General features: G+C 54.8%; 1 protein-coding gene across 2 annotated transcripts; it reads right to left on the reverse strand.

Moving 5' to 3' along the window:
- Nucleotides 1–13,632: 13,632 nt before the first annotated feature.
- On the reverse strand, nucleotides 13,633–48,278 carry Kcnh2 (potassium voltage-gated channel subfamily H member 2). Of its 2 annotated transcripts, XM_042677161.1 has the most exons (16): nucleotides 47,863–47,924; nucleotides 46,064–46,141; nucleotides 44,842–45,072; nucleotides 29,131–29,295; nucleotides 27,184–27,627; nucleotides 26,383–26,594; nucleotides 21,678–22,106; nucleotides 20,747–21,134; nucleotides 20,172–20,371; nucleotides 19,167–19,419; nucleotides 17,572–17,765; nucleotides 16,905–17,004; nucleotides 16,072–16,344; nucleotides 15,776–15,962; nucleotides 15,296–15,476; nucleotides 13,633–14,181 (listed from the first exon to the last, which is right to left on the reverse strand). In XM_042677161.1, exons 3-16 carry the CDS (start codon nucleotides 44,969–44,971, stop codon nucleotides 14,032–14,034), a joined length of 3,306 nt encoding a protein of 1,101 aa, XP_042533095.1. In that variant the 5' UTR covers nucleotides 44,972–45,072; nucleotides 46,064–46,141; nucleotides 47,863–47,924; the 3' UTR covers nucleotides 13,633–14,031. The 2 variants fall into 2 exon arrangements, with proteins under 2 accessions (XP_042533095.1, XP_042533094.1); XM_042677160.1 differs by lacking the exon at nucleotides 46,064–46,141 and having other exon boundaries at nucleotides 47,863–48,278.
- Nucleotides 48,279–63,733: the final 15,455 nt, after the last annotated feature.

Here is a 63,733-nt window from a genome sequence, read left to right on the forward strand (position 1 = left end):
TATTGTGAAAAGTTGGTCAATAAAGGGAAAGAACTAAGTATTTATATTTTCTTCATTATATAAAATGTAGCTCTGGGGACCCAAATTGTCACTAAGAGTAAGCTTTTCATGACAAAAAAATCCAGCTAGGGGCTGGGAAGGTGGCTCAGTGGTAGAGCGCTTGCCTTGCATGCCTGAGGCCCTGGGTTCAATTCCTCAGCACCACATAAGCAAAAATAAAAAAGCCGGAAGTGGCGCTGTGCCTCAAGTGGTAGAGCGCTAGCCTTGAGCTGAAGAGCTGAGGGACAGCGCCCAGGCCCAGAGTTCAGGCCCCATGACCGGACCCCCAAAAAAAAAAAATCCAGCTAATAAAGGAAGAAAATCAGAGCACCAAGTTTAGATAGCATGATCTCAGAATTTTGCAAGTCCTGATGATTAATAATTTAAATAATAATAAATAATTTAATAAATTAAAGCAAAATGGTAATTAGAATGTTTATTCACAAAAAGAGGCCTGGCACTCGTGATTCATACCTGTAATCCTAGCTACTCAGGAGGTTGAGATCTGAGGATCCCAATTTGCAGCCAGCCCAGACAGGAAACTCCATAAGACTCTTATCTCCAATAAACTCCTCAAAAAAAGCCAGAAGTGGCACTATGGCTCAAGAGATAGAGCACTTGCCCTGAGCAAAAGAAGCTCAGGGACAACACCTAGACCCAGAGTTCAAGCCCCAAGATTGGCAAAAAAATTAATGTAGTGATTTTTATGTCTCCTGTTGGAAATGAACATAATCAACTAGGGAATGATCGTCAAAAAAAAGCCTGAAGCCGGGCGCCAGTGGCTCACGCCTGTCATCCTAGCTACTCAGGAGGCTGAGATCTAAGGATATCAGTTCAAAGCCAGCCTGGACAGGAAAGTCTGTGAGACTCTATCTGCAATTAACCACCAGAAAATCAGAAGTGGTGCCATGGCTCAAGCGGTAGAGCACTCACCTTGAGCTGAAGAGCTGAGGGACAGCGCCCAGGCCCAGAGTTCAAGCCTCACGACTGACCAAAAAAAACCTGAGCCAACCAAAGCTCTCTGTTTAACTTCCAACTCATAAGAAATAAAGATGGCAGACAAAATGTAACATCCCTGTTTACTAACAACAGTCTCAGTTTCAACAATGGGTAAACTGAATCTGTTGGGTACCCTAATGTTAATCCATATCACATGGATGCAATCAGCAAAATCTATGTTGTAGAGTGCTCTTTGATTCCTAAGAAAATAGTGGTCGGGCACCAGTGGCTCAAACCCACAATCCTTGCTACTCAGGAGGCTGGTATCTGAGGCAGTTCAGAGTCAGTCCAAGAAGATAATATGAGATATTCTTATCTCCAATTAACCAGCAAAAACCCATACCTGGAGGTGTGACTCAAACAGTAGAGTGCCAGCCTGAGTGAAAACAGCAAGAGCATGAGGCCTGGAGTTCAAGTTCCAGCAACAGCACAAAAAATTTAAAAATATGGGAACAAATTGCTACAAATTAAAAGGTGCTTAAAGAGTTTTTCTTACAAATTACAATGACTGAATTCTTTGGGTTCAAAATAAGAAATTTTTCAAAACCACATGAAACAACTGAAGAAGTTGTATCACCAACTGATGGATGATCTCAGCGAAGGATTACATTTTAGAGATCACAGTGTTATTGTGGTTATGCACTTATTATGAGTCCTCATGGGCAGGCAGAGAGCCTCACATCTCTAATTTCAGCAACTAAGGAGGTGGAGATCAGAAGGACCATAATTCAAGTCCAGCCTAGGCAAAGATCTAGGCATAGTAATGTGTCCAAATAACCCCAGCTATGTAGAAGGTTAGACAGAATGATCTCAGTCCAAGGCTGAGTGTGAAACTTTATTTAAAAAAAAAAAAGCCTAAAGCAAAAAATAATGAGAGCATCACTCAAGTGGTAGGGGGCCTTCTTAACAAGCAAGGCTCTGAGTTCAAATCCCAATACCATCAAAACAGAAATAGCTCTCACCTCTTAGAAAACTCACATATTTACAGATGAAAGTATATGGTATCTGCGATCTTCATCAAAATGATCTAATGTTGGTGGAGGAATAATACCAAGGAAATGAAATTAGGCATCAATTGATTATAGTTGGAATGAGATGATGGATACATAAATATTATTATAGTATTTTTTGTATATATTTAAATTTCCATGACAAAAATAAAATTTAATTCAAAGAAGAAAAGTAATACGGGCTAGGAATGTGGCTTAGCATGCATGAGCCCTGGGTTCAATTCCTCAGCACCACACAAACAGAAAAAACCAGAAGTGGTGCTGTGGCTCAAGTGGTGGAGCACTAGCTTTGAGCAAAAAGAGCTCAGGGACAGCGCCTAAGCTCTGAGTTCAAGCCCCGTGACTGGCAAAAAAAAAAAAAAAGAACAAGGAGACTCAACTGGAAAGTGGAGGTCTGTTAATACCAGTTTCCTCCACACCCCAATCATTTGTCTGTTTTCCTGCCTTTCTACACTGCCTTCTGGATGGTGGGGGCTGGGAGACTGAAGACCACACATCTCAGTCTCTCTTTCTAATGGCTCTGCAGTTATTACCGTGGAGAAATCGATGACAGAAGAGGAATCGAGAAGGGAGAGGAGTCTTGGGAGGGGGGGGGGGGGAATGAAGGGAGGAGAGAGAGGGAAGGGAGAGAAGAAGAAGGGGAGAGGAGAGAAGGGAAGGGAGGGAGAGAAGACACTGTGTTGTGCTGCAGCCAGAGAAGCACAGCGCTGCACTTGTGACCTTGCGAGGACCACGGGAATGAGGGTGTGTAGCAGCCCCCCACGCTGGGTCCGGCCCAGGACAGGAGCAGCTTCCTGGACGACATTTGTAGCTGATATCTTTAGCATTCCCTGCACTACATTCTTCTTCACTTGAAATTCCCAGACTGGTGTCTGTTTTTATGAATGCACCATGACATGGCCACAGTGAGGGTAGAGCTGATAAGAAGGCATGAGGGCAAGGGGCCAAGGCAAAAAGGGCCAGGAACGACTCTGGAATGGGTCTAAGGGTCCTGTGGTTACTCCACAAGCCCAGAAAGAAGCCGCCTTTGCTTCCTCCAGTTTCCGGTGAAGGAAATGATGATCAAGAGGGGAAACACCCATGGTTGCTCCCATACACATCCCCCTTTCCATCTTTCCCTGACAGCCTCTCGCTAGGGGGCAGCCATCACAGCTGTCTCTCAAGTTGAGCAAGGTCCAGATAGGGGTGGGCAGTGCTGGAATGCATACTTATCAGTCCTTAGAGACCCAGGGTCTGCCCGTCTGTGGTTCTTCACCCAACAAGAAGGAGGACTCTCCTGAAGGACTCTTCTCTTGAAGGGCACATCTCAGCCGTTACATATAACACCTTCATTCCTATCCTATTGCCCAAATGTGGTTTCTCCCAAAAGCTTGTGTGTTTGAAGGCTTGATGGTGGGGTTATTGATGGGAGAACCTTAGTAGATGGAGGGAAGAGGGAAGGCTGTTAGATCATTGGAGAGCGTCCTTGACAATTAAAGTACCTTGGCCCCTCCCCCCTGTCTCTTTTGCTCTTGCTTCCTGGCCACCATGAGATGAAGTGTTCTTCCTTTGCACACACCTGCTGTAATGCACTGTGTTACCACTGGCCCAAAGCACCTGCACCCAGCATCCATGGACGGAGACCTCTGAATCCATGAGCCAAAATAAGACTCTTCTTACATTGTTTACCTGAGGTATTTTAGTGGAAAGCCAACTCACATCAGATCTTCTTCATATAATGACACCAACTCTCAAAGGGGACCGGTGAACATTATTCTGAGAGGGCCATGGGCTTAGTTCAAAAATTGAGAGTTTCCTTGTCAAAGAAGAAAATCATCATGGATGCTGGAGACAGGCATTAAGCCACAATGAGTCAGAATTTATATGTCTGCTATATGCAGAGCCCCAGACACCCACAACAGAGGTTGATTTGTCCTCATTCTTTAACCCCTTATAAAAAAATCACCTTCACTCATGACATGGGAGCCAAGGTGCTGTTTCCTTGTTCCCTTTCCCACTGTAACAAAGCCTTGCAAGGATGTCAGACTCCTAGCCCACTCCCCGTGCCCTGCCTTCGGAAACCGCCTCTTCCTCTATTTCCCCAAAGTACCTCTAACACATGGCAGTGTGTGTTTTAGATCACTTCTAAATGCTTGGAGGGTAATGGAATAATCTGGGGGCAAAGTAGCCAATGTAACACTAGATTGATTGATGTCAAGCATCAATCTTCCTAAAGATTGGCTCGGTGGTAGAGTGCTTGCCTGGCATGCATGAGGCCCTGGGTTCCATTCCTCAGCACCACAGAAGCAGAAAAGGCTGGAAGGGGCGCTGTGGCTCAAGTGGTAGAGCACTCATCTTGAGCTGAAGAGCTGAGGGACAGCGCCCAGGCCCAGAGTTCAAGCCCTACGACCAACACACACACACACACACACACACACATCATTTCTTACTGTCACTAAGTCATCATAGGCCCTGGGTTTCTGGCTTCTTTATCTCTCACCCTGAACCTCCTCACCCTCTGCCCATCAAACATCAAAATTGACTTTTGTCATTCCATCCCTGGGCTGCCCTCACTCAGCCAGGACTCTGTCAGGGACTTTGTCTTTAATAATCAATGGGCCCCAAAGGCATTTCTGAACAAAAGGAGCATCTTCTACCCAAAAGGAATAATCGGCCTTTTCCTACAATGTTCTGCTCAATCTACAGTCAGCCTTTGGAAATTATATTTTCTACAACTTACAAAAACTGGAAATGGCTGTTTCTATTTGCAATGAGAAAATATTGCAGGAGAGAGTCAAATTCTGTGTAGTAATGACTGACACAGTTGCACAGGAGAGAGGAAAGAGCTGAGAAATGCCCTCCCCAATAAATCCGATGATAGCAGCGCTGCTAACGTTTTATTATCTTGTGTCTCATAGGACACTGAGCAGCATCCTGCCTGCTGTCTACCTCCTGGATGCCACTAACAGCCCGCCTACCTCCACCCCTGCTTGTGACAACCACAATCGAAAATATGAAAATCTTGACGGAGGCAAGATCACCCCTGATTGAGAGCCTAGGCTAGAAGGAGTAACCTGCCTACCTGCCTGCCTGGGGCAGGAGCAGGACAAGACAGCCTGGCTCTGTCCCTTCTGACAGAGATCATCTTCACCACTCACTGGAGATTGGAGAGGCCTATGAGCAGAATCAGCTGGCAGGGGGACAGGGAGAGGGTCTGAGAGGCTGGAGAGCTAGGATGATGAGAGGCTGAGGATCCAAGAGCCCATCACTGAACTAGACTCCATGCTCTCCTCTCCTCTGGGGGATCAGCACTGCAGGAAGGGGAGCACAGGCTGAATGGTTCGTGTGATCCTGCTCCCGTCCCTTGGGAGAAGGCCCAAACCCAGGCTACTTCACAAGGGTCTAGTGTGCCATCTTCATGCCCAAAGAGCAGTCCAGCTCTTACCTGATGTTCTAAGGGCTGGGAAATTAGCACTTGGGCACATGGTAAGACAGAGAGACCAGGAGATTTGTGTGGCTCCTGGTCTGTTTAACCTAGGCTAGCCATATGGTCCCTCCTGTCCTCAGTTTCTCCTTGTGCAGTGACTGGATTGGGTCTGAACACTAGGCATTCAGTTCTGACAGCACGAGCTCTGTGAAGCCTGGTTGGCCTCACGGAACTTTCTAGCCTTTGTTTCTCTATCACTTGAAACTTTAAAACATCCCTTTTCCTGACGTTTTCCATTATCCAGCCACTGAGCTCAGTGACAAGCGACAATGACAACAACAGGAAAAATTCAAACCTCAGGCTTCCATTTCCTCCGCCAGGGACCAGGGTGACAGTGGAAATGTACTCAGGGCTGCCACCCGGCCGCGCTCTGCCTTGTACACCTTTGGGCGAGAGACTTTCTCTAATGGCCCGCCTCCCCCCTCCCCTACTTTCTTTCAACTGCAGCCTCAGCCCCAACTTCAGGGAATTTATAGCATGTAGGGAGACGAGGCTAACACACAGTTCTATTTTATTTTGCCAACTTTGAAACCTGCCACCTTTCCCACAGCAGCCACCAGCAAAGCTTATCCCCAAAATAGCTCAGTGTATACCAGGTTGATTTCATCATTTTTAACCCTTAACCTGGGCTTTAAAGTTCTACTTAAAATACAGAAAGAGAAAAAAACAACAACATCACATTCGGTTCCCTCACGCCCTTCCCACTCCCATCCCATCTCAGACACGCTGGTTGGGCAGCCGGAAGTCCATCCTGATCCTCAAACATCCCCCAGGTTCAGGGTCTGGGCACCTGCGTTTCCTGCCTCCACCCAGTGCTCTCAGGGTTAATTCACCAAGGAGCATAATCCCTGCCCAAGCCCATCTCCCGATTCACAACCATCCACCTGCTGCGGTGTCAGTGTGCGGCCGCGGTGGCATTGTTATCAGATCAGCCCTGTCTAGGATGAAGGGGAAAATCATCCCTGCCTATCTCAGAGCCATGGTTGGGTTGATTGTCCCCCACAGGGCCACAGGTAAGCAGTGGGTCTCAGGATGGCAGTCTTGAGAGGCAGCAGAACCCTTGGGAGGCAGGGTCTTGTGGGAGGAGGGGGACACCCTCGCAGGGGATTGTGGGAACGCAGGCTTTCAATCTCTCTCTGCTTCCTGGTTCACAGTGTGAGTACTCACTTCGACGGTCTCCCACCATGATGCTGCCATCCCTGCCCTCACCAGGGCAGGGCCCTTTTCAGCCTCCTGAACTGAGAGACAGCCAAATAAACCTTTCTCTTTACAAGCAGCTTCCCTGAGGTGCTTTTTGTAACAAGACAAAGCTGACCAACACACTCCCTAGATGGGCTACTTTATCTATGCTACCTTTCTTGGTGGCACTTAGTGAAGTCCCGCTGCCATCTCTCCTTGAGAGCAAAAAGAACACAACAGAGGTGATGGAATGGGTCAGAGCTAGACATTCCCCCAATCTAGAAAAGCTTTGCCCCTACCAGCTGTGAGACGTAAAAGTTCAGACCTTTCAAGAGTCATCCTGGGGAGATCACAGGGGTTGGGATACAGCTCAGTAGTAGATGCTAGCCTAGCATGTACAGTGTCTGGTCTCCATTACCAACAGCAAGCAGGAAGAGAAAGAAAAAACAAAGAGAAAGAGGGGAAGGGGGGGAGAGGAAGAGGAGGAGAAGCAGAGGCAGAGGAGGAAAAGGAGGGTATAAGGAGGAGGAAGGACAGAAGGAGCGTAAGAGGGGATGGAGAAGGAGGAAGAGGAGGAGGCAGATGAAGAGGACAAAGAAGAGGCGACAGAGGAGGAGTACATAAGGAGTAGGAAGAAGAACAGGAGAGGAGAGGAGACAGAGGAGGAGGAAGAAGAGGAGGCAGAGAAGGAAGAGGGAGAAGAGGAAGAGGAGAAGAGAAAGAGAAGGCTGTGGAGAAAGGAGGAGGAGGGGAAGAAAAAAAGGGAGGAGGAGGAGGAGAGAAGTAGAGGAAGAGAAAGAGAGGAGGAGAAAGAAGAAGAAAAGGAGGAGTCGAGGAAAATGAGAAGGGGGAAAAGAAGGAGGCAGAGGAAGAGGAGGAAGAACAGAAAGAGGAGAGGGAGGAGAAAGAAAAGGAGGAGGAAAAGATGGGGGAAGGAGAGGAAAAGGGGGAGGAGGCAGAAGAGGAGAAGACAGAGGAGAAAGAGAAGGAAGAGGAGGTAGAAGAAAAGGAAGAGGCAGAGGAGGAGGAGGCGGAGGAGGAGGGGAGGAGGAGGAGGAGGAAGAAGAAGAAGAGGAGGAGGAGGAGGAGAGGAGGAGGAGGAGGAGGAAAGAAGAAGAGGAGGAGGAGGAGAGGAGGAGGAGGAGGAGGAGGAGGAGGAGGAGGAGGAGGTGGAGGTGGAGAGGGAAGAGGAATACCCTGGGGTCTGCCACAGATGAACTCAGGCAACCATGGAGCACCTAGACAGCCTGGAGAGGAAATGGCTTCTCAATGGACTTTAATCCATACAGACCCCCTTGTCTTTCACAGGACAGTTTCTAGTTTCTTGTGGACAGAAACAGTCGTTATTCGGGGAGATCCCCTCAATGTCCTCCACATGAGAGCTGTCCCCTCAAATCCAGCTGTTTGACAACACAGTCCTTACAACCAAGACTTGTCACAGGATGGTGGGTGCAACCTGGTGTACGGAGCCCCGGGCGGGCAGGGGGTGGGGAGCCACTGAGGCTGAGTGGAGTCATGGGCAGGCATGTGCACAGGGCTGCCAGCAGCCAGGCCTCCGAGGGTGGGGAGCTCCCCTCCTCCAGTCTGCCCCATTACTTTGCCCCTCCTCTGCCTTCTCTGCCACAGTTGCTCATCATGAATCACTAAGTTGCATTATTAGTGGGGAAAGCACTTGCTCAACGTGGCTCAAAGCCCCCTCTCCCTTGAAAGGGCACCGCTGAGCTCCTTTCTGGGGGTACACCGCCAGCTGTCCATCCAGACAGTACCCCTCCACGGCCTAGTGAGGACCAAAGGAGATCGGCCAGGGAGAAAGGCGCCAACAGGAAAGTGGCCAAGAACTCAGGGCTGGAAGGTCTTAGATCATCTCTGAGGTTGTGTTCTGAGCATCCAGTGAAGTAACTTCTCAAAGGTTCATGATAAGCTCCAGAACCTTCCTGAGTCATCTGGGCATCCAACAGCCCTTGGCTAGTGGTCTCTAGCTTGGGATCAGGGAAGGAGGAAGGGAGCATCCAAGGGAGCCAGAATGGCTTGGGATTGAGATTAGAGCACCAGTAGCTGTCTCCTTGTGTTTTGGAGCTGAGTGCCTGCAGAGACAGACATTACAGGTGGATTACGGGAGAGCATGGACCTCGGATCTCAGACACCCCATGGCATGCCCCCCTCACCCTGGGACACACCTCTTCTGCCTGGGACAGCACCCACACGGAAGGGTGCACTGGCATGGAGACTGGAAAGCTGAGTCATATTACTGCTGCGCACCCTAATTCTCACCCCGACACGCACTCCTTTCTCAAGTGTGAAGAATAAGTCTCCTTTCTGGTCACTCAGAACCTCACAGAAAGCCAACGTCCCTGTAGAACAGTGTCCAGGACAGAATGACCCAGAATGAAGCACCAGTCAGCATTTTCCTATCTCTGAGTTCCATTCCCTTTTGATATCGCTGTCCGAGGCCACCAGGCTGGCCTTGCTTCTGAGACAGTGTCCCTTGTCAGTGTCCCTAGTCAGTGAGCTCCAGGAGCTTGTCTAGCTGTTGTCACGGGGTGGAGTGGGGACACACGTGGCCACCTGTTCCCATCCGGAGAACCCACAGTAGACTTGCTTCCCCAGAGACCACCTTCCCACCCGTCAGCATGGGGCCTTTTACAGCCGGACCTTCTGCTACTGCTAATTTTAAAATAATGGTGAGACAGCCAGGCTACGTTTTTCTGTTCTGGTTTCTTAGCAATGGCACGTGCTGAGTTGCTGACTTCCAACTCACTTATAAGGTGTGATTGTAAAATAATGAAGTTGATTATTTAAACAAATGTCTCAGAATACATTCACTGGGTGGGGGGGAAGGAGTTGATTAGTTGTTTAAGTTAACAAGAGGGAAAAAAGGCTTGAACTGTGCCTACTTTCAGAACATGAAGTATCAAAAAATCATTTTAGTTTCAATGCAACTTCACTAAGATTGAGATAAATGGAGTTTTTAATTTGTTATCATGCATGTGTACCTTTAAGATAAGTAACTAAGCCATTAATGTTCATATTAACCAATCTTACAATATACAGTTTACTTTCAAAGTCCCAGAAGGACCCGCGTGGTTCAAATTTATTTCCATAGTTGAGTACCTGAGAGAGATCACCTGGAACCAGGCTCCATATCCTCTGACATTAGGACCATAGGGTGGCAAAGTTCCTTCCCAGAGGGCACAGGGAGGAGACACTGAGAGGCAGGATCTGTAAGTTTCAATGTCCATGAGATCACTCACCCCTTGGGGAGCAACATGGACCCCACAAGCCTGAAGCGAGCCCCACAAAGCCCTTGAGGTAACATCTCCCGGCCTTGGCCACCCAAGATTTGAGTTAACACACATAGGCCAGTGAGCCCATGGCTCAGGCCTATAATCCTAGCTACTCAGGAAGCTGAGATCTGAGGAGGGCAGTTCAAAGCCAGGCTGGGCAGCAAGGTCCTTGAGACTCTTTTCTCCAATCAATCACTCAAAAGCCTGAAGTGGAGCTGTGGCTCAAGTGCTAGAGGGCTAGCCTTGAGCACAAATGATCAGGGACAGTTCCTTGAGTTCAAGTCCCCTGAATTCAAGGCTCAGGACTGGCACACACATGCACCCCCACACACACACACAAAAAAAAGACTAGGCCTCAAGAGGAAGATGAGTTCCAGGGACAGAAACAAGACAGCCCAGCCAACTGTGCCCGAAAGACATCTCTCCAGTCAGTACAAACCATCAACCACCAAGGCCTTGAGGATGGATTTCTTGGTGGCCAAGTGGGTACTGGATAACAGGTGCTAGATTAAGAACAGCCCTTCCCCTTTTCGGAAGACAGACAAGAAAATGGTAGGATGTAGCAAGCCCATCACCAGGCAGAAGCTCATGGGGCTGGAGCAGAGCACAAACAGAAGGTAAGTCTGGATAGGAGAGTCCCGTGCCAAGCTGACATGGAGGCAAACTGTCCTGCAGACAAGAAAGGGCCTCCAGTCACATAGAGATGGGCAGGCTCTAGTCTGTCTGTTCACACAACACAGGCTACAGGGCCGCCCTGGAGATGCGGCCATTGCTCAGGTGATATGCTCAGCTAGGGCCATCCCAACTGTCTGCCTCCCAATACCAGGCCAGAAGGCACTAAACTAACTCAGGGCAAGGATCAGTTTCTATGCATGGACCTGAGCCAACATCAGGTGGACGTGAATGCTTACAGGCTATCCAAACCCTCAAGAAGTACAGAAAAAAGAGCCTCTTCCTCACTGGCCACATCCCAAGCCTGTCCGCAGAGGAAGACACAGCCCCTAGCTGTGGGCTCCTTCTGTCCCCATAGACAAATGTGTGGGTCCTCTTGATGCTAAGGGCTTTTATTGCTCATTGCTACTAACACTCAGACCTGAGCAATTAATCTGTTTCCATGGGATCCCCTGTGCCTTGTGCTGGGGGACAGGGGCATGGACACAGTCCCTGGCACCCGAGAGGCACACGGGTGGATGCCGTGGTCCAGGGAAGGAAGTGCACCGCAGCCAGAGCAGCTCCCACCAGAGGATACGGTGTACCCAACACTTCCTCCAGTCATCTGAGCCCCAGAGACCTGCAGGTCAGCAGGAATTCTCCATAGGGCGCTCCAGAACACCTACATAGGACAGGAAGGTCTAGGAATTCCAGAAGCACCCCAAGTTCTAGTCACTGCCACTGTGCCAGTGTACCAAAGGCCCTGCTTAGTTCCTGGAGCTTTGGGTGCAGAGGTAGAGGTTGGGGTGGGGGCAGCAGGCCCTACCCCTTTGCTTCCAGGCCCCAACTCCTGGCTGGATGCCAGCCTGGGGATCCAGACTCTCCCCACTATAGCCACGTGGATCTCTTTCCTGGCCTAGCACAGCATCCTCCAGCTCATCTCCTGCCTCCCACCTGTGGCTCTCTGTTTAGGAGAACCCTCAGCTCTGTGGATCCCCTACAGTGCAGGTGCCCAGCCTACAGGAGGGGAGAGACCATGACCTCCCTCACCCCATCAAGGTCTGTGACTCCAGGAACTGGGGTAGAATGAGGGAGGATGAGGCATTTGCCTAAGTGTTCAGCAGAGTAGGGATAAGGCAGAGAACGCAGGAGTCAGACAAGCCTGCCACCTGCTCTCCGTGCAGTTACTGCCCTGACATCCCGAAGTTGACTCTCCTCCACCAACTTGGAGAAGGGGTGGTGTCAATGTGCTCTTCCAATAGAGACAGGCTGTCATGTGGCAGGAACTGAGGAAATGGAGCCGCTGTGGCTGCTGTCCACTATCCACCCTGAGGGGACCTGGCAGGGGCCTGGCACAGGTGCAGACAGGTGGCCCCTGGGATGGCGGAGCACTTCAACAGAGGACATGTTACCAGGTCCCCTGGCCTGGCCAGGTCCCATCCCAGGCCCAGATGCTGTACACACACACACACACACACACCAGCCCCATCCCAGGCCCAGACGCTGTACACACACACACACACACACACACACCAGCCCCATCCCAGGCCCAGACGCTGTACACACACACACACACACACACACCAGCCCCATCCCAGGCCCAGACGCTGTACACACACACACACACACACACACACCAGCCCCATCCCAGGCCCAGACGCTGTACACACACACACACACACACACACACACACACCAGCCCCATCCCAGGCCCAGACGCTGTACACACACACACACACACACACACACACACCAGCCCCATACCAGGCCCAGACGCTGTACACACACACACACACCAGCCCCATCCCAGGCCCAGATGCTGTACACACACACACACACACACTCACACACACACACCAGCCCCATCCCAGGCCCAGATGCTGTACACACACACACACACACACACACATACCAGCCCCATCCCAGGCCCAGACGCTGTACACACACACACACACACCAGCCCCATCCCAGGCCCAGATGCTGTACACACACACACACACACACATACACACACACCAGCCCCATCCCAGGCCCAGACGCTGTACACACACACACACACACACTCACACACACACCAGCCCCATCCCAGGCCCAGATGCTGTACACACACACACACACTCACACATACACGCCAGCCCCATCCCAGGCCCAGACGCTGTACACACACACACACACACACACACACACACCAGCCCCATCCCAGGCCCAGACGCTGTACACACACACACACACACACACACCAGCCCCATCCCAGGCCCAGATGCTGTACACACACACACACACACACACACACACCAGCCCCATCCCAGGCCCAGACGCTGTACACACACACACACACACACACACACACACACCAGCCCCATCCCAGGCCCAGACGCTGTACACACACACACACACACACACACACCAGCCCGCCCCATCCCAGGCCCAGATGCTGTACACACACACACACACACACACACACACAGGAACATGGAGGACTTGACACTGTCCTCAAGACACTACTGATTCTCCAATGTGGTAATGGCCCGCTTGGAAACTTGCACCTTCTTTGTGAAGTCATGGGTGGCGGGTGGTGAGGACGGGGCCAGCTCCACCACACTGGGGTGTGCTCCGGTCAGGGCCAGGGCTGGGCACAGCCGGTGTGCCCAGAGTGAGGTCGTGTGAGGGCCAATTATACAGGGTCAAGATAAAGCCAAACTGGGGGGCAGAGGGGGCGGCGCAAGGAGGGTAGACTCCGGCCAAACGGCAACGACGTGGGGCTGGGACCACGAGACAAGTGGAATCAGCCAGACCCTCAAAAGCAACGTCGCCCCAAGGGACCAGCCCCAGAGCAGGATGGAAGAAGAGGGAGACTGTCCCATGAGGGTCACCCCAACTCCAGGGTCAGCAGGGAAGCTGACCTTGGCCCCCCGCACACACATGGCCCACACCCAGATGCTGCCAGAACAGGAACTCAGGACGCAGCAGGGAGGGCCACACCCTCCCCACCACTGGAGACTCCTCAGGGTAATTATTTATTATTCATAGTCATCGGCATCTTCATTAATTACTCATATGATCCTTAATTATTATCCCTAACAGTAAGAGCAGTAAATAGCAGAAAAGTCCTTGAGGTGCCTAAGACCCAGGGCCAGTGCCTCCGGGCAGTTAGACCAGCTAATGCCCCCAGGGCAGTGGGGGAACCATAGACCCCCCTCCACTGCCTGGCCCTGGCCCTGCCCCTCCCTATGGGGCCCAGGGGAACTGCAGGAGAAGACCACCCCTAGGCAGGGGAGGAGCTGTCCATCACCATGCTCCCTTCTACCACGGCCAGGGCCTCCTGGGCAGGGCCTCCGGGGGGAGCGGCCCAGGGCGCTTCCTGGGCCCTGGGTGAGCCACGTGTCCACACTGAGCAGTGCCACTAACTGCCGGGGTCTGAGCCATGTCTGTGCAGGGGCTGGGAGGTGAGGGCCCCCAGCTGGCCCGGCAGGGAGAGGCGTCGAGTGGGGCCATCTTGGGGGAGCTCTGGGGCTCCTGGGGGCAGCTCCTCAAACGCCATGAACTGGGAAACCTGCAGGGAACACAGAACGTAAGGGGCAGGGAGGCCTCAGCACCAGAGGAAAGGGACAGAGAGGTTACGAGGTTAAGGATCCAGGCAATCGGGAACAGGACTGGAAGCCAGGAAGGAGTAGAATGAATGGGGTGGGATTGGAGAGGGCAGGGACGCAGTAGGAAGAGCAGGGCAAGGACCATGGGAGGAGATGGGCCCTGAGGTCGGAAGTGGAGAAACGCGCTCCCAGAGAAGCTGGGAGCCACAGCAGAGCTGCCTGTCCTGGGGCCGGGGAAGCGTCTATGCCATGGCCTCCTCCTCCTCCAGGGAATGCGGCAGCTGGATCTAGACCCAGTCTAGAACAAGGAGTCCAGCGTGGGCAAAAGCTGGGACAGAAACAGAAGATCTTTCCTGCTATTCTAGAAAGAACTCTGGGGACTCAGAAACAGAGGCAGGCTGGTGGCCAGGCGTCTGAAGGCCAGGGAGAGCGGCGGGGCAGGCAGGAGGGGCCTGTGGGTGCTGCCGCGCCTGCTGGCGAGGTCCCTGCGGGGGAGGCTGGGAGGGAGACTGGCACGTTTGCTGACGTGGGCACCGATGTCTGCAAACAGGAGCAGGCAGCATATGGGAGGAGAAGCAGTGCCAGGGGTGCGGGAGCAGATCCCAGGCCACCTCTGGGAGCCACTCCTGAGGGACTGGTACGAGAAGCTGTCTTTCAGGGCTAGGGACACACATGACCCCTCAGGAAGGACAGAGGGCAGTGGAGGCCTCCTCCAGCAGGAAGGGACAAATGCAGGCCCAGGAAGTCCTGCCCCAGGGGCTTGCTTGATCACCCTGGAAATGCCAGCTGCCTTCATGATGGCACAGAAGTACAGCTAGAGTGAGAGCCAAGATGGGCAGATAGCCAGCAGGAGGCGCGTCACCACAACAACCTGGGACCCTGTACCAAGATCCAGTGACATGCAGCACCCAGCCGCCAGTGACGAGCTCAGACACCCCGTCATGTCTAGAGGGGGGCCGGGGGGATGGTGCAGAGCACACAGGATGGGCGCAGGGCCCTGCAGGAAGGGAAGTCAAGCAGATGTGTAACAGGACCGGTGCAGCTGGGGTGCTGGGGGAGAGGGTTTCTGGAATGTACCTGAGAAAGCGAGTCCAGGGTGAGGGTGGGGATGGCGCCGACGACGGGCAGCAGAGGGGAGGTGGGGGCGGGGCCTGGCCCGGGCGTGGCCACAGCACTGTAGGCAGGAGGGACGAGTGTCATTTGCCTCTGTAGCAGCTGCAGGACAGTGGCCATGTCTGCACTCAGCCGGGTTTCCAGCCTGGGACAGAAAGGAAGAAGACCAAAGCTGTGGTGTCTACGCGGGGAGGAGAAGACACAAGCAAACGGAGGCGCCTTGAATGTGAGAGAGGCGCTGGCCCGTGCCCGGCGCCCGCGCACGCTGGGTGTGCCAGTCCGGCCTCAGCCGGGCAGGGAAGGGGGCCAGCGTCCTGGCACAGGCAGCTGGCTCAAGAGCAGATCCTTCCCTCAACCCTGCAACACCACCAGGAGCCCACCGGGCAGACCCCATCCTCCTTCCATTTGGGGGCCCCTCCCGCCTCCCTGGAACCCCTCCAGTACCTGTTGAGCTGCCGCTGGAGTGCGTCCAGCCTACTCTCCACATCTCCCCGTGGCCGCCGGCCGGGACTGGACAGAGGGATGTTAAGGAGGCTAGGGGCAGGGGCGGGACAGCGAGGCAGCTCCTGGTACTGGCGGCCCCGACTGTCCCCCCAAAAGCTGAAAATGTTGGACACCCCAGAGAAAGCTCCTGGAACCAGAGGAAAGGAATGAGATCCAAAAGGCCAAGACCCCTTTGCCCCTGCCCCTCCTGCCCCCCCTCCTGCCCCCGGCAGCCCCCGGCCCCACTGCCCCACTACCTGACAGGGGGTTGCAGGTATGGCTGCTCTCGTCACAGTCCTCAGTCAAGGGCTCCCCGCCGGGCGGCTCTGCGGGGGGCCTGGGGCTGGAGAAGGGCACCAGGCGAAGGGGGCTGGAGCTGTGGCCTGGGCCTTCATCCTCACTGCTCTCAGGGCTGGAGGGGCCACTGGACGGGCCCTCCCCCCACGGTCCCCCTGGCCGGCCCCGGCCACTGGGCCCTGCCCCCGCCCGGCCCGATCCCAAGGCCGACACCTCCCCAGGCTGCTCCGTGTCTGTGGGAGACAGAGAACCGGCCTCAGAGAGGGGAGGGCAGCACGGGGGGGGGGGGGGGGGGGGGGGGGGGAAGGGAAGGGACAAGAGGAGCTGAGCTAGGCCTGGGAAAGGTGGCAGGATTTGTCCCCAGTTGTCTATTCTGTAATCTTCCCCCCATTTTTCAACTTCATGGTCAGCTCTCCAAGAAGCAGAGCTGGGGGGGCTTCCTGAGACCCCCGTGGCCAGCCCCTCAACCTCCTGAGTCCAGTGTCCTCCCCCGCCACATCACCACCACCACGTACCCCTCTCTCATCAGATCAAGACAGGACTCGCCAATCCCCAGGTCCTGGGAAGACCAAAATGCCCAGCCCCTCTCTAGGGGTGTGGGAGGGGCTTCCCAGAGGTGACAGCTCAAAGGGCTGGTAAAGATGGCTGGGTATGGACAAAGGGGGAAAGAAGTCCTGAAGGAGCAGACTGCCCATCCAACCCACGGGCCCTGGCTCCTCCCACCAGTCCTTCACCCTCCCACACAGCCCAGGGGTCCCTGGCTCCCCTCCCCGCCTCCCCCTGACCATCTCACCCTTGTCTGCGCGCCGGCGGAAGGACAACTTGCGCTTGCGCTGCCGGTTGAAGCCACCCTCCAACTCCGCGCTGCCAGGGGAACCGGGGATCATGTTCGTCTGGAACCAAAAACTGTGTCAAGGAGCCTCAACCCCCCCGTTAATAAAGAAGAGCCAGAAGCTGTGGCTTCCAGATAGCTCATGCCTGTAATCCTAGCTACTCAGGTGATCGAGCAAGGATCATGGTTCAAAGCCAGCACAGGCAGAAAAGTCTGTGAGACATATCTCTAACCAGCTAAAAGCCCAAAGTGGAGCTGTGGCTCAAGTGGTAGAGCATTAGCCTTTAGAGGAAAACACTAAAGGATAGCACTCAGCCCCTAAATTCAAGCCCCAGCACAAGTACAAAGAGAGAGAGAAAGAGAAAGACACAGACGGAGACAGAGACAACAAGAGAATATGGTAGGGGGAAAATACACACACACACACACACACACACACACACACACAGCGCCCTCTTGATCTCTGCCTCTTAAGAGTTGCAGTGACTTTCATAGCCCAGCGTGTGATAGCACTTGACAGGGAAACAGAGGCAGAGAAGCAGCACATTCAAGGTTAGTTACACAGTGAAGAGGCAGCCTTCTGCCTCAGATAAAAGAGTAAGAAGCCAGCTCACAATGGCCCACTCACATCTCGAAGATTGAAAGTGATCTCCAGGCTGGACCAGAAGTGGTCGGAAAACTCAGGGTACATGTCCAGCACTTCCAGCAGGTCGTCACGGTGGATCTTGTGGAGGTCACAGTAGGTGAGGGCCCTCACATCCCCATTGGACTTGCCAGGCCGAGCATACAGGTTCAGAGGCTCTCCAAAGATGTCATTCTTCCCTGGAGAACAAGAGGGAGACGGAGATCTCAGTCCATGGAGTCAGCTCAGAAGGCAGCAGGCAACATGCTTTGGGGTACACAGCCAGAAAAGCATCTACAAGCCATCCTTCCTCAGTGCTCAGAAGTTGGGGACCAAGCAGCTAGAAGTGCCTGAAGGAGAAGAGGCCAGGAATTTGGGGTCCCCTAACAACTAGAATGCAGGACCACACAGGATGCCCCAGCTCTGTCTATGGTCCTGACTTCCTCAGGCTGTGACCCCAACTTTTATCCCCAAACCCTGTACCCTAAACATCCTCCTAGCCAACTGTTGTGTCCTCATAAGCAACTTCCTTCAAACTAGAGATGAGAACAAGAGTGAATCAAGACCAGAATTCTTTTTACTGAAAAAAAACAAAATAGCAGGCTTAACATGTCATAAAACAGACCAGACTGGGAGGAGGTAACAATGCTCGATAGGAAATGCACTCATCACCTTACTCATGTAACTATAACCCTTCTGTATGCTATTTTTACAATAAAAAAGTATTTTTAAAAAAAAACAAACCAAACTGTACTAAAATGTATGAAACTTGATTTAGTTGGGAGCTTGGGGAGTCATGGGGTGGTATAAATATAAAAATCTAAGATGTTCCCCATGAGCCATGGTCAAGCAAGTCTGCTGTATTTGCCTCAAAGTCATGCAGGCCCAAGGAGATGACAAGAAAGGCCAACACGTCTCCAGTGTCCTGGATACCTATACACCTGCACAGGTGGAAAAGCAAGGAGGGGAGGGAGGGTGCAGAATTCACTCTGCTCTGGACAGGCATGTATCTACTGCACTATGCCCCAGGGGACCACATGGCCTTAGAAAAATCTGATACACAGCCTCTGAGAGGACAGCTGCCCTTCTACTGCCCCCCTCAGAACTCCTAGACTGGATTAATTTCTTTTATTGCCAGTTCTGGGACTTGAACTCAGGGCCTTGGCACTGTCCTTGAGCTTCTTTTGCTTATGGCTAGCCCTCTACCACTTGAGCCACAGTGCCACTTCCGGCTCTGTCTGTTTCTGTGGTACTGAAGAATTGAACCCAGGGCTGCATGCATGCTAGGCAAGCACTCTACCACTGAGCCACATTCCCAGCCCCTGGATCCAACTTTAAGGAAGCAAGAAGAATCTGCCTTTGGAGAGATCCTAAGGTTTCCTAAAGTTCAAGGAAATCTGGGAACTCCCAGAACTCAACAGTCTCATACCAAGGGGCTCCTCTCTGATGCTTCCTTTCGGAGGGCCTAAGGTTAGGTGAATTAAAGTTGCCCAAGAACCCAGTTGGCCATCTCAGGTCTGTGGCCTTAGTGATTGTGTATTGAGGGCTCAGGCCTCTCTAGGCTGCGGTGGGTATTCCTGTCCAGTGGCCCCACCCCATACCCAAGATGGCCACCACGACGTCGCCACGAAGGATCTCGATGGAGCCCCTGGAGATGAAGTAGAGAGCGGTGAGCAGGTCCCCAGCGTGCACCAGTGTGTCTCCTGGTGGTGCATGTGTGGTCTTGAACTTCATGGCCAGGGCCCGAAGGCAGCCCTTGGTGGCCCCTCGGAAGGGCTTGCAGTGCTGCAGCAGTGAGCGGTTCAGGTGCAGGCAGATGTCCGCCTGCAGGCACTCGGGGAAGCCCTTCAGCACCTGGGGGCAGAAGGGCTGGCTCAAGACACCCGCCCCTGGGATTCCACTCACGCTCCAGCCCACTGCCTGACCTCTCCATTTCCGGGAAACTCCTCCAGGGCTGTGATCCAGGATGCCTCCCTTCCCCCCCGCCCCTCCCCAGTTTTGGGTCAAGCGTCTTGGAAAGGACCTGGGTTCCCACTCCAGCTGCACCACCCCAGGCTGGACACCCTTTGCAGCTGGTCCTCCAAGTTCCTGTGTTCTAGTGCAGAGATCAGTTCAGCTGCTAGTGGCAGCACAGCTTAAAGCTGCTGCCAATGAAGGGCCTGGTACGGGGCCTGCTCAACAGGGAGAGCTTTCTGGTAAGTGAATTTTGTGGGCTTCAGTTTCCTTGCAGGGGGGAGGGGAAGAGGCAAGTGGGGCATTGATGGCTTGCCCTTGTAATCCTAACTACTCAAGAGGCTGAGATCTGAGAGTCACAGTTTGAGGCCAGCCCAGATAATAAACTACTCAGAAAAAGCTCAATGTGGGGCTATGGCTCCAGTGCTAGAGCACTAGCTTTGAGAGAAAAGGCTCAGGGAGTAACACCCAGGCCCTGAGTTCAACCCCAGGACCAACAAGAGACAGACAGACACAGACATAGACAAAGATAGAAACGGAGACTACTACACTTCCCAGGCTCCTTCTTGGCACTGACCCATGGCGAGGGGCCCGGGGGGCGCACGTGCAGACACATACACACACACACACACACACACACACCGGAGCCTCACCGCGTTCATGTCGATGCCGTTGGTGTAGGACCAGGCGTGCTGGAAGTACTCCTCCAGGCGCTGGCGCAGCGGGTTGGGGATCTGGTGGAAACGGATGAACTCCCGCACCCGAAGCATCTGTGTGTGGTAGCGGGCCGTGCCCGAGTAGAGCCGCTGGATGATGGCGGACACGTTGCCGAAGATGCTGGCATACATGAGGGCTGGGGGCGTGGGTGAGTGGGGCCATCAGCATCCGCAGGGACCCCGCCCGCCCATGGGGACCCTCTGCTCAGGCCCCGCACCAGGTCAACGACACTCGCGGTCCGGTCACGTCTCAGTCTGAGAGTGGACATACACATGCTCAAACACACACCAGCCTTCAGTAGTTCCTGCCCTGGGGCCCCAACCCCCAAACCACGCGGCGATGGTGGGCCCGGAGGGACTGCGGGAAGGCCTGGACCGGGCCCCGGGGAGAGCTCTAGCCATCTCCCTCGGCCCCGCCCGGCCCCACCCTGGCCCCGCCCCCAGCTCGGCCCCGGCCCCGCCCCGGCCCCCCGCCCCCAGCCCATCAGGCCCCGCCCCCAGAACGCACTCACAGCCAATGAGCATGACGCAGATGGAGAAGATCTTCTCGGAGTTGGTGTTGGGGGAGACGTTGCCGAAGCCCACGCTGGTGAGGCTGCTGAAGGTGAAGTAGAGCGCCGTGACGTACTTGTCCTTGATGGAGGGGCCGCCCAGGCCGCTGCTGTTGTAAGGCTTGCCGATCTGGTCGCCCAGGTTGTGCAGCCAGCCGATGCGCGAGTCCATGTGCGGCTGCTCCATGTTGCCGATGGCGTACCAGATGCAGGCCAGCCAGTGCGCAATGAGCGCGAAGGTGCACATGAGCAGGAAGAGCACGGCCGCCCCGTACTCCGAGTAGCGGTCCAGCTTCCGCGCCACGCGCACCAGCCGCAGCAGCCTCGCGGTCTTCAGCAGCCCGATCAGCTGGGGGGGGGGGGAGGGAGGGGGCCAGAGATTCGGTGTGAGGCAAATGAGGGAGGGGCTGGAAGGCAGGCGCACCGTCTTCCTCCCAGGCCCTTCCTAACCACGGAAGCACCTCCCACATTATGCCAAGCACAAGCATCTCATTCATCTTGGTGCCAGCTAATAAGACAAATTGGTGGTAATGCCTCCCAAGGGCTCTGAAAGGAGCAGCAGTTAGCCTAAGGTGCTAGGACAGTTCCCAGCAGCTTTTAGGGCACTTTTGTGTCATTAGAAAATGGTGGGAAAAAAGAAAATGGCGGGCCCTCTGGGTGGACAGATTGGAGGAGTCCCCTCTGCTCCCTATAACCCTGTGGGTAGTTTGTTTGGAGAAAAGAACATGTTGATGTATCAGGACACCCACTCCGCCTGTACACACCCCTCTCCTCTCCCCCCCTTCACCCTACCACCTCCCATCAACTTCCCACCCTTTGCCCACACTTTGCATGCCTCTACTGCCTTCCACTCTCACCCCCACACACAAACACATATACACACACCACCTACCTCCTCAGAGCCAGAGCCGAAGATGAGCAAGTCAAAGGGAATGGCGGCAACCATGTCAATGAGAAACCATCCCTTGAAGTAGTGGACGGCAATGCGGCCAGGGTGGCTGACCACCTCCTCATTGGCATTGACATAGGTGGTACGAAAGTTGATGAGGATGTCCACAATGAACATGATGTCCACAATGAGGTCCACCACGGCCAGCGGCTGGCAAGCATAGCCGCAGTCAGGGTCCTGGGAACCCTCTTCGGTCTCTTTCAGCAGGAAGGCAGCTGAGTAGGGCGTGAAGACGGCCGTGTAGATGACCAGAAGCAGGATGAGCCAGTCCCACACAGCCTTGAAGGGGCTGTAGTGCAAGATGGTCCAGCGGTGGATACGAGGCGCCTGCAGCTTGTACTCGGGCAGCACGTCGGCACCCAGCGATAGGACCTGGAAAGATGCAGACAAAGAAAGGACAGGCCATGGGTGGCAGCTGGAACAGCCCTGCTGCGGAAGACAAGGAGAGCATGAAGAGACAGGCCAACATTGCTCCCAGCAAAAGGCCCATCCCTAGCCAAGCAGCCAGAGTTCTGACCACCCCCAAACCTGTGCACTGGAGTTCCCAAAATGACACAGCAGGCTGACCTGGCTGACCCAAAGACAGTTTCAGAGTGTTCCAAGACATTCCCAGAATACTTGAATTCAGGGCATCACGTAGTAAAGCCTGTGACTGTTCCCTAGCCATGTAGATTAGACTCTCACACCATGCAATCTCATTCCCAAAACCATAAGCAGGCGCATGAGGGTGCGCGCGTGCACGCGCGCGCACACACACACACACACACACACACACACACACACAACACCATAGTCTGAATTTAGAAAAATGTTCCAAGGACTACAGCTCCCAGCTGAGGCAACAGGCCCAGGAGCCATGATCCCAACACACAAAATGGTTACTGCAGCTCACTACCAGTCCATCAAGCTATTTGCCCAAGGATGCCAGTCTCCCAGTCTCTGGCACCTAGGTCTCCTTAGAGACAGGAATCAACACACTCCCCTACCCTGCCCCTGCCACAGCTCCTCTCCCCCTGGGCCCCAGGCAGTCTCTCACCCTCTTATGAAAGGACACAGAGGAAAGAGCCCAGCACAGGAGAGCAGGTGTCCGAAGCACACAGAGGGCCGTGCACCCAGGACAGTGCTGGCGCTGCACACATGGCCTGTCACGCTTCCACTCAGACAAGGAGCCACATCCTGCTCCCTCAACAACCAGGCAGAGGAAGGCCTGCCGTCTGCACCAGGACGCAGCAGCCACACCACTCTTTCTCCTAGGCTCAAGTAGACAGAGCTTGGGCCAGGTTTCCCAAACAGAAGCCGCTGTGTGTTCCTCTGTGCCTTCCTCAGCCCCTCTGAACTCTTTCTCACAGACTTCTGACTCAACCCAAACCTCCCATCCTAGACCCTGCCCTTCCCAGCAACCACAAGGCCTCATCCAGGCCCCAGAGTCACTGGGCCTGTTCCCAGAGCACTGGGCCCCCTGGTCCCCCAGTCTCAGGCCTCTGAGCCAGATGAGTCTTAAAGATTTCCATTCCAATTCAAGTAGGAAATCCCCTGGGCCCGCCTGCATAGGTGATGCTGTTTGAAGAGCATCTCCCTAGAGAAAGTAATTAGGATGGGTCACAGTAAGTAAGTAAGATGGGTCACAGTAAGTAAGTAAGATGGGTCACAGTAAGTAAGTAAGATGGGTCACAGGGTTTTGGGCAGCATGGGGGTGATAACAGAGGCTGAAGCCATCCCAGATGGGATAGAGACAAGTGGCCAGGATCTGGGGCTGAGAAGAAGCCTGTGCATAGGCCCCAATTTCTGCCCTGCCTTCTGCACAAGTGGTCTGTTTCTGAAGGCCAACAGCAAATGGGCATGGGGTAGTGGCATCTCAGAGGTCAAGCAGGAATTGAAAGACGGGAGCAGGACCCCACAGACAACGCACAGAAGTCAGCTCCCCTCAGATAAGACTCTTCTCTGTGTCTGAGGGGGGCAGGCTATGGGGGCTACACTGGATACCCCTGACAGCAGTGACCCTGCTCTCCAGTCTGCCCCACAGCCCGTGGACAAATGCACCTCTAATCCCAGGACACAAGGTCTGGACCAGATAACCTCATCTGTCCAAGGGCCAGCCTTGGCCGTGAAACAAACTGCTTACCACATGCCCCGGGAAGACCCTGAGTCTTCACCTGTGCCCATGCCCCAGCAGGGAGCAACTAGAAGCCCAGGCTATAGGGGTGGCGTGGCCGGGGAGAGAGGGCAGGGGAGGGGTAGCTGGGGCAGATTCGTAGCCTCACAGGCCACTTGTGCAGAGAGGTGGGTCAGATAGCCCAGATAGCCCAGGTACCAGACTCAGTAGGCCCTCCTATCTTCCCAGGGGTCTCTAGCTCGAGCCTCCTCAGGCGCCAGCCCTAGAACCCCTGAAAGCAAGCCAAAGCCTCCCTCTCTCCAGCTGCAGGGTCCACACCAGGCGCAGAGTAAGGAGCCCTGCTGCCGCTGTGCCAGGCCTGGCCGCTGGCCGCTAGTTCCTCCATCTCTCTACCTCCTCGCCATCCTCTCTGGGCGCCCATCCGACTCCTAGTGTCTTCCCACCTTCACACTTCAAGCCAGAAGACTGAGAGCCGGGGGCCGCCGGTGAGGAGCTACCCAAAAGAGACCCCAAGACCCTCACCTAGAAGCCCAGAGGAGGGCAGGCAGGAGCTCGGCCAGTGGTGGGCAGGGCTGTGGACCTCTGGCCTCTGGCACATCCTGCTTTCCCAGAAGCTCTCTCCCCACGTGCCTCAGTACCCCAGACTTGGAAAGAGGAGGGGCTGGGGGTCACCTACCTCCTGGGCCACCAGGCTGGAGATGCGCACCGCCCGCCTCAGCCGGCCTTTCTGGGCCCTGGGCCGCAGAGCCCCTGTCCTGCTCTCCTTCCCGGCTGGGGCCGCCACGGGGGACTTGGCTCCCCCCAGCCTGCTTGTCCTGGGGCCCCAGCAGCAGTCCCGGCCCAGGCCACGCGCCCCTGACCCTGGCCAACGGGTGGCCAGGGCTTGCCTCTGGCATGAAGCCAGGGTGCTTTGGGCTGGGCCCCGGAGCTGGGGTCACCTGCACAGTGAATGTGGGCCTGCCTGGCTGGGGAGGCCCATGGTGCCCTGCTGTGGGTCCTGCTGCCAGGGTGCTGTGCTCTGCCCGCCTGCTGCCAGCCCGGCAGCCGCGGTGGGAACCGCAGCTCCTCCGGCCGGGCTGGCCCCTCCTCCCCCCAGGTCCCCACCCCTACCCCCACGCCATCACACTGGACTCTCCCCGGCCCAGCCCTTGCCCGCCCTCTACCCTGAGCCTGGCCAGCGGGGGGGCCCCCTCCCCCGCTCCCCCCTCCCGCAGCCTGCTCCTGGCTCCTGCTGCAGCGGCTCCGCAGCCCGTGCCCCTCCCCCTCCGCCCAGCAGCCTGGCCTGTCACCGCAGATTAATGGTCTCCCCGACACCCCCGCCCCGCAGCCCAGCACTGAGCCAGTCAGAGTCAGACAGAGACACCCAGAGATGGAGAGATGCCCAGGGACCGGCAGGGGCACCACAAACAGACGTACACAAATGTACTCACAGACACACAACACGCAGGCACACAGTGTGGGCCTGGCAGCGGCAGGGCAAACACCAGGGATCAGATGGGAACTAGGAGAGGCAGCAACCAGAGGGAGAGAATGTAGGCAGCCAGATAAGGGCCTGGGATGAGGAGGAACATTCTGGAGTCAAGGCCAAAGGGCTGAGGACCTGGCAGATCCCAGAGAGCCAGGGCTGGTGGGAGCGGGAGCAGGACCAGGATGCTGGCCAAGAGAGGCCCAGGCAGGGCAGCTCCCTCACAACCCCCAGAGCAGCTTCTGTGGAAGCCACGGGGGGGGGGGGGGGGGGGCCAGCCGGGGACAAGGGTCCGCTCCCGTCCCAAGGCCCCTCTTCCAACCCTCCACCGCCAAGGCCAGGCCAGGAAGCAGCAGCTGAGGCAGACTGGGCCTCGGGGGTACTATAGACCAGCCACCTCGCTGTTGCAGGGGACAGAAGACCAGACTCACCCTGAAACAGAGGTATACTGGCCAAATTTGCTGGTCCTGGCCTAGGATTCAGGGATTCCATCCCCCCACATCCTCGTACCCATTACGAACCCCTCCCCACCCCACACAGGAAGGAAACCACCCTCTCTTGCATTATGGGGCCAGTCCCAGGCAACCCCCGCACCTTGGCCTAGAAGAATCCAGATCCTCCCAACTCTGACCTCTGTGGTCCCCATTTGAAGCCTCCTCTTACTGGCTTTCCTGCAGCGCCCTGCACATAGCCCCTCGCCAGAGCCTTCATGTCCCTGAAGATGTCTCCTCCCACCCATCCCAGCCCTCCCCACATCCTTAGCTCCTGCCCTCACCCTGGACCCTCAAATCCATACATCCCATCAACCCATTCTCCATATCTGCCCACCCAAAGGGCCACCATCCGCCTTCCCTCCCTCCTTCCCTCCCTCCCTCAAGTGGTCCTCTCTCCAGGAATTTGAACTGCTCCTTTTCACAGTCTAGATCTAGATCATCCCCACCCCCACCCCCCAGCCTCAACTCTCTTCCCCAAGTGGCCCTCACTAACTGGGCCTCCCCCTACTCCCTGACTGCATTCACTCCCTCCAAGCTCCTTCAAGGTAAAAGGAGGGCAGGCAGCTAGGCATCTACCTGGGTGACCTTCTCAGTGACATTGTGGGTACGCTCCTTTATCTTGGGTGCTATGATCTCCCGGTCACTTGTGGGTGAGGCCAAGAAGGGGTCACCCTTGAGGTCCACGAAGTTGAGCGTGATCTGGGGAATCTTGCTAATGGTGCGGTAGCGCACGAGGTCCGAGTCTGAGGTGGAGTTGAGCAGGCCGCTGCGCAGGGGGTGCATGGTCCCTGGGGTGGAGAGGCAGAGCGGGGTTAGCAGGGCAGGAAGGGGGAGCCAGGCCACAAGAACATAGATAGGAGGCCAAGTCTTGGCTTGGCCAGGGCTGTGCAGGACAGTGTCCAATGAGGTCAGCTCAGGAAAACCCACAGCCACAGGACGAGCACCAGCCAGAGCCCACCCCATAAAGCAATGCGAGGTGGAGACCACAGGAGTGGGAATCAAGGGTCACTGAACGGGCACGGGGACCTGCCAGAGGGCCAGGTGGTATCAGGAGCCCCAGAACCAACCTGCCCTTCCCAGCTCCACCACCACCCCTGCCTCCAGATGTCCTGGGACAGCCAGCTGCACGGCCAGCAAGAGCTCTGGGAGTGGGGGAGTGTAATGGGCTGAATGGACATTTAATAGAGTAAAAGCCACTTAATGAGATTAAATAAGTGCTTAATGGGATTTCCATCTCCCAGGCACCCAGGACATGGAAGAGAAAGAGAGGAAATGGTGGGCCTTCTCCTAGGACCTGACAGGGCTGATGAGCAGAAGCGTAGGCAGGGCAGGGCAGGGCAGGGCAGGGCAGGGCAGGGCAGGCACACTGGCCCTCACCGGTGCTGGCGTGACGTGGCGGCGGGGGCAGCCCCCCTGCACGCATGGCCTCGATGTCGTCAGCAGATGAGGCGCGGCGCACGCTGGCGCAGCTCTCTCGGGAGCGCGTCCGGGCCAGGCTGCAGCTGGAACCAGAGGCATCGGGATTGAGGCCGTGCGCCCGTGGGGATGGGTGCGGCCCCCGTGCGCTGGCTGGCGGTGAGCTGGGACCCACGAGCGCGCGCCTCTCCTCGGCCGGCCCCATTCCGGCCACGTGGTTGTCCATGGCCGACACTTCATCCAGGGCCAGCGACTCACTGCTGGGTGCCGCGGGAGACAAGTCTACATCCACCACCACCGCTCCCGGGGCGCCTGTGCTGCCCGTGCCACCTGGCCTCACAGATGACTCGCGAGCCGTCAGGGCCAGCAGGGCCGGCAGCTTTAGGCGGAAGGTCTTAGCCCGGCCTGTAGGGAGAGAAAGGCTGTGTGATTCAGAGACCTCCAGCACCCGGGGAGGGGGTAGGGCCTAGTGACTTGAGTCTCGCCAAATGGAATGAGGGGACCTGGAAGGGATGAGGGACCCATCCCACGCACAGCACTCCACTCCCCGAAACCAGGCAATCCTGTCTAAAAGTAGTCAGAGCAGCTGCAGTTCCAGCCCTACTTCTGGGAAGACCCCACAAACCCCGCAATGCACACAGCACTGGGAGAACCATCCTCCTCCTCGCATCACACAGGAAGGCAGCAGGCCTGAGGCCCGGTGGTTCGTGAGGTCCCATGATCAGGGCTGGGCCTCCGCATGCGCAGAGGGGGATGCCACAGCTCGGTCCCACACCTGCCCTGTGGCATTTGGCCTTGTAGGGCCAGGGTCATTAACGCTGCTGTTTTGGAGCTTTAGAAACCAAGAGGTGACTGCTTCTGGCATGACTCTGGGGGAGGAGTTAAAGTTATACCCAAAGAGGCTGTCTGGGGACAGTGGGGGATGTGGGCCTCTGGGTCGACCAGGAGGAAAGAGGCAAGCAGGCCCTGGCATCTTCTCTTCTGTGTGCCAAGGCCACTTGGAGAACTTGGCTCACCCAGAATGAAGGACCAGAGGGCAGAAACTACCATTGCTATAAGCAGGAGCCGCTCCCAGCTAGCAGGGAAGGTCTCCATCCCAGGACTGCTCCAGCAAGGCTGCAGAGAAGACCCCTCCTTCGGCGGTTTCACCGTAGGAGAACCCAGGTGACAAGGCCAAAACTCACAGGCTCGTTCCTGCCCCAGCGACCTGGATTCTGGGCTCTGCTGCTCCACCCTTGTCTGTCCATCTCGGGCCAAGTGGGACCTCCAAGTGTTCTCCCCCTGGCCTCTGATATGGAGGGCACAAGTCTCTCTCTTTCTTCCTCCCTCTCCCTCCCTCCCTTCCTTCCTTCTTCCTTTCCTCCTCTTTCTCTTCATTTCCTGCAGAGCACTGGCCCCACAGAATCAAACTATGTATCTTTAAGCTGGCTCAAGATGTCTGCTAGACCTGCTAAGCTCACCTATAATCCTAGCTACTCAGGAGGCTGAGATCTGAGGATTGCGGTTCAAAGTCAACCTAGGCAAGAAAGTCCCTGAGACTCTTATTTCCAGTTAACCAGCAAAAAGCCAGATACAGAGGCATGGCTCAGGTGGCAAAGTGTCATCCTTAAGTGAAAAAGCTAAACACAAGCATAGGGCTAAATTCAAGCCCCAGTACCAGCACACAGGAAAAAAAAAAAATTGGGGGGAGGGGTTCTGGTTGTGGGGCCTGAACTCTGGGCTCTTCAGCTCAAGGCTAGCGCTCTACCACTTGAGCCACAGCGCCACTGCCGGCTTTTTTCTTTCTGCTTATGTGGTGCTGAGGAATCGAACCCAGGGCCTCATGCATGCAAGGCAAGCGCTCTACCACTGAGCCACCTTCCCAGCCCCCAGAAAAAAATGTTTTAAAGAGTTTTTCCGCTTACTTACCAGGGGCCAGCCAGCTGATAGGGGGCCCCCGGTGATTGGTGTCATGAGCCGGGGACCCCACCATGTCCTTCTCCATCACCACCTCAAAGTTGAGGATGAACATGATGACAGCCCCATCCTCATTCTTCACGGGTACCACATCCACCAGACACAGGAAGCAGCTCCCTGGGGAGGGGGGGAGATACACAGGCCATGATGGAACCCAGGGTTCCCTCCCGCAAGAGACAGAGCAGCGTCCGGCAGGGTGGGCCCCAAACCCAAAGGGAGCCAGCCACTTCTGCTCCCCTCCTCCTCCCCCAGCACCTCCCTCCTCTCTTGCCTCTCCTACCCTGACCCCATACGGCCTCTCTTGCCTCTGGGGCTGACCCCACCCCGCGGGCGCGTGCCAGCCAGCCTGCGCTGCTTCCCTCACTCTGCGTGCGTGGCTCTTCGCTCCCTCGCTGCCTGTCGTACTTCCCTAGCCCACTTTCTTTATGCGCATTATCCCTCACGTCTTTCCCGTCCGTGTTTTCTGCTCGGTCTCCCTATCCTTTCAACATCTCTGTTTTCCCATCACTCAAGGTAGTGTACCCCAGTGGCCACGCCCACAGCCTTCAGCTCCAGGATCTCTGGGCCCAGATCTCAGCTCTGCTGCTTGATGATGACATATGTGTTTTTCTGGGAATGTTCAATGTCCCTGTTAAACAGGGAAGATGAGGCACCTTGTTCTTACCTGGAAAATGATTCTCTCCTCATGAGTTGAAAGACTAAATCGATGGTCACATGCTAAGTGCTCTGGGCAAGGGCTGGCACGCTCTGGCACCACAGACAGCCGGCTACTGCTTGCTGTCTCTGTCTCTGTTCTCTCTAGATTAGTTCCCAGCCATTGTGTCGGTCCACAACAAGATAAGTACAGAGTTGAAAGCAAGAGTTTCAAAATCTCTGTAACAATTTGGCAGTGCCACAGGACCCAAGCATGTGATCTTGCATCTGGTGTGTGACATGGTCGAAATAGAGAAAAGCAATCCTTCACCAAAGAGGCTGAGCACCCTTCATCTCCATCTCCCCTGCTCTTGCTCCCTGCTCTGAATTCTCTCCCTCCTCTTCCCAGGCCACGTCAGCCCACTCCCAAGCTCACTAGAGAGCACATGGGCCAGCTGCAGGAAGTCCTCCCAGATGAGTCAGAAGGGCACAGGGACCTGCTGTTCCTCCTCCTCTGGGGACAGCAGGGACACGGGCATGTCCTCGTCTCCACTGCTCCGTTCACCTGTCTTCTCTGCCTCGTGACCCACACTGCTTCGGTGGGACCAACCCCTGGAATTGACCCTGGGAACCAACGCTGGACCACCAAGTCAGTGGTGGCAGAATGCTATCAGGGAGCAGGTGGTTATGGTTGGAAAAGAGGTGGCAGTGTGTCAGTCAAACTCGGTCCTTATAGGCCCAGCCTCGGCCCTCTGGCTGACCTCTCTACCTCTCAGAGCCTCCTTGAGCTCATCTCCCTTCCCAGTCTCCCTTTGCCCAACCCTACTTCTGGTCTAGGCTGGCAGCAGGGTAATGACGGTGGTGGTGGCTCAGACCATCGCTGGCACTTGGAGCAGGTGCCTGCTGCCTGCAGCCAGGCCGAGGCGCTGGGGGGCGGGGAGGTGCAGTAGAAGGGGAAGCGATGTCAGCTGCCGGCCAGCAGGCCAGCTGGGTCAGGCATGGCTCCCAGGAGCCCCTGGCTGGGTGCAATGCAGACTTGCTGGAGACAGAGCTGAACTGTGGACAAGCGGGATCCTAGTGGGGCCTTTAAACCCAACTCAACAGCATGACCCCGAGGAAGGGCTGGGCCCAGGAGGGGCGGGTCAGAAGCTCTCGCCCCACCCCACGGCCCTTCCACTCACCGCATGCCAGGCCCCCACTGCCCTCCAAGGGCTCCGAGTGCAGGGCTCAGCCTGGGTCTCCCTCCAGCAGCTGCGCTTGTCCCCTGACCTCCGGCCTCTGACACGCAGCTGTGGTGCTGGAGCCGCAGGGGGCTGGGCCCAGCTGGAGACCGTTTGGCACCCAGACAGCCCGCCCAGAGTTTATGCCCTAATATGGTGATGGCCAGCAGCGGCCCGAACAGGAACTGGCCTCCTCAGGACTATGGACAAGGAAACCTCAGACCTGTGGACCCCAGCGGTCCAGGCCCCACACCACAGTCACCGCCTGAACACCTGTCTCAGAGAAGCCTGGAGTCTGGAGCCAAGATGACACCTGTTCCCAACACAGGGCCCCCCCCACCAAGTGTGACCTTGAGTCTGACCACCCCATTCTCACTTCAGGCTACTCAGTGTGAGAAGCCAGCTCTTCACTCTGGAGCCCACCCACCCCGGACCCTGCTTGTCACATTACTGCGCTCTCTCTGGACCCTAGCAGCTCAAAACCACCAAACCCTCACCATGCAGAAACTCCAGGTAGGCCTCTCCCTCCACCACGCAGCACACCAGCCAGCTCCCAGGCCCAGGCCCAGGCCCAGAGACAGACAGACAGACAGACAGACACACACACACACACACACACACACACACACACACACACACACACACACACACACACACACACACACACACACACACTGAGCCCGCATCCCCTCCCTTTGGTGACTCTCAAGGAATTCTTCCTTTCAAATAATCCTATCAAAGACCTGGTTATTCTAAAAATGTGAAGCTCAGCCCTGCTGATAACACAGAGCCAGAACTGGGCATGGAAGGAAAGAAAATTGGGCGCCAGGGGGCTGGGAAGGTGGCTCAGTGGTAGAGCGCTTGCCTTGCAATGCATGAGGCCCTGGGTTCGATTCCCCAGCACCACATAAGCAAAAAAGAAAAAAGCCGGAAGTGGCGCTGTGGCTCAAGTGGTAGAGCGCTAGCCTTGAGCTGAAGAGCTGAGGGACAGCACCCAGGCCCAGAGTTCAGGCCCCACAACCGGACCCAAAAAAAAAAAAAAAAAAGAAAATTGGGCGCCAAACAGGTCCCGGGTTCCCCAGGCACCACCATCTCACTGTCCTCAGCTCCAGTTCTTCAGCACAGCCTGCAGACCGGCTCCCACCCCATCACTGGCTGGAAGGGTGGAGGGTCCCAAGGGCGAGAGGCCAGCCAGGCCAGGGGCACGCCCAGAACTGTTGGAGCTGGGTATTCCCACAGAACAAATAGCAAGCTTCGCGGGAGTTTTGGGGCTTTGCTTCCCAGAGGAGAAGAAATACGAGGACCCACCCCCTGACAGGAGCCTGGGGTGGCTGGGAAAGAGAAAAATCCTGCCAACCACCTGCCCCAGCTCCCAGCCAGCTTGCCCCAGCTCCCAACCACCCAGCGCACCCAGGATGGAGGTGGCCTCAGGAAGGGCCATGAGGCCACGAGTTGGGAGAGGCTGCAGTTCCACTGAGAGCCACTCTGTGGCAGGCATACTCCAGGAGCACTCCGGGAAGGAGGGGGCTGCAGGACAGGCTGGAGGGGGCAGCAGGGAGCCAGAGTCCCAGTCTCACAGGAAAGGGAGCGGGTTGCACCCAGCCAGCCACTCTGTGGTGCACTGTAGTGCGGTCTATGCCACGAGGTGAGCAAGCCAGCAGTGCAGGGCCCACAGGATGATGAACTAATGCATGCAAGGCTCAAAGCCTGGCTCAAGAGAGCATCTTAATGATGGAAAGGTGCCCAGGCCAGCCTGCCACCCCTCCTCCCCCGTGATCTCTGGCCAGGCAGAAGAAACCTCACTCTAAGAGAGGGAAGCTCCACACCCAGCCCAGGCCTGCTCCCGACATGGGATGGAGAAAAGGAACAGGGAGGCAGGCAGACCTTGACAGCTGCTGGCCTCAGACTCCTGACATTAAAGCTTCTGGTTTTAAGGCTGGGTGACGCGGCCCAGCCACTCTCCCGGCAGGCCTTCAGAGGTCATGCTGCTCACTGAAGGTCACTGAGGGGAGGAGGCGGTAGAAAGAAGCCTGGGGTAGAAGCAGACCGGACCCACTTTAGGTGCAGCGTGTATTGCTCTATGAGAAGGCCCCTATTATTAGACCGCGACATTTGGTGCCAACTTTCGCCTAGGGCCTCCTAGCCCATCGAGGGTCACCTTCCTTACCAATTCCCTACCTCTGAGCTCTCCTGGCCAGACAGCAGCTATCCTTGGCTCTAACAATCAGGCCTTATCTGTCATAGCAAACTAGGCAGGAAGAGGCCTGCAAACGACCTGAGCAGCCTTGGGCGGGTTCCTAGGGTCAGTGACTCAGCTGGCTCACCTGTGAGCCAGGTGTCCTCACAGCTTCTTCACTACAGGGTTCAGTGAGCACATCCACCCCGGTGAAGCACTGGAAGAAACCACCAGCACAACAGCTCGGGCACCCACCCCACTGAGGTTAAGTGTTCAAGTGGCGCCCCAGACAGGAGGGAGAGAAGAGAACCAACCGGACAGTAGAGGAGCCCTGGAGTGTAGGCTATTCTTTCCCCGATGATCAAGAGACCCGGATTCCCGGGAGTCCCTACTCTCGTTTGCTCTGTAGCTCTTGGGCAGGTCACCCACCTCAGGGCTTAGACTCTAGGGGTACCACAGGGACAAATGGCTTCTGCCCTGGGTGCCAGATGAAATGACAGATGGCCTTGTGGAAGCATTTAGAACTATAACGAGGCAGGGTGGCGGGTCCCTGCGGGGAAGGTGACCTCACACATCCCCACGCTGGTCGCCTCCTGCCTCACCCTGAGCAGAAGGAGCTGTACCCAGAATGGGCCCAAAGTCACACTGAGGGCAGGAGGCTGGGGCTGCCGTTGGCCCTGTCCGCCCCCAGGCAGAGGCTGTCTCCGGAGCAGCAGCCCAGGGCTGTGCAGTGTCAGGTTATATTTAGCCTGGTGGCGGCGACAGGAAGATGCAGCGGGAGCCGCTCCTGGCCAGGGGCCACCGTGTCACTAACACCACTCTCATGGGCAGCTGCAGGCCTCAGGATAGCCTAGGCTACTGCAGGCTCAGGGGAGAGAGCGAGAGCGAGAGCCACTGAGAGGCCAGCCAGCAAATGTGGGTGTGTGGTGGGTGGATGTAGGTGTGGGGGGAGGGGGGGAAGGAGAGAGGGAGGGAAGGGGGGAGAGAGAGAAAAATCCTATGCTCTTATTCTAGAAACTGAGACCCATGCCAGGCGCCAGTGGCTCACACCTATAATCCTAGCTACTCAGGAGGCTGAGATCTGAGGATCGAGGTTCAAAGCCAGCCCAGGCAGAAAAGTCCATGAGACTTTTATCTCCAGTAAACCCAGAAAACCAGAAGTGGCGCTGTGGCTCAAAGTGGTAAAGCGCTCGCCTTGAGCTGAAGAGCTGAGGCACAGCGCCCAGGCCCAGAGTTCAGGCCCCAAGACCAACAAAAAAAAAAAAAAGAAAGAAACTGAGACCTACAGTCCTGGACAGGGTTGAGGGACAACTGCGGCCAAAAGCCACAGAATTCCCATCTACAGACAGATTCCTCAACTGACCTTCCAGCTAGACCCGACAGGTTCCTCGGTGCAGGGCCTAAGGTCTCAGAGCTTCTAGAGCTACTGCCCATAGCCAGGGTCTGGCGTGTGCCCGAGCCATCTCTCTGACTGCCACGTGTGCCACGGGGCTCATGGTGCCCCCCAGCTCGTCTCATGGGGTATAAACAGAGACGCACACCCTGCCGCAGGAAGACAAAGTTACGGGGTCCTAGGGAAAGCTGCCTCCACTGCTCCAGCTTGCGGAGTCCCTGCAGGGCCCTTCTGCCCGCCAGTCCACCCAGCTCCTCCCCACCCCTCCAGGGCCCATGGCAGGGAGGACAGAATGGCTACTTTTTTCCCTACCTAAAACTACGTCCCTCACAAGCTGGCTTCTAGGTGCCATCTCCAGGCCAGCATCTAGGCCGGAAGCCAGGGGTCCGGCACAGGAGGGACACGTGGGGCGTGCGGCGGTGCAAGGCCGGCTGATGGCAGCTAGGGAGCTGCAGTTACAGCACGTGTGCCAGGTTATGTCCCTACCATCTCATCACCCTGCAGAGCCCAGGGCACCTGGCACCCTTCAGGGGAGAACTGGCCCATTTCAAACCCGTGGCCCCGACCTGAGTGTGGACAACAGACAGAGCACCCAAGCACTTAGGTATGTCACCCCAAAGCAGCACAAATCTGGTCACCGGTCACCATGGAACAGAGGCTACCCAAATGAGGCAAGGCAGTAATGCAGCAGGCATTGTATTTCCAAGTCTCGGGCTCCTTCAGCCCTCTTCGGCTGCAGCCACACCCCTGTCACAGCAAGGGCACACAGAGCTGTCACTGTCCACTGGGGTCCTCTAGCGCCCCACACAGCTTCCAGGACTTGGCTCCATCTTGGTTCCCAACACACCCTAGAGTGCCTAAGAAACAACGAGAAGCCCAAGCCAGCTTGGACAGCAGTTACGAAGCAGGCAATATCTCCCCCGCCCCCCCCCCCCCCGCCCCGGTCAGTCATAGGGCTTGAACACTGGGCCTGGGCACTGTCCCTCAGCCCTTCAGCTGAAGGCAAGAGCTCTACCACTTCAGCCACAGTGCCACTTCCAGTTTTCTGGTGGTTTACTGGAGATAAAAGAGTTTTACAGACTTTCCTGCCCAGACTGGCTTTGAACCACGATCCTCAGATCTCAGCCTCTTGAGTAGCTAGGATTACAGGCGTGAGCCACCAGCACCCAGCAGCAATATCTTGTGTCTCTTTCCTTTTCTTTTCTTTTTTTGTGCAGATACTAGGCCTTGGACTCAGGGCCTGGGTGCTGTACCTTAGCTTTCTCACTACACTACAGCTTGAGTCACACCTCCACTTCTGGCTTTTTGCTGGTTAATTGGAGATAAGAATTTCACAGACTTTTCTGCCTGGGCTGGTTTCAAACTATGATCCTCAGATTTCAGCCTCCTGAGTAGCTAGGATGACAGACAGACATGAGCCACCAGTGCCCACTGCCTTCTTGAATATCAAGCCAAAAGTACAATCCCTCCCTGATATACCCTCCCCCAGGACTCTGCAAAACACTCACTGCAGGGGCTGGGAACGTGGCTCAGTGGTAGAGCACTTGCCTTGCATGCATGAGGCCCTGGGTTCGATTCCTCAGCACCACGTAAACAGAAAAAGCTGGAAGTGGCGCTGTGGTTCAAGAGGTAGAGCACTAGGCTTGAGCTGAAGAGCTGAGGAACAGCGCCCAGCCCAAAGTTCAGGCCCCACAACCAGCAAAAAAAAAAAAAAAAAAAAGGGCTGAGAAGTTGGCTCAGTGGTAGAGTGCTTGCCTTGCATGCCTGAGGCCCTGGGTTCGATTCCTCAGCACCACATAAGCAAAAAGAAAAAAGCCGGAAGTGGCGCTGTGGCTCAAGTGGTAGAGCACTAGCCTTGAGCTGAACTGCTGAGGGACAGCGCCCAGGCCCAGAGTTCAGGCCCCACGACCGGACCCAAAAAAAAAAAAAAAAAACATTCACTGCAGATATACATGCCTCTACAAACCCCCCAAAGGCTGGAAACATGTGCCCATGACTCAAACATAATCAAAGTTGGTGTTATTTTAGACAATCAGCTTCTTAGAGAGCCAACAAAATCAACAGATAAGGAAATAGAACTTAATGGGGAGAGGGAATCCAAGTACATTATATGTGTATATATAAATATCACAATTAACCTCCATCATACCATTAATACATACTGTGTGCATGTGTGTAAGAGAGAAAGACTGAAGAACTAACAAGAAAGCTCAGTAAGATTTCCAGATATAAGATCAGTTCACACGATACATAGATATTCTCTACAACAGCCACAATTTCTTTTTCTTTTTCTTTTTTTTTTTTTGGGGGGGGTGTCCGGTCGTGGGGCCTGAACTCTGGGCCTGGGCGCTGTCCCTCAGCTCTTCAGCTCAAGGCTAGCGCTCTACCACTTGAGCCACAGCGCCACTTCCGGCTTTTTTCTTATGTGGTGCTGAGGAATCGAACCCAGGGCCTCATGCATGCAAGGCAAGCGCTCTACCACTGAGCCACCTTCCCAGCCCCAAATAGCCACAATTTCAAAACTAACAAAAACTAAAAAGTATGCAAGAACCAACCAAAAATGTACTATTGAGCCAGGCACTCATGGCTCATACCTGTAGTCCAAGATACTCAGGAGGCTGAGATCTGAGGATCACAGTTATCTCCAATTAACCACCCAAAAAGACAGAAGTGGAGCTATGGCTCAAGTGGTAGAGTGCTAGCCTTAAGCAAAATGGCTCAGGGACAGCACCCAGGCCCTGAGTTCAAGGCCTAGGACCAGCACCAAAAAAGAAAGAAAGAAGGAAGGAAGGGAGGGAGGGAAGAAAAAAATGCAAACAAAACCTTAATAAAGGAGACAGAATTGATCTAGTAAAAATGAAGAGACAGCCTAATCACTTAACTGAGACAAACACAATAAATAATTCTCCCAAAATTAACTTACAAAAATTGATTGAATTCTGACCAAGATTGTAGCAGGAGAAAAAAGTTGTATTAGGAGCCTGAGGCAGGAGGACCATGAGTTCTAGCTGAGCCTAGGCTACTATTTCAAAACAGTGAACCAACTGATCAATAAACAGGGAGAAAAAAAAGATGCATCCTCCTTATGAGATGCTGAGACATGCTAAGCACCATAGCTTTGTTTTTGTTGCTGTTTAATATAGTTCTGATGCAAAAGCAGACAAATATTTGGAACTGACTAGAATGTCAGAGGCAGATCCATGGCTATGTGGAAAATAAACCTATGCTGAAGGTGACCCCAGAAATCAATGGAAAAAAACAGATGAGATGAGTTAGGAAAGTTGGCTCGTCACATGGAAAAAATACAACTTGATCCCAACTTGAGGCTGCATCCAAGGAGTGCTGGGGATGGATTCAAGACCAAGAAGGCACACCAGTGAAAGGGGAGGAGCCCTGTAGACCCCACGGCCTTACCATGGAGAAGCACCTCTTTTTAGCATGAACAGACGCTAAAAATCCATTATGTTTCTATTAAAATTAAGTATCTTCCTTGAATAAATTGAAGAGAGACTAAGAAAAAGAAGATACACACAATAACAATTCCACGAAGAGTTAACATGTTCAATACATATTGAACATTAACAGTAGGCATTGATGGTTTTAGAATATGTGATCGACTCCTACAAATTCACCCACAGGAACAAAAGCTGCAGCCTCAACAGAAAGAGATGAACAAAGCATAGAAGCAAGCCATCCACAGGAACTAAATCCAGAAAGGCTATGAAGCCTAAAACATAATCAGCCTTCCCAGAAATCAAAGAAATGCAAATTAAAGCAACAAGGTGTCACTTCCACCTACTGCACTAGGAAAAAAATTAGAGAGGTCAATGACACCAAAAGTGGCAGCGATATAGGCTTATAGGAATCTCATGGTCTGTTCAGGAAGCAGGTGTACGCATGTAGTCAGGTAACAGACGAGACTCCGCAGCCTGTGACCCAGCAAGGCCACCCAGGGCACGCAGCCCACACACACATCCTTACATGAATGTGGAAGGTCCCAGGGACTTGGATGCTCACTGCAGTCCCAGTTCTGTGGCATGGGAAATAGAGCGACCTATCCCCCTCTCCAGGAGAGGACACACATAATACACAAGGATATACACCCCTGAATGGGAAGCCACAGACTAGACATCAAATACCAACTCACCTGGACTTACTTACAAACATACTCTGGTGTAAGAAACGTGAATGCCAGAATACAATATATGGCCCAGCATTATTTACATAAATTTAATCTACATGCCTCTATCCAGACAAAATACACATTTGCAAGAACATATGCGAGCAGCACATTCACAGACAGTACGCTTGAATAGTTGCCTATAGGGGTGTCACGGGACCAGGAAGTGAGAGGGAAAAAAGGAAAGAGAAAATAACATGAGAAAATGGAAAAAGAACAAAAACACTCACATGAGTGCTGTGGTTCCCATCACTTGAGGAGGTATGGAGAAGAGGCCGAGGGACAGGGACAGAACGCTGCCGGGGTGGGGGTGACCGTGGACAGGCTCGCAGCAGTCCTGACAGCAGGACTGGCAGCCACCTGGGGGGCACCTGCTGTGTGCCCAGCTCGCTGCCGCTTTGGGACGCGCAGGGGACAGGTGCTTTGATCCCTTAGGAAACAAGAGCTGAGCCAAACCCAGATTTTCCTGAGGCCCTGAGTCCACTGCATCCCAAAAGCCTCTCTGGGGAAGACAGCCTGCGCAAGGCAGTCCACACGGGGCAGGGCTCCCACTCGGGCCTCCACCAGCTGGGCACAACAGGGCAAGCCCCTTAGGCAGGAGTTCCCCTCCTAGAAAATGACAGAAGAATGGCCCTCAGGTCCTGAAGCAGTGTGCCGGCTGGCCATAAGGATGGGCGTGCCTGTGGGCTGTGGGGCGGCTGCTGTCTCCCCCTGCTCTCCTCTGTCCTCTGAGTGAGGCCATGAGCCCCAGATGCTGCCCTGTACCCTAGACTGTCTCCCACATGAGCAACCAGGCTGCAGGACTTCAGGCTCTCTCTCAGAGGTCACCTTAGGCCACCTCCCACTAGTCCTACCTTCCACTAGCTCTGAAAGTCTCCCCAACCTCCATGACCCCTCCCAGCCTGATGTCTCTGACCCTAAGGCTCTTCACACTGTGACAGACTGAGGCCCAGGGATGGGAAGTGATTTGCCCAAGATCACACAGCACTGAGCCCAAAACTGTCCCCAAGTCACCTAAGTCCCTGGCAGGGCTTCTACCATACACCACTGCTTACCTCATTCCTTCCTTCCTTCATTCATTCAGCAAACATGTAAAATGCTGAGCTCTGACTACACACTAAGTGTGTGGGCAGAAGAGAAGAAAACAGACAGGTTCCCTCTGCCTTGCCTGAATTTACAGCCCTCTGAGGAAAGATGGCTTGACAAGATCGCCCAGCACTGGGCCAAGGGAGAGGCAGGGAGAGGGCAACCCCCGTCAAGCCCTTCTGCTACTAGGCCCACAGACAATGGATCAACTAGGAAAGGCCAGCCCAGTGCCCAGCCCAGAGGTGCTAACGGTGGGCCAGCAGCTGCTGGAGGCCCCCAGGCTCAGCACCTGTTCCAGGTGTCCTTCCCAGCTCTTCTCTGGGCCCTGACTCTCCCCCACCCCAGCCTCCCTACCTATCTAGGAAGAAGTTCCATCATACCCCTCACTCAACAAGGTCAAACAAGGTCAAATACCTTGCCAGCACACGGCAAGGTGGCAAAGAGGAAAAGGGTCATTCTCGGGGACGCCTCCAAGGCTCCAGAGATGTTTACGTGCGAAAGGGCCTTCTTGGAGCCTCTCAAATCACTACACAAGGAGACAAGAGGCTCACCCCATCTCATACCTCTAAACCAACCCTCCTGCTACCCTCTGTCGCCCTCCCCAGAACCCAGGGCCATGGTCAACTCTGCTTCCTCCCAGACAGCTTTGGGCAAATATTTACATAGCTCCTCTCAGGGTTTGAGGGATAAATACAGGGAGAGACTCAACACGGAGGAGCCGCCTCCCAACACTGTCCAGGCCCAGGGTACAGTGAGGACAAACAGCACCCGCCAGCCAGGGGCTGCCTCCTAGCGGGAGGGGGGGCAAGGAACTGCACAAGAAGCCCCACCCCCACCCCCAGCAGACCAAGGCAGGAAAGTGGGGGTAGATGGCTGACTCAAAGCTGGCCCGGGACACCTCGAACGGCCCATGCCCACCCCTGCAGGCATCCTCACCCCCATCTTAGGCTATTCATGTCAAGCAGATATGCACCAACCTCTGAACCCTGTCTTCCTGGCCCCAAGGCTTCCCCTTAGGAGAAAAGCTTTCTTCTTACCCATTCAGATCAACCAGGACCTGGGGGGCAAAGGCCCCAGCAGCAGTGACAAGCAGGGTCTCTTGCTTAAAGGGACAGGGAGGAGTAGGGAAGGTGAGGAAAGGTCCACAGAGACAGCGGGATGGCACAGATGGTACCGAGGAAGGAGGGAGCCCAGAGGCATATGGCTGACACCAGCAGGGCCCTCATGAGTACCTGGGGGGCCCAGTCTCAGTCAGATGCCAGCAGCCCAGTGCGGGGAGGGGGGGGAGGCACAGCATACTGGGGAACAGGTCTGGCCCTCAAGTCCCTGCCCTTCCCCCAACTGCGGCATCAGCTGTTGGGGGGGGGGGCTCTGACCTTGTTGCCATGGCAACGGGCCTGCAGCTGGAATGGAGAAGCTGATAGACTCTTCTCCAGAGACACCCCGATCCCCACCCACACACAGGCTCCAGGGGACACAGGGACATGGAGATAGGTCCAGGACAGTCCGTGGGTATTGGGGAGATGGACAGAACCTATGAGACAGAGGCCCACCGAACACAGAGTAAGAGCAGAGGGGGAGGAAGGCAAGAGGAAGGAAGAGAACAGACAGAAAGAGGTAAAGACAAAGGGCCAGAGAGGGTCAGACAGGCTGGAGGCAAGGCAGGGAGGCCCAAGTTGGAAGGGGGGGGAGTGTTCTATGCCAAGACTACACGTCACAGCAGGCAGGCAGAGCACCACAGAGCATAGCATGGGGAGGCAACAGAGAGCTAGAACAAAGAGTAGAGAACAGAAGGGACAGAGAGCGGGACCTCTGAACCACACCCTGGCCCCGGCACTGTGGGGGCACAGGTGTGCATCCAGCCAGCACCTGCTGCTGGAGGGGCCATGGCTGGGATGTTCCCACCGGCCAACCCCGCACCGGGGGGCTCCTTCTCAATTCCCTTTAATCCTGGGTCTGACTGTCAGGGGCCAGTGAAGCCCCAGCACACTGTGTCTTCCTCCACCCACACTCCCCAATCTAGCCCCTCCACTTCCCAGCAGTACCAGCAACTAAATGATGGGGCTGTCTGGCTCCAGACCCTGAGACTGCACAGAGCTAGGCCAGAGGCACCGACACAGCCCAGCTGTCCTTGGTTGCTCCTGCCAGCAAAAGGCCCTGCCTCCCCCGCAGCCACCCGCCTCCCCGGGGCTACAGCCAGGGACCCACTCCCCCAGGGCTGGCCTAGCCAGGCACCCCACAGGAAAGCCTGGACAGCCAGGCGCTGGTGGCTCACGCCCGTAATCCTAGCTACTCAGGAGGCTGAGATCTGAGAATCACAGTTCCAAGCCGGCCTGGGCAGGAAAGTCCATGAGACTCTTATCTCCAATGAACCACCTGAAAACTGGAAGTGGCACTGTGGCTCAAGTGGTAGAGCGCTTGCCTTGAGCTGAAGAGCTGAGGGACAGCGCCCAGGCCCAGAGTTCAGGCCCCACAACTGATAAAAAAGAAAGAAAGAAAAGAAAGAAAGAAAGAAAGAAAGAAAGCCTGGACAGAAACAGGAGAGGGCACTGGCATGCCTCCTCTTCCTCTCCCTCTGGCCCTTGCAGCACACACACACACACACAGCCCAGGTCAAGCCACAGGCTGACACCAAGGACTACTGCATAGCTCAGGAAGGGAAGGTTGAGGAAATTTGCCTACATTACCACAGGACTTTGGAGCCAGGGTCAGAGGGGCCCCAGGTGGCGGAAGGCCAAGCTATGTGGCCAATGGGAGTTAGCTGATCCCCATGGAAACTTGGTGAGAGCACGGAAGGAGACAGAGGGCAGCGCGCTGGCATAGAGCTTCTGGCTCGCTGCCCCATCTGGAGTAGTAACCCACTCCTCAGAGCTTGAACTTGGGAGGGAACCTGGGTTCTAGGCCCACCCTCTCTTGATGCCCCCCAGCTTCTCCATCTATAACCCCAGTGGGCTGAATTAAGTGACCCTCTAGATCACCAAGATTCTGGGAGAGCTGCTCGAAGAAGGGGTTTCCTGGCCATCCTCTCCCAAAGGAGTGGGCCTGAACCAAGAAGGAGGGCCCAGGGCTGGGAAGGTGGCTCAGTGGTAGAGCGCTTGTCTTGCATGCCTGAGGTCCTGGGTTCGATTCCTCAGCACCACATAGGCAGGAAAAAAAAAGCCGGAAGTGGCGCTGTGGCTCAAGTGGTAGAGCGCTAGCCTTTGAGCTGAAGAGCTGGGGGACAGTGCCCAGGCCCAGAGTTCAGGCCCAGGACTGGACCCAAAAAATAAAAATAAAAGAAGGAGGGCCCACTCACCTAGGAGGGTCCCATACATGCTACCACTGAAGGCAAGGGCACCTGCACCCTTTCTGCCAAAGCACTAGATCCACCAGCACCATCCACTGCAGGGCTAGAACAAGGTTTTACAGAGGAAGGATCTGTTGTGGGCACTTCCTCAAAAGCTCAGCACAAGGCCAGGTATGGTGGCACATGCTTATAAACCCAGCACTGGGGATACAAAGGCAGAAGCAGGAAGGTGGAAAGTTCAAAGCAAGCCTGAGCTACATGATAAGACTTTCTCAAAACAACCAAAAAACTTCAAACATCAACACTTTTCTCAGGTCCCAAGTAAGTACATTATCCCAGAAAGCCAACCAACTTGACCGGTGTTCTCTAATTTCTTTCATTATTTCTGAGCCGAGGACTTAGGTGCTCCTATTTGTTTTATGATACCAGTGGTTTGGAAACTTTTAAAAATCTAATCTCACATGAAGTAACATGCAACATGAGACAGACCTAGAACACTCTGGTGTGATTTTCAAAATATGCCAGACAGCAGAACAGAAGGCTCTTGTCAGACAGACATGGACTTTATTCCCAGCCTGGGTGACTTTGAAAACTTCCTTAATTTCTCTGAACTGCAATGTCCTTGTCCATAAAATGAAGGTTTAAAAGAAGGCCACTAATACCTCTCAGGGCTGTTGTGAACACTGCACTAGATACTAGTCACCCAGTGTCCAGCAGGCACTAACTATGCACTATTTCAGAGTATGCACCCAGCCTTGCCTGCCCCTGAGATAGAACCCCAATTTGCTGCAAGCAGACGCTCTCCCCTAAGGCCCCAGTGACCATGTCCCCCAAATGCTGTCCTGTAACACCACGGCCTGCACACCTTGAGAAGCCCAACTATTACATGGCCCTCTCAGCCACCCTGGAGTATGCGTGGCAGGGGGCCTAGGACTCGCTGTCTCTGCTTACCCCAGCAGGAAGCAGAGTTCACTCCCTGAGGACAGTAATCTGTCCTGTAGTCTGTTCCACGTCCAAGAGCCCAGTTCTGAGGTCTCACAGGGGTACAGTAAATGCTAATCGGACATGCCCTGGGCTGACAGCCCACCTGGGCTCTGGAGCCCCCTTCGCGGCCCTCTGGTGCCCACAGGCCCTAAGCCTGAGATCACTGACTTCCAGAGCAGAACCTATCCCGAAGGGGCAGGCGTGGTGTGGGAGCTGGCAGCGGCCGGCTCTGTTTATTCACTCTCCGGAAGCCCAGAGCAGCTGGGCTGGGAGGCGGTGGCTGAGCAGAGACACCTGGTGCAGGAGCTGGTGGTGGCGAGGCGGGTGCTCACCAGAAAAAACAAAAGGACAAAGGGAGCTGAAGTGGTGGGAAGAGGCACTCCAGCCCGCAGGTACGAATGGAAGCGCAAAGGGCCACGAGAAGGCCAGCAGCTGTCCACCCTCTGCCTGAACCAATCACCTGGTTAGGGGTTACCCTAGGGGAGCTAGAGTCGAGGGGTCAGGCGGAGGTCAGCACCAACCTGACCTGTTACTTCCAACCACTTCCGCAGCTCGCAGAGCCTTCAATTGCAGCCCACCCAGCGCAGCCTGCTCACACCTGCCTAAGCGGAGGGGGCCCTGGCAGCCCCCAGCCACCGGAAGGGCCACCCCCCAGCCTAGACGGCCCCGCCCCTCCGCGGCCCCGCCCCCCGCGGCCCCGCCTACCATCTTTCCGGTAGAAGGCGATCTCCACTTTGCGCTCCTCGGCGCCCAGGAGGGCCTGCGCGATTTGCGCGGCGGCGCGGCGCTGCGTGCGCGGCCCGTGCAGGAAGTCGCAGGTGCAGGGCCGCTGCATCACCTCGGCCCGCGAGTAGCCGCACAGCTCGCAGAAGCCGTCGTTGCAGTAGATGACGGCGCAGTTCTCCACCCGAGCGTTCGCGATGATGAACTTGCGGCCTGGGAGGGGGAGGGGAGGCGGGGAAGAGCGAGCACGTGAGCGGGGACCCCCAGGCTCGGGGACTCCCAGACCTTCCCACGTCCTGTCGTCACACACTTTCTGCAGCAAGGGATCAAAAGTGGGGCCTGGGCTCCCCGGCCGGGGCGAACGCGGCTGTGCCCCGACACAGGTGCCTGGACCGGGCCGGGCCTGGACCGGGCAGGGCCTGGCGGCACGCCCCCGCCCGCGAGCTGGCTGCGTGGCTTCCCCCGGGCAGGGCGCCAGCGGCCCGCCGCCCCCTCCCTCCGCGCCCGGGGCCCGAGGCCAGCATGGGCGGGTGTCAGCAACGCGTGTCAGCGGCCGCGGCGGAGGGATAAACACTGGGCCTGGAAAGGGAGCCTGGGAAGGGCCAGAGATGGCGGCCAGCCTTCCCTTTGCGTGGCTCCTCTGGCTTATCTCTCTTGATGCCTGCTCGCAGGGCACTTCCTAGAAAACCATTCCCCCAGGTACGAGCAGGCCCGGTTGGGTCAGTACCTGCTAAAGCTTCCACGCCCCATCCACTGGCAGCCAGGGGCTGGGACGGGTACGCCCGGAGGATGAGAGGTAACTGCCAGGCACCTATTATTACACTTTATCTCTGGATGTTGGGCACCAGGGGAGGTCGATGTTCATCCTCTTGTTAGAGAGGAAGAAACAGGCCCAAGGGAAGTTCAGCAATGTGGCCACGTCTTGGAGCTCACAAACGGCAGCGCTAGCTTTTGAACGTTGTCTTGCAGGAAGCAGAGGAATAACCCGGCTTACCAGCCAAAGCCCAAGGTCACGGGGAGCAAGGAAAATGATCTGTGGCACCCAACCTTGGAAACCCCTAGGACTCAGGGATGGGCCTGAGACACTGGCCCATTTGCAAGAACACATATGCAGGAGTATGAACCTTCTCCAGGGGTGTGCGGCCTCCTCTACGGCCCCATCAGGCAGGGAAGACCCCAATGGACCCCATTCAGCTACACTCACCCCAGGCCTGCCCCAAGATCCAGGCCAGTAGGTGAGCAGCAGGCCAGCCTCAGCTGGTGCTCCAGGGATAAGAGCTTTCTAGAAAGAGAAGTTCCAGCCACTTTAGCCTTGAAAGCTGGAGCTTTGGAGAAGTTGTTGGACTGACTCTCTCCTCCCCTCCCCAGCTGGCACTGCTCTGAGGCTGTACAACCAGTAGAGCTAGGCCCACGCTGCCACAGCGGGCACCCCTTGAGACGGGCAGCCATCAGACATATCTGTCCTCCTCCTGTCTTCCTCTATCATTCTTCCTCCTGGCTTCAAAGAAGTTAACCTTTTGGCATTGGGTCATCTTTACGTCTGTTCTTAAAGGTCCCCCCAAAAAGAAACTTGCTCCAGACAGGCATCAACCCCAGGTCTGGGCTGGGGTTGTAAAGGCCCTTGAATTCTGACTCATCTCCACCTCAGCCCAAGACAGTTCAGAGCACTGGCCACCCATGGGAGAAAAGCCACCCCTTGTCCTACTTCTAGGCCTGGAAGAGAAGAGCACATTTCTTCGAAGGCAAGGCCCACTCCACCCCTCCTTACTAAGATCCTGGAATACCAGGACAAAAGGGACTTAGAAAGCCCTTGTGCACTTTCTCCTCCACCTCCTCCTCCTCCTCCTCCTCCTCCTCCACAGAGGGGGAAACTTAGGCTCAGAGATGAGTCACTCAAGGTCACCAAGCAGTCAGTAGCAAAGGTGGGGCCAGAAGCCAAGCTTCCCCAATCCCCTCCTAGATCTTTCCCAGGTACTTCCAGAGCCTACTCAGCCACCACAACTTGTGGGAAGGAGAGCCCAGGACCCGCTCCCAGCAACCAGTATCACAGTCTCCACCCTGTCTAATCATCCCGTTCCGGGGCCAGAGACAATGTTGACCCCTCCCCCCACCACAGCACGGGGGAGCACACGTTGTCCAGTGTGCACCAGGTCATGGGCAAGGAATGTCACCCTCTCCCTGGGCCCTTGGCAGTTGCACCTACTGTGGCACATACAGCCTTGGGGAAGAGGCACATGAATGCCCAGAACATTCACCTAGCTTGGGACACTTCTAGAAGCCGCTGCTGCCAGACTGTCATTAGGGGTGCTGTAAGGTTCCTCTAAGGAGGTTTGAGGAGAGTGCCCAGGACCATCAAATCCACAATGCGGGACACCACAGCCAGCCGGGAAGCCTCAAAGGGCCTGAGGACACCCTCTCAGCACAGGACCCACAATCAGGAGCCTTGTCAAAGACACCTCCCCCTGCCCACACAGGATCAAATTCATGACCCCAGGACCCGGGTCACTTTCCTACACTCGAGGCACAGAGCCTACATACATCCTTGGCTTTCCGTCTCTCACGACACAGTCCAGATGGTGACTCTATACTTTCAGGGCATTTACATTCTCCTGTCCTTGTGTGCGTGTGCACACACACACACACACACACACACACACACAGAGTCGCTTAAACTTCAAGCACTCAGAGTTGGGGACACCTGCAGACTCCCATCCTACCTCCCTTCCCGGCACACTCGGGGTGTCGCACAAACTCTGCATCCCAAAAGTCGGAGCTGAGCCCCCGAAGCCCCAACACCACGCATCTGGGTCCCGCGGGCAACCGAGCCTCGCCCCCCGCCCGCCCCCCGCCCCCGGCCTCGGGCCCGAGCCGCCGGGCCCGGCAGCCCCCCACCGGCCGGCGCCGGGCGCGGCGCACGGCCCGGGCACGCCCCTCCAGACACACTCCCGGCAAAGCCCGACCCGCCCCCCGACCCCCGCCCCGCGCCGCCCCTCCCCCACTCACTCTGGCCCTCAAACTTGCGGATGATGGTGTCCAGGAAGGTGTTCTGCGGCGCGACGTGGCCCCTCCGCACCGGCATCCTGAGCCCATGGGCGGGCCGGACTGGCCCCCACCCCGGCCCGGCCCGGCCCGGCTCTAGGCTTCGGGTGGCCTGGCCGGGCCGTGGTCCCCGCACCCCGCGGCCAAGCTGAGCCCGGGCGCGGCCGGGACTGGACTGCGGGGCCCGGGGCTTGCCCGCTCCGCGCCCCGCCCCCTCCCCTCGGCTCGCCGGCTCCGGACCGCGGCCCGGGCCTGGAGCTGCCGGAGCTCGAGGCGCCCGGCCGCCCGCACACCTGTCCGCGGGTCCCCCGCGGAGCCACGGGCCCCGTTCCGCCGCGTCTCCGCGCTGCGCTCCGCCCGCCCCAGCGCCCGACTCCCGGCTCTCGCCCGTCCGCTCGCCGCCGCCGCGCCGACAGCCGCTCCGGCGCCCGCGGCTCGGGCAGCGCCTGCGGCTCGGCCCGGCCGCGGAAGGGTTAATGCGGCGCGCGCCCCTCGGGCTCCGGCCCCCGCCTCCCGGCCCCCTCCCGCCCGCCCGCCCGCCGCGCGCCCGCCGCCCCGCCCTCCCCCCCCACCCGAGCGCCCGCCCTTCCCATTGGCTGAGCCGCCCGAGCGCTCCCCCAACCCCAGCCCCCGGCTCCGCGGCGGAGCCCCCGGGACTCGCGCGTCCGGGAGGGGGAAGGGACCTCGGCTGGGGGAGCCGCGGGGACAGGTGCGGCTGCCGGCCCGGGGGGCGGCGCGGAGACCGGGTCGGGGGGGACCGAGAACCCCGGCCGGGGGGCGGAGGGTCCGGTCCCTGGTGCCCGGCTTCCCCACGGCGCCCCGGAGCACCCGGGCGCCCTCAGCGCGCACTCTGAACCTGCGGTGGGAGGCCGGGGCGAGGCCTGGGCCCCGGAAGACCAGCCAGGCCCGGCGCGGGCCCGGCCCTGGGAAGGGCAGGACGATGTGGAGGCCCCAGGCCAGCCGATGTCTGAGAGAGGCGTGGGGGAGCCCTCGAGGGCACACCCCCGTCTCACACTCGCAGCCCTCTCTGGTTATTCACGCCCGTGGATGCGTGGCACGCCTAGAGACACATCCGAACCAGAGTTGCGGCCTCCTAGCTGCGGGGTCAGGGAGAGGCCCCTGAGCTCCAGGTTTCACCCGGGGGATGCCGGCGTGCGAGCCGCCTGCCACCCTCCCTCCTGCAGGCCCAACGGACGGGCTTGGGGCCCAGCGGCGGCCCGGCCCCTCGGTAAACCCAGGCCTAGCCGCAGGCCCCTCCCCCCGCCAGCTGGCTCGCTCCAGCTGCAGCTCCCTTATTTAGGCAAGGAGGTCTGAGGATGCTCAAGGGCAGGCAGAGTGTCTGCCCGCCGCCTGCCCATCGCCGGCCGACCGCCTGCCCGGGTCTGAGTGAGGGTCTTCGGGTCTGAACAGCCCAGGCAGGGCCTGGCTTAGGCAGGCCAGGGCGGGTGGCGAGTGCTGACAGCTGAGCAGGCCGGTGAGAGGGGAGGAGTCGGCAGCTGGGCCCGCTGCAGGTCCCCTCCCCAGCCAGCAGCCCGGATCAGAGGCCTGTCTGGATGGATGGGGCCATGTGGGGGCTCCTGAGGCCTTGCAGCTGCCTCTGTCCTTGGGAGCAAGGGGGGCTGGGTCTTGTCACCAGGGAGAACCAACGTGGGAATCTAGGGGGAGGGGAGGAACAAAGGACAAAAGAGGAAAGCAGTCTGGCAAGGAGGGAGGCAAGGCACTGGGAGACCCCCCTCCCCGGGCTCTCGCTTCCCACCCAGGAGCAAAGAGATGCAGACATTAGGGCCAAATAGGGCCACTGGCCAGCAGATGACACTCTTTTTTATTTGCTGGTGGGTGGGCAGTGAGTCAGGGAGGCTGCCGGTGGGGGAGAAGGAGGTGGCTCCACCAGCTGATGCTAAAAAAGTCCAGAGGCTCCCGCCTGCACAGTCATCGCCCAGGCCCCCTCCACCTTCCACAGCTCCTTCAGGGACACTCGAGATGCCCAGGGCCTTCCAGGCACTGGCTCCCCCCACCTCTTGTGACCTGGCATCAGGGACCTCAGTACTTCCGAGTTCATGACTGGCACAGCCCCCGCCCTGGGCCTCGGCCACAGCCACCCCACACCGCAGGGCTTGCTTGCCGCTGTGTGAGTGGACAGTCCTCCCTTCAGGTGAGGATCTGAGAGAAAAGAAAGGCTAAAATGCCTATAGAGTGAAAGAGAAGGGGAAAGGACATGTGTCAGTTCTTCCCAGACCGAGAGGGTGGGAATCTTGAACCCACAGGGAAGGGCTTTACATCCGGCCTGGCCAGCTGCCCCCAGCATAGGAAGCCACATGCCTAGAGCAGGTGTCTTCTCAGCCCAGAGGGAAGACCCAGGAGTTGAGGAACCCTTCCCCTCCCAATAAGACCAGGCAGCAGAGTAACTCTCCTCTAGAGAGAGAGAGCTAGAAGTCTGTCTCTCTGTCTCTGCCTCTGATCTCAAATGGAGATTTCTGACTTCTTTAGAAGCTCAGAGGAGAGCCTGAAGGCAGTCCCACCATCCGCCCCCACAGCCACGGACTGAAACAAGTTCCACTGTGATGTGAAACGGACACACTTCCCCCAAGGCATCCTCCCTGGGCTCTAAGCACAAGCTGGTAGATGAGGAAGCTTTACCATTACCAAGTACCAACCAACATTACCTACCCCCCAGATCCAAGGACAGAAAAGTGCCCAAACCCATGCCAAGGGCTTCTAGAATCGTCCCACCCCCACGGCAGGTCCCAAGAGCCTTTGTCAGGAATCGTTCCTGGGAAGAGCTCTCCCTCACCCTGCCTGTGACTGAGGGAAGGGAGAGGCTGTATTTACAGTGAGACATATAGGCTCCTCCCAGCTCCTTGAAAGAGACGATTTAGGGAGAAGAGTCTGCAGAAAACATCCTGCTCACCCCACTCTCTGCTCCTGTTCAGTCTGAGGGAGTCAAGCCAGGACTTCCTGGGAGGAAAGAAGTAATTGAAGCCTACCTCTGCTGCTAGGGCCCCCAAGGATCAGACCAGGCCAGACACAGCAAAAAATCAGGCTCAGGAGAGCAAGTAACACTCACAAGGGACTAGAAAGCAGTTCCACGCAGACAGGCACAGGAGAGACAGCTTCGGGAGCAAGGGCTCCTTGGAAGCCCCAAGGGAGTAAGGGCATGATAGTGGAAGCTCAGACTGCAAGGGAGACTGGGGACAGGCTTGGAAGGGGGGCTTTGTTCTGTGCCATCGAGTTTCAAAGTGAGATGTTTTCAGATATGAACTAGAGTTGGAGGAGAAGAGAAGCTGGAAGCAGGTGCTCAGGACTCACTGAGAGCAAGACAGAAAGAGAGATAGGGTGACTAAAGGACCCAGCTCAACCCCACAGCCCAAAGCCAGAGTTTCCTTCATTCACTGGCTCCACGTGCAGTCCTCCAGCCAACTCCTGCCCATGCCAAGGTCTTTTCCCTCTCCCCCGTTGATGGGACATGCTTCTGGCTTGTGAGGTCAGAAGTCAGCAAGGTACTAGAGATTGACATTGAGGACACCTAGCTTCTGATTCCAGTTCTGCTACTTGTCATGTCAACAAATGTTTCTTGGGGACTTTGTGGGGGGGGGGTTGCTGGTGCCAAATGCTGTGGGGTACAGGAGGGATAAGCCAGACTCCCTCCTCCGGGGATTCACAGTCTAGTGAGATTTGAGACAGGCGGTAGGCAGACAAGAACTATGCAGTCAACTGGGGGAGTCTGGAAGGGCTGGGGGAGGGGCAGCGACTTCAGCAGAAGATTAAAGGCCAGCAGAAGCATTCCACGGACAGCATGAGTGAATGGAGGCCAGGGGTATGGACAAAACAGGTGCGGTGAAGTGGACCCGTAGGTTGGCAGAACTGGCAGAGGGCTGAGGGCTCGGAATTTTTGTCTGTATGCAAGGGAGACACCCTGCAGCAAGAATGCTTTGTCCACGAATGTAGAAATCGCATTTGCTTTTGTCCAGACAGGCCTAGGGTAGAAGTCCAATAATTATCTTTTGGTGAATTAATAAAACTAAGGATGTAATTTAGTTAACTACTGCTGCCTAAGAGCCTTCCCCAAACCCAGTCTTAAATCAGTGACAGGGTTTATTTTGCTCATGGACCCGCCATTGGGGCAGGTTCAGCCGGGACCACTTGTCTCTGCCTATCTCCAGGTGCAGGACTGGAAAGCTCATTCCTCATGCTTGATGGTTAATGCTAGCTGTCCCTGGGACCTCGGCTCAGACCAGGGTTAGACATCCACATTGAAGCCATTTGGGCATGGTTGCTTAGCTGCTGAGTTTCAAAGACAAATGTCTTGTGACAAGACCAGGCAGCATCTGAAGGACCATCAGTAATTTAACCTTGAAATGTCACACAAAAGAACTTCTGCGGGGCTGGGAAGGTGGCTCAGTGGTAGAGTGCTTGCCTTGCATGCCTGAGGCCCTGGGTTCGATTCCTCAGCACCACATAAGCAAAAAGAAAAAAGCCAGAAGTAGCGCTGTGGCTCAAGTGGTAGAGCATTAGCCTTGAGCTGAAGAGCTGAGGGATAGCGCCCAGGCCCAGAGTTCAAGCACCATGACCGGACCCCCCCCCCCAAGAAAAAAGAACTTCTGCCATAGTCATGTCCCATTAGGTATGGAGACAAGACATAGACCCCATCTCTCAATGGAGGAATATCATGTTGTATAGGGGGAAAGCATTGCAAGGCAAACAATATCATGGTCCTTCTTTTGTATTTATTTTAGACTAAAACTAAATGGAAAAGAAGACCATTAAGGACATGGGAGAAGGCCTTGATCAGTCCCCCACAGACCTATTGTGTCACCCCTGCAGGGTCTACTGGCAATAGGCAAACTATGAGCTGATCTCAGCTTCCAAGAAATTCATCTAACTGAGGAAAGAAGACAGATAGGCAGGAATGTCATGAAAACCTTCTGGTGCTACTGATGCTATGTGGAGGGAAGCTCACTGGGGTAGCTTCAAAGGACTGAAAAAAAAATAAGAAACAAGCCAGGCTTTTAGCCATCCTGTTAGGGAGATGCCCTGGAGGAGATCTCAAGTTCTCTTGGCAGCTTTGTCCTTCTAGCCGGCTGGAAATTTGTCTCTGTCCAAGGTGCTGAAATCGCTAGATGCCAGGCTGGGCAGGAAAGCAGGAAAGGCAACACAGGTGACCAAGAAAGAGGCCCTCTTCAGGACATAGTGAACTATACAGCCACTGCTAAGCCATGAAAATGCTTCTGGAACTGGACAGTAGCCCCGAAAGCAGCATCCAGCGGGACCGTTAATGATGAGAAGCCCAGACCTCCTGTGCCTTCTTCCCTCATTCTCCCAGCTGGTCAGGAAACAATGCGATCTCACCTCTGAGTTTTTCATCTGAAGTTATCTGAGTTTCTGTTGCTTTGTGAGGTTTTAGACCTGGACATAAACACTTTGCTATTTCAGCTGATAAAATAGAGATGCTACAGAGATTATGCCACATGTTAGAAATGAAACTGGACAAGAAATCAGTCTCTTAGGTCCTTAGTCAAGTGATTTGCCATCATACCCTTCCAGGTTGTGACTTGTATATCACATATAGCAAGAGCTAAAGAAGTAAGTACTTCAAGGAATGTGTGTGTGTGTGTGTGTGTGTGAGAGAGAGAGAGAGAGAGAGAGAGAGAGAGAGAGAGAGATGAGAAAGAGAGAGAGATGGGAGAGAGAGAAATACCCAGAACATTCTATATACAGAGATGGCTGTGTCAGCAGACTTATGCTAAAATCAAGCAAGCTTGGCCCAGCTTAATGAGAGTGGGGAGTGAGAGTGGAAATGCTAACCTAACACTAGCTCCAGGGCCCAAAGGGAGCTGTCCCTCCCTATGGATCACTAAGCAGCCAATAACAAGAATCAAAGAAGAGAATTCAAGTCCAACCTGATCTCTCCTGCCCCATTATCTCGCCCACATACACATAGGCAATTATCCAGCACTTTGTATGTGCCCCCAAACTACTCAGGAAACCTAGGAAAACAAGTTCTACAATCCAGCCTCTGGCCTTACAGAGTTTGCAGTAAGTTGGAAAGAATATTATGGGAACCAAGTACAAACCATAGCAGATGACAAGAGAAGGCACATGGTCCTGCAGCCCTAGCTCAGGAAGTGGTTCTGGGAAGTGGGGGTATAGCTCATGTGGTAGAGCGCCAGCCTTGAGTGAAAAGGCCAAGGAAGAGCACAAGGCCCTGAATTCAATCCCTAGTACTAGCACCGGTGAGAGAGAGAGACAGAGAGACAGAGAGAACTGTTATCACCCAGCACCACTTGTTCATACCTGTAGTCCTAGCTACTCAAGAGGCTGAGAGCTGACGATTACTGTTTGAAATCTACTCAGGCAGATAAATCTGAAAGACTCTTATCTCAATTAACCAGAAAAAAAGCCAGAAGTAGAGTTATGGCCCAAGTGGTATAGCACCAGCCTTGAGTAAAGAGGCTAAGAAAGAATGTGAGGCTTTGAGTTCAAGTCCCAGTACTGTCTCTCTGTCTCTCTCTATCTCTGTTTCTCTCTGTCTCTCTGTCTCTGTCTCTCTCTCACACACACACACACACACACACACACACACACACACACACACACACACACACAAGTAAATGCTTCCTGTAAATGCCTGACTTCAGATGGGAGCACACTTCAGACACAGACAAAAGACTGTACAGGGAAGGAGAGTTTAGGGGGAAATTCAGCTGAGCTGAGAACTGAGACAGAACTCATCTCAACCCTCTAGAAACCACCCGTGCAGCACCAGGTCCCATGGGAAGAGTTGGTGGGCATAGGAGGTGACAGCAGAGCTGAGCACAGTGTGGGGTTATAAGGTCCAGGAAGGACTCTTTTCTGGGCTCGTAATAGCAGAACCCATTTTACATGTATGCTCTTCTAGGAACTGGGCCCTGCTGTCCCTCGAAGAGCCTGGGCTGGAGTTTAGGAAAGCAGGCCCCTGTGGGAGTCAGGTTTTTATAATCTACTTGGGAGGGCAGGAGAAAAGACAAACACCGTAGCTCTTCCTTCCCTGATACCATGGGGTGGCAGTTTTGGTCCATTACACCCTCACCACCATGAAGTGCTGCCTGGCCACGGACCAAGAACACAGAAGCCAACCATTAGAGGCTGGAACCTCTAAAACCAGGAGCCCGAACTAATTTTTCCTCTTAAAAAAAATTAGGTAGGCTCCATAATGACCAAAGACATGTCAGTGCGGGATCAAGGTTTCTGTACGGTGGCTTACGCCTGTCATCCTAGCTACTCAGGAGGCTGAGATCTGAGGATCGAGGTTCAAAGCCAGCCTGGGCAGGAATGTCCGTGAAACCCTTATCTCCAATAAACCACTAGAAAACCAGAAGTGGTGCTGTGGCTCAAAGTGGTAAAGTGCTCACCTTGAGCTGAAGAGATGAGGGACAGCGCCCAAGCCCAGAGTTCAAGCCCCATAACCGACCAAAAAAAAAAAATTTCTGTATCGATCTCTACATATAGAAGGGGGTTTTAAAGGCTGCTATGGGTGTGGAGAGAGGCTCTGCCCCTCCCCCCACACCTGGGGTCCCTGAAAGGAGACTCTGCCCAGCAGATCACCAGGGTCAGTTGCTACAGAATTTCCATGCTGGCCACACTAGAAGTTCAAAGTCCCAGTTCCCAAGAGACCTAGCACCACAGCAACCACACCAAGAAACTGGGCCAGGCTGAGGGACTGAAGGAGAGGAGGAGGGAAAGGGGGCAGGGCCTGGCAGGCATCCCTGACCGCCATCTCTCAAGTCTAGAGTAACCCTATAGTCTTGAACTGGCAGACAGAGAGTCTTGCACGGTGTTCTGTGTAGGTCCTGATGGTTATCATTCAGTATACCTTAGTTTTACCCTTAAAACACCTCATTTTTCACTCTGAATCCAAGGAATGAAGAGTAATTTAGGTCCTACGCATGCTAAAACAGTCATAGCTACACCATAAGTGTTCTTGGCCCAAATAAGCTTTGGAGGCACACGAACTAGATGAGGAGGCAGGTCAGTAAAAAGTCTTAGGACATACTGCTCATGCACACAAGTGTTTTCACACATCCAGACACATTACACACCCACATGCCCACTCATTCACATGCAACTACACACTCACACACACATATATTGCTACAGACTGAATATATTTGAGTCCTCCACAAATTCATATGTATTAAAAGATGGGTTCTCACTGGGCATTGGTGGCTCACACCTGCAATCTTTGCTATTCAGGAGGCTGAGATGTGAGGATCAGAGTTTGAAGCCAGCTCAGGCAGGAAAGTCCATGAGATTCATATCTCCAATTAACTACAAAACAAACAAACAAAAAAGCCAGCAGTGGAGCTGTGGCTCAAGTGGTAGAGCGCTAGACTTGAGTATAAAAGCTCAGGGACAGCACACAGGCCCTGAGTTCAAGCCCTAGAACCTACACCAAAAAAGAAAAAATGGGATCTCTGGGAGGTGATTGGGCTGTGAGGGTAAAGCCTCATTAGTGCCCTTATAGAGTGGACTCCAGGAGCCCACACCTTGATTACCACTGACAAAACAAAGTCTGGAAGTTTCCAGAAACCTCTGGATCACAAGACTCTCCTAGCAGTCTGAGGGCTAGGAGATGAACAGAGCTGTAGAAGAGGATGGATTTAATCAGGCTTGTCACCCAGCCTTGCCTTAGGGAGCTTTCCTGTGGAATGGGGTACATCTCCAGGTCCCCCCTTCCATCTCACCCACTGCACGAACCACCTCCCACAGGAGCCACAGCACCCGGTGCTCATGCTGGATACAGGTCCCTGTGCCTTGTCATCCACCAGGCTGCGTGCTCTCTGGAGGGAGGAGAGAAGGACTTGCCCAGGGGAAGGGGCCCCTGCTCCTCTGGGGTTGAGCCACTCTGTCAGTATCAGGAGCCTCAGGCTTGTACAAACCAGCCATTAAATGGTCCCAGAGGGCCAGTGTGGTCCCACCATCCAATCAGTGGCACACATGACTGTTCCTAGGTGCGACCACTGGCTAGTGTCAGATCTCAGGACTTTACATGGATCACTACTCCTCTTCAGCTCTTTGCTGCCCCCATGTGGTTAAATCAAGAAGGGTAGCGGCTACTAGAGGGCGCCCAAGGCTAACAGCAAAGCCTTTTCAGACCGGAAGTCCCTTTCCTGCCCTCATCATCCCAGGCCCCTTCCCCAAAGCCCTCAACTCACAGCTCAGTTTTCCAAGCTGGAAACCTAAACAGACTTCTCTTGACACAAGCATGACTTACATCCTGAGTCGGAGGGAGGCCTGCAGTCAGGCCTCCTCCTTCCTCCCTCCCTCCTATTCCCTTGGCTCCCCACCCAGCCCTTGCCAACAGGCAGGAAGGAAGCTGCTCATAGTAGGGAGGGTGAGGCACTTCCAGCTCACACCGAACAACCCCGGGGCTGGGCTAGAAAGCGCCAGGGCCTCCTGCTTCACCAGCCATCCTCCACATCCTCTGGAGCCCTACACTCACTCCGGGCTCAAGGTCTTTCCTTGTGAACATAGGCACCCCAAGGTCAGGGTGTGCCCCCCTCCCAGCCCTGAAGAGCATGCCAATGGTATGAGAGACGGCTGAAGCAAGATTTGTCATCTTCTCAGAGATCAGAGGAGAGTATGGGGCATTGGGAGGTTGGTCTTCCCCAGGGAAGAGCCACCCCACCACCCACAGAAGTCCAGTTGGCCTGGGCCAACCTTTCCAGTGACAGAAGAATCACCACTGTCAAGGGTAGAAGGGCTGGGTTCCCCAGGCAGCCCTATCCATCTTGTCACCCCACGATTCAAATTTAAATTCTTTCCTTTCAATAGAATTATACTCTGAAAGCCTTGGAAACTTGGTTAGTCATTTTTCTTTTCCAGAAAGGACTCTTTAAAATGTACATTCTAAACAGGAACCAGGATACAAGGACACATGCACCTCCATGTTTATTGTAGCACTGTTCACAATAGCCAGGATATGGAAACAACCCAGATGCCCCACCACAGATGAATGGATCCAAAAATTGTGGTATCTATACACAATGGAATATTATGCAGCCATTAGAAAGGACAAAATAATGGCATTTGCAGGGAAATGGATAAAACTAGAAGAAATGTTGGGTGAGGTAAACCAAGAGCAAAGAGACAAATGGCACATGGTCTCCCTAAGTGGATGTTAAATCCAAAACATGAGGAGAGGGCTGGGAAGGTGGCTCAGTGGTAGAGTGCTTGCCTTGCATGCCTGAGGCCCTGGGTTCGATTCCTCAGCACCACATAAGCAAAAAGAAAAAAAAGCCGGAAGTGGCACTGTGGCTCAAGTGGTAGAGCGCTAGCCTTGAGCTGAAGAGCTGAGGGACAGCGCCCAGGCCCAGAGTTCAGGCCCCATGACCGGGCCAAAAAAAAAAAAAAAAACATGAGGAGATACGACAAAGTTAACAAGACCTAAGAAACAAAGTGTAAGGTCCGCCCCAGGATGGCTAGCAGACTCCACCCTCCTCGCAGCAAAGTCTCCACCCAGTACCTGCGTTACCTAGGCAACTGGAACACCTGGAAGAGGTCACATCTGCATCCGCTGAGGTCACATCTGAATTTGATGTGGCCACACCTTTCCCCGCCCATACCCTACATAAGGCCTAGCCCAGGCCCAGACTCTCTCTTTCTCTCTCTGTTCGTTTCTAGCTCTTGCTCTTCTTTTCTAGCTCTCTCTGCTCTCTCTCTGCTCTAGCTCTTCCCTCTCTCTTTCCCAGCCACGTGGAGTGCCAACCTTGCCTGGTCCCAGCAGGTCCACTGAATAAACCTACCCCTTACCTGAATACCACGTGAGTGCTACTGTTCTTACCCCTCTCTCTGCTCTTTTCTAGCTCTTTCCTCTCTTTCCCAGCTCTCTCTCCTTCCCAGGCCTTTCCCAGCCACGTGGAGTGCCAACCTTGCCTGGTCCCAGCAGGTCTACTGAATAAACCTACCCCTTACCTGAATACCACGTGCGTGCTGGTGCTGTTCTTACTCGAATACCTCTTTTTAAAACCTAACATAAATGGTGCCGTGACTCGGATAAAGGCTTAAAGTCAGGAAAGCTGGGATTTCTCTGTTTTTTTCCTCTTTTTTCTTTTTTTGTTCTTCCCTTTTTGCTCTGAGGAATACCCACAGTTCTGACGGCCTTTTGCGAACCAGTCTGTCTGTGGCGGAATCAGCTCATCGATACCATTGCTGCCTTCACATCCATGTCCACACCACTTCTCTACTCTGGTGAGTGAAACTACTCTACGGCTCTCTGTCACTCAGTCTCTGTCCAGACGTGGAGCCACGCCAGAGAGCTCCTACGGCCTTTAGCTGAAAGGCCGGTCACCTCTGAAGCCGAGGACGCTTGGCTTTGGGGGCTTGGCCATTTCTCTCTAGAGGGCTCTGGGGGAAGTCGGGACGCCGCTTCTGCCTGGTCAGCTCTCCTTCACTCACCAGACTGATTCTACTCATTTAATGGGGTGCTACGAATCACGCCTGAGCCGTGAAACCCCTTTTAAATGTCTCCTGCGCTCCCTGGAAAGCCAGAGAGCCTCATTTTTATGCCATTCTCAGAAGTACAGTTTTTGCTACTGCAATGGTAAATGGTCAGAAGTTTGTTTAATTTCAGGCTCTCTTTGCTCTCTCTCTGCCATTCATGTGCAACTTTCTACCCTTTTTTCTACGACTTTTTGGCTTATGCCCTGAAGAGTGCGACGCAGGCTGGGTCCCAGGGACCCCCCTCTAGGTTCCCTCTCAAAGGCTAGCCAATGTAGGCTTAATCTATTCAGGCTTTCTTTGCATTCTTTCAGAAATTCGCCATCTTGAATTCGCCATCTTGGCCACGTGGTGGGTTAAGGGTTTGGCCCCATCTGACCCTTAACCTTCCACTAAGTTTACTACTTCATCTATTCTAAGGTGCCTTGCTAACAAGTTGCTCTTTTCACAGGCCCTGGTAACAGGCCCAACCATCTAATGTGCTTTGTTAGCAAAGATGTCTAAACGTCAAAATTTTAGGTTTTGAGTTTTGACTTTTTTGTTCTGTGTTGTGTATTCTACTACTGACTACATGGTACTAAAATACTGGGCATACCTATGCTAAAATTCTCATCACATCTAATGAGTTTTGTCATTGCAGAATATTTGTTGGTCAGTTCTTGATAGGAGCAGGTAAGCTCTACTTATTCTACTTGATCTCCTTGTTGCTTTAATTGGAAATAATAAAGGGCTTTCATGGCAAAGACTGCAGTTCAAAGCCAGCCCGGGCTGAAAAATCCCTAAGACTCCATCTCCCAGCTAAACTCTGCAAGTGGTACTATAACTCAAAGTGGTTCAGTGCTAGCCTTGAGCAGAAGTGCTCAGGGACAGTGCCCAGGCCTTGAGTTCAAACCTCCTTGAATATTAGTGGTACTGTAACTCAAAGTGGTTCAGTGCTAGCCTTGAGCAGAAGTGCTCAGGGACAGTGCCCAGGTCTTGAGTTCAAACCTCCTTTGACACTGGAAGTGCTATTGTAACTCAACATGGTAGAGCACTAGCCTTGAGCAGAAGTGCTCAGGGACCGTGCCCAGGCCTTGAGTTCAAACCTCCTTGAATACCAACTGGGACAAGCCATCCCAGCAACGAGCACCTAGACTCAGCCAGTCTGGGGAACAAGGGAACATGGAGAAGAGTAAGTGGAGATGATGTCACATCAGCTACTTTGTGTCTGCCCTTTCAAAATTAACCTGAGCTGGGAGGTCAGTAGAAGTAAGAAGCCTGCCCAGCCAATGTCTATACCTGTCTACCTATTAACTGAACAGGAATTTAGATTCTTGCCTTTGTCACCTGACTTCTCTACCTAGTTGCCAGATGTCAGAAGTAACTAGGGACATTTCTACTAACATTTTCAGCCCCAAGTCCTTCCTCTTGCCACTTATTTGCTCTCTAGTATTTTTTTCCAGCCCCTCAATGCTCATGAGACTTCTCCATACTTCACCTAAGGACTCACGCCACCAAGGAACAGCTGCTGCTCACTGCCTTCTCTGGGAGGGGACCAAATTCCAGCCTTTTACCCCTATTGTCGACGCCCCTTGTCAGCAGGAAGTAGCCAGAGAGAATCCGCGCCCTATTTCATGATTATTAAAAGGCTGGAATGTAAGGTCCGCCCCAGGATGGCTAGCAGACTCCACCCTCCTCGCAGCAAAGTCTCCACCCAGTACATGCGTTACCTAGGCAACTGGGACACCTGGAAGAGGTCACATCTGCATCCGCTGAGGTCACATCTGAATTTGATGTGGCCACACCTTTCCCCGCCCATACCCTACATAAGGCCTAGCCCAGGCCCAGACTCTCTCTCTTTCTCTCTCTGTTCGTTTCTAGCTCTTGCTCTTCTTTTCTAGCTCTCTCTGCTCTCTCTCTGCTCTAGCTCTTTCCTCTCTCTTTCCCAGCCACGTGGAGTGCCAACCTTGCCTGGTCCCAGCAGGTCCACTGAATAAACCTACCCCTTACCTGAATACCACGTGAGTGCTACTGTTCTTACCCCTCTCTCTGCTCTTTTCTAGCTCTTTCCTCTCTTTCCCAGCTCTCTCTCCTTCCCAGGCCTTTCCCAGCCACGTGGAGTGCCAACCTTGCCTGGTCCCAGCAGGTCTACTGAATAAACCTACCCCTTACCTGAATACCACGTGCGTGCTGCTGCAGTTCTTACTCAGCAACCTCTTTTTAAAAACCTAACACAAAGGACCTCCACTCATTTGGTGAATCATTACTAAATGACCCCATGCTGCTGACCACATATATGGTATATATGTGCACACCAGAGGGAAACTAGGAAGAGGACACAGAACTAGAGGGAATCAGGGGAAAACATACAACAGCGGGACCCATCAGCTGCACTGGACATTGATCAAAATGAGCTAAGCAAACTCAATGGCAGCGATGGAAGGGAGGGAATGAGTGGGAAAGAGGGAACAGCTGACACTAAGCAAAAGGAAAGGAATGTACACATCACCCAATGTGGAAGAAATAACTATTGTCAAAGCCCATAGAACTCATAAACTTTATAGACCACAATAGACAGTCTGCCCCATGAAAGTTAGAATGTGTTTGTGACGTTAACTAAGCATCACTATGCAACAATACTGTGAAATTTGTGAAATTATGTAATCACTTAATCACAATAAAGAATTTGGAAAAAAAAATGTGTATGTTCTAAGTAAATGAAATAAGTGGAGGTGTGGCTCAAGCAGTTAAGAGTGCCAGCCTTGAAAAATGCCAAGCAAGAATACAGGCCCTGAGTTCAAGGCAAAAAACAAAACAAAACAAAAAACAGAAAGCAAAAACCAGCCTGTCTACTTTCCTTCCCCTGCTTTACTCCTCCCTCCCCCACCAGATCAGAACACCAAGATGGAAGTTAGGACAGACAGGTAATGCTACCTTGCCCCAGAAAAGAGAAAACTTTCTTACTGGAAAAACTTACACCTCTGACTTTTTCTCCTTTTCTCAAACCTTGTCATGGCACGCTCTGCCCCAAGCTATGCCCACTTGACTCAGCCTTCAGTGCAGGCCAGGCTGTAAGAACCAGGCTTCATCTTCATCTGCTTTGGTGGCCTAGACAGTGCTCCCTCTTGAGTCTGACCCACTTCAGCTAAACCCCTCTGTGGAGCACATGGGCAGCCAAGATGGCGCTGGGAGGGGGTTGAGTGGGCAGAGCCTAATTTACTATAGAGCACATGGGCAGCCAAGATGGCGCTGGGAGAGAGTAGAGTGGGCAGAGCCTAATTTACTATAGAGCACATGGGCAGCCAAGATGGCGCTGGGAGAGAGTAGAGTGGGCAGAGCCCAATTGATCTTCCGATCAGTGCCTAACCAGCCCGTGAAGGCTCAGGTGCACAATAGGGTGTGACCTTGACAGTGACTAGTTCCTCTTCCTCCCTTGCCATGCCACCCGCCCTTTTTGTCTTTAAAAAGGGCTGCTCTCTGTTAATAAACGAGTTTTCTACCTGCTGGATTTGGCTCCCCGTTGTGCTTGATTGTCTCTCCTCGGACCCCGTCCGTCTTTCATGGGACGGACGAAGACCCAACACCCCTTCTCAGTGGAGACCCCCTCCGGTTGACTCCTGAATACCCCCAGATGCCTGAGAAGGTTGCATGTACTGTGAAACAAGCCATTGTTTTGGCAGTGCCCACTCCTTGCAGGTTGCTCATACCCAGAGAGGTTCCTAAGGAAAAGTGGCCTATGCTTTCCAGAATTCACCTGGGCAAGACCTCACATACACAAATCCAGCGATCTGAGAACCACAGCCTACAGGAAGAGATGTCCAAGGCCTGGAAAAGGGGGACAAAGAATCCTGGGAGTATGGAGAAAAGGATACTGCAGAAAGCTTCCCTAAGGAACCTCCCAAGCTGCAGGGAAGCAGCCCTCAAGGAGTTGGAAGCCAAGTACCAGTGGCTCACGCCTGTAGTCCTAGCTTCTCAAGAGGCTGAGATCTGAGGATCACAGTTCAAAGCCAGCCTGGGCAGCAAAGTGTATGAGATTCTTATCTCCAATGAACCACAAAAAAAAAAAAAAAAAAAAAAACCAGAAGTGGTGCTGTGGCTTAAGTGGTAAAGCCCTCGCCTTGAGCTGAACAGCTCAGAGACCAGTGCCCAGGCCCAGAGTTCGAGCCTCATGCCCGACAAAAAAAAGGGGGGGAGGGGAGTTAAAAGCATAAGAGAATTACTTGAGGGTAATGACAGAGAGAGTGGAAAGAGGGAGCAGGGATGGGTAGGAGAAGGATCCAGAAAGTAACGCTGCTCTGACCCCCGTGGAAGGGGAGGGAAGAAGCAGTCAGTGGGAAAAGCCTCTATCAGCCCAGAGGCTCTGACATCTACATGGCCATGG

The sequence above is a fragment of the Dipodomys spectabilis genome, unplaced genomic scaffold (genome assembly GCF_019054845.1).
Source record: "Dipodomys spectabilis isolate Male_0828 unplaced genomic scaffold, ASM1905484v1 ptg000034l, whole genome shotgun sequence".
Taxonomy (NCBI): Eukaryota; Metazoa; Chordata; class Mammalia; order Rodentia; family Heteromyidae; genus Dipodomys; species Dipodomys spectabilis.

What these genes read in the sequence shown, in the direction of transcription:
- Kcnh2 (XM_042677160.1), bottom strand. Translation starts at nt 47,938, where the DNA reads ATGCCGGTGCGGAGGGGCCACGTCGCGCCGCAGAACACCTTCCTGGAC. An exon ending in CCGCAAGTTTGAGGGCCAGA is followed by an intron (nt 45,073 to 47,862) that starts GTGAGTGGGGGA and finishes TCCCCCTCCCAG; the next exon opens with GCCGCAAGTTCATCATCGCG. An exon ending in CGTCGTGGTGGCCATCTTGG is followed by an intron (nt 17,766 to 19,166) that starts GTATGGGGTGGG and finishes CTTGTTCTCCAG; the next exon opens with GGAAGAATGACATCTTTGGA.